Source organism: Falco biarmicus, chromosome 10, assembly GCF_023638135.1.
Source record: "Falco biarmicus isolate bFalBia1 chromosome 10, bFalBia1.pri, whole genome shotgun sequence".
Lineage (NCBI taxonomy): Eukaryota > Metazoa > Chordata > Aves > Falconiformes > Falconidae > Falco > Falco biarmicus.
This window is the reverse complement of record NC_079297.1, coordinates 17,834,304-17,889,858: the sequence shown is the minus strand read 5'-3', so window position 1 is coordinate 17,889,858 and position 55,555 is coordinate 17,834,304. Positions and strand designations below refer to the sequence as shown.

The 55,555-nt window shown below is 41.6% G+C and overlaps 2 protein-coding genes, 1 long non-coding RNA gene and 1 other non-coding gene across 7 annotated transcripts in view; 2 read left to right on the top strand and 2 right to left on the bottom strand.

Moving 5' to 3' along the window:
- Positions 1–1,373: 1,373 nt before the first annotated feature.
- Positions 1,374–1,455, bottom strand: TRNAS-GCU (transfer RNA serine (anticodon GCU)). The gene has a single exon. It is a non-coding gene; the product is annotated as a tRNA-Ser (tRNA).
- Positions 1,456–1,799: 344 nt separating this feature from the next.
- On the top strand, positions 1,800–30,554 carry KNL1 (kinetochore scaffold 1). 2 transcript variants are annotated; one of them, XM_056353837.1, is made up of 26 exons: positions 1,800–1,953; positions 4,757–4,811; positions 5,239–5,278; positions 5,519–5,578; positions 6,931–6,992; positions 7,450–7,505; positions 7,968–8,004; positions 9,145–9,182; positions 9,518–9,570; positions 11,066–16,246; positions 17,009–17,153; positions 18,187–18,254; positions 18,383–18,481; positions 21,099–21,214; positions 22,039–22,129; positions 23,660–23,776; positions 24,405–24,492; positions 25,265–25,333; positions 25,722–25,761; positions 25,892–25,993; positions 26,442–26,542; positions 26,818–26,886; positions 27,039–27,148; positions 27,723–27,841; positions 29,152–29,274; positions 29,386–30,554. In XM_056353837.1, the coding sequence occupies exons 2-26, from the start codon at positions 4,777–4,779 to the stop codon at positions 29,489–29,491; spliced, it is 7,125 nt and encodes a 2,374-aa protein (XP_056209812.1). In that variant the 5' UTR covers positions 1,800–1,953; positions 4,757–4,776; the 3' UTR covers positions 29,492–30,554. The 2 variants fall into 2 exon arrangements, with proteins under 2 accessions (XP_056209812.1, XP_056209811.1); XM_056353836.1 differs by having other exon boundaries at positions 1,814–1,957.
- A 2,787-nt stretch (positions 30,555–33,341) lies between these two features.
- Positions 33,342–45,993, top strand: RAD51 (RAD51 recombinase). Its single transcript, XM_056353838.1, has 10 exons — positions 33,342–33,856; positions 37,224–37,336; positions 37,803–37,940; positions 38,717–38,834; positions 39,383–39,474; positions 40,144–40,238; positions 42,524–42,637; positions 43,498–43,627; positions 44,483–44,604; positions 44,908–45,993. The coding sequence occupies exons 2-10, from the start codon at positions 37,250–37,252 to the stop codon at positions 45,029–45,031; spliced, it is 1,020 nt and encodes a 339-aa protein (XP_056209813.1). The 5' UTR covers positions 33,342–33,856; positions 37,224–37,249; the 3' UTR covers positions 45,032–45,993.
- Positions 45,994–49,187: 3,194 nt separating this feature from the next.
- LOC130156354 (uncharacterized) overlaps positions 49,188–55,555 on the bottom strand; it is an 11,818-nt gene continuing 5,450 nt past the window's right edge. For 2 of the 3 annotated variants that reach the window (XR_008824385.1, XR_008824386.1), the window contains one exon: positions 49,188–55,129. This is a non-coding gene — a long non-coding RNA (uncharacterized LOC130156354). The remainder of the gene's footprint in view (positions 55,130–55,555) is intronic. The other variant, XR_008824387.1, reaches the window with a different exon arrangement.

Sequence of the window (55,555 nt, the reverse complement as noted above, 5' to 3'; positions counted from 1 at the left end):
CCAATTCCATCGTATTTCATTTTATTCTGTTTCAGAGCTGGTGTCCAGCCACCACGTGCTGTAAACATGCATAAGTTGGTGTTTGCTATTTTGCTAATAGGGGAAATGTTACTGTTAGAGATGCCTTGTGATAAATTCCCATTTCAGATCAGGTTTGAGGTAAATAACTGTCCTGGCTGTGAGGTGGTTGTGGGCATGAAGTTATCTATACAGAGTGTAGGTCCTGGAAGAAGTCCTTTCTCTAGTACAGTTTGATTTTGATACATCTTTTTATGCTACAGGAAAGGAGGGGGAGAATGTGCATCTTACCAGCAGCTAAAGCAGCTTGTCTATACAATAAACCCTCCTGGCAAACCCTGGGGGGGAACTTACTGTGTGTAGGCCTGACCAGAATTAACCCCTAAGTCATCACCAAGATGCCAGTCTTCCACGCCATAACACTTTTCCAGCTGTGTTTTAACTGTTCCTGGTCTGTTACAGGTGCCATTGGAGAGACTATAGAGTTGTGATAAGGCCATTCTCTGGATTTAGCACAGTCTAATTTCCACGATTTAAGCGTTGTCAAAACCGCTGCAGCGTGTGCCTGAGGCCTGGCAGAGCTGTTCCAGCCAAGGGGGTGAGAAGCCCCTTCCCTTGGTGTGGTGTGTTTGAGCGGGAGCAGGGCAGTGCCCTGGGAGCTCTGCCCAGCATTAACTTGCACTTCAACACTTTTTAAAAAAGTTAATTATTGATGGATTGGGCAGGAAAAGCTTTCCTGTATCTCCTCAATAGTTGATGCTTTTTTAAATTGTCATCACTTCATGAAAAGCAAGGCCAAGTGCAATAGTTGTCTTTTCCTGAAGCAATACTTGGTGTCATTCCAGCCAGGCACCGGGATCGGTTCGGTGGGAGCTGCCTCAGCCCCTTGCCCTGCAAATCCTGACCCAGAGCTCTGCGGCGGGGTGGCCCAGCCTGGGGGTCACTCGGTGGGACGGCCGGGGACTGGGAAGGGTCTGTGCCCAGCCTGGGGGTCACTCGGTGGGACGGCCGGGGACAGTCAGAGGGATCCGCACGCCCACGGCTGTGACACCGCAATTACCCGGGCCGCTGTCCCGGGCGGCACCTCCGCTTCCCCTTCCTTCCATAAGGGGTAAAGGCTCGGCCCCGGGAGGCGGGAGCCCGAGGGGCCGCGGGCCCCGCGTAGGGCCTGTTCCCGCCGAGCGGCCAACCCGCCGCCGCCTCCCCTCACGCCCTTCCCCGCGGAGCGCTGCCGCGGGAGGGCAGGAGCTCGCTGGCGCTAGGGGCCGCGGCCGGGGCAGGTCGGGAGCGCCTCGGTCCCCTGAGAACTGTGAGCAAAAATAAAAAAAAAACGGGGAAGAAAAATTCGTGTTTCTCGACGAGGATGGGATTCGAACCCACGCGTGCAGAGCACAATGGATTAGCAGTCCATCGCCTTAACCACTCGGCCACCTCGTCACGATAACACTCAATCTCGCCCAGCCTATAGGGAAGTAGGTCGCCCGGTCCCGGCGCCTTCTTCTTCCCGCCATTCTCCCTGCAAGATGGCGCCGGCTACTCGGCCCGCCGTTGACACGGCGCACAGCGAGGCCACCGCGCGGGGACCGGGAAGCCCTGTGCGAGTGGCCTCCGCCTCTCCAGCCTCGCCGCTGCAGCTGCGGGGCGCGCCGGCGAGGGGCAACGCTGAAATGGCAGGCACCGGGCTGGTCCCGCGGAGGTCGCCATGTTGTACGGAGCGCTAGGGGGCGCCATGTTGTACGGCAGCCGCCCCACAGCGCCACTCTGTCGTACAACGGCGGCGCGGCGCAGGGCGCAGGCGCGCCGGCAGGCGGTTAGATTTGAATAGCGAAGCGGCGACGGCCTAGCCCGATGAGAGGGGGGGGGCGTGGGGAACAGCGGCCGAGCGCAGGGTGGAAGGCCCCACCGGCAGCGGGCGTGAGGCCTGCGACCGCAGCAGTAGGTGAGGGCGGCTGGGGACGGGGACCGGAGCGGGAAGAGGCGAGGAGGGGGCAGGGCGGGTCGGGGGAGCGCGGGAGCGGCTGAGGCGGTGGCCGTTGCGCTGTCGCTGCGGCGGGCCCGGCGGGGAGGGCGCGCAAACGGCGGGAGACGGAGGCCGGCCGTGCCGGTAGGAGCAGGCCGGGAGGGCGGTGGAAGGGGACTGGGCGGCCTCGGGCCGGGACCTGAGGAGATTTCAGCTGGGGAGGCTGGAGTCGGCGACGGCTTCGGAGGTGAGAGGAATCGCCTGATAAACCGGCCGATAAATGGCAGTCTTGGTCAGAACGAAGCCGTTCAGGTTGGGGAAAACACCGGCCGAAGTGCTAACGAGGCATAAACCGGCACTTGGCGGCGGTTCCAGACGGTGCTCCCGGGCTGCCGGCCCTGCCAGGGCGGTACGGCCAGCGCGGGGGTCGTGAGGGAAACGCTCAGAACAAAGGGGAATCGCAAAGATTCTTATTCTTAAAGGTGGGGGGGAGACCTAGGAGGGCTTGGATAAGCATTTGTAAGATTATGAATGAACCGAAAAAAACCCTCTGGAGTGATTCTTCCCTGTTTACAGCGTGGAACTGGGAGGTACTTAATTATCAAATGTAAGAATAAAAAGAGATGCTTTTTCATAAACAGAATAACAGAGCATTTCAATTCGCTGCCATATGCTGGGTCAAAGATAGGTGCACAGGTTCAAAGAATGACTGCTGAGCATGTTCATTGGGACATGAATTCAGATTAATAGGCCTAACAGCAGACTCCTAGGGACTCTTCATACAGCCATGCGCTGCTCTTCTGCTCTTCTCTAGGCACCTGTACGGCTGTCTTTGTATCACTTCTTTTTTTGTGTTTAATCTGATCCTGGGCAGCAGTTCTTAATGTCCAGCGCATTGGGGCTGTGGGCTGGAGAGCCGCCCTTGGGATGCCTGCCTGAAAGCAGTCACGGTTTTGTTGCCGAGAGCTGCAGGCCCTGAAAGCCAGAGCCTCTTGGCTGCCATTTTGACAGGTGCTAATGTAAACCTGCTGCCTCTTTGGCAAGAGGAATTCTTCTGTAAAAAATAAAACAGGAAATTAATAAAGTTCATTTCAGCAGGCCCGCTTCTGTGTACAAGTACAATGTCATTGTGGAAAACTTTTCTTCTGGCTTTTATTTGTTATACCTTCACATGCAATGGTGTCTTCAAAATAGTGGGGTTGGGGTTTTTTTCAGTTTAAGCAAAGGAATTTAGTGTGTGTGTGTGGGGAAATCCATTGGGTAAACTTTCTCACACTGCTTTCTTGCCCTGCCGAAACATGGTCCTTGAGCAAACTGGTATTTCTGAGCAGATTGTTCCTTTTCCCTTCCCCTATAATTCAAAGTCTGCTCTGCCTTGTGAGCAATATCCCAACACTATGCAATAGTGTTTAATGTGATTTAGCATTTTGGTAAATCTAAAGCTTTCTTTTTCCTACATAAGGCTTAGTTTTAGCTTGGAAAATAAGAGTCAGTTGGTGCTTTAAATCACCTACAATCAGGTAAACGGCTTGGTGGACAAGGGAGAGCAGTGGATGCTTACCAGAGGGAAATTATCAGTGTGTGTGAATACCCGATGAGAGGGTTTAAAGAAGGCAGAGCCAGGCTCTTCTCAGTTGTATTTAATGAAGGAACAAGAAGTAATGGGCGCTAATTGAAATACAAGAAATTCCATTTAAACGTAAGGGGTGAAACGATTGCAGTGAAGATGGAACAGGTAGTGCAGAAGGGGCTGTGGCATTTCCCCTCTGGAGATAGTAGAAATGGGAGTAGACGCTGTCCTGAGCAATTTGCTGTGGCTTTAAGCAGGGGGTGGACTGCACTATCTCCAGAACCCCCGGCAGACCTGAGAGCCTGTGATTCTGTGACATGCAAAAGCTGAGTAGTCCTGTGCAGATCTCTCTGTTTCTAATTTTAAAATGTAACTGTTAGTTTTACAAATCACTTAATCCTTGCTTACACAAGTTTTTTTTCTTAAAATGTTGCTTGCTGAGGCTTAGCAAGGGGAGAATAAAGTAATGTGATAAATGCTGTCAGATTGTTTAGAGCTCTCCTGTAAGTAGAATTTGTGTAATTATTCATGGAGGGATGCATGTAGATAAAGATCATCACTGGAATCTAGAAAATTGCATGTATTGATCTCACAGTGTTCATCCTGTGGTACATTTTTCTGATGGTCTTTATCAGGTCTGTGGGAGACTAAAGTTATGAGGAATGTTAGTCTGGCATTCAAAGCCCTGAATTTTGTTTCAGTTTACAAGAAATGTTAGGCAATATTAAGTCTGTGTTAGCACTGGTGTACTGTCAGTGTGGGTTAATTAATTTTATCCCCTTATGCAACCTTTGATAAGTCTTGTTCTCTGTGCTAGCAGGAGGTTTTTTTTTTTGCGTTGACATATGATATTCTTGGGGTGAGAGAATATTGATTGAAAAATTGTCTTGTGTGTCAAAGAAAACTAGCAAACTTAGTGTTGTATAATAAGGTTTGATCACATTTATCTCCAACAGTTATCAGAATCTTAAATTCAAAATGAAAGGGCACCTAACTGGTAAGACTCTTAGCACAGTTGTTTTACAATATGATTATATAGCAGGAAAATGTGCACTTGAGAGGCCTCTTATACCTCAGTGTGTTTCTGTGACTAGAGAAAGGTGGAGAGAAAAATTGCAGCATCTAAGGCTAGTATCTAGCCGTGGTTTTATGCAGTTTTCTTACTGAGGTTTGTTAATGTTTTTGGATTTCGGTACTATATTTTATAGGAAAAGCACATCCTTCAGAAATGGACCAGATTTGTGTAGACTCTAACATGGAAAAGTAAGTTGAAACCATTGAAGAATTCTATTGTGATATAAATATTGATGTTTAGAGACAAACATTTCCTTAATCTCAGTGTGCACTTCAGCATCTCTTGAATGAATGTGTTTTCCATTGGCAAGAAGAAGAACGGGGAGTTTCTTTGATCATATGTAGGAAAGCTCTGAGGAAATTTCATAGCATAGTCTGGAGGCTAACTGACCATGGGTTTTGGAGGGCAATCTGCTGAATTTTCTAAAGCTTATTTTTGGAAACTAGTGCTGGAATGAATGATCTATTCCAAACAAGCTTGTTTATTTAATTTCACACTTGTAAAAATAATGATGAAATCTATCTACTAACCTTAAAAACCTGGCACATACTGTTCAAGAACTACATATTGGTTCAATTTATGCCCTAATACCCGTTTCCTTTTCTTCTCCTCCAGTGATAATACAGAGCACATCAGAAGGAAGCGACTGTCCTCTGTGAGTAACTTAAGGCATTTCTTGAAAGAAAATGGTGTAACTAAAGGAAGGAAAGAAAGGGAAGCTGTAAAGGGGAACTAGTTTTCTCATCACAGTTGAAGAAGAGCATTCCAAAAGCAAAGAAAGAGCCTATTAGATTGATATGATTGGCTAGGGCACTGGTGGCTCTTACAAACTCTAGCCAAGTAACCAGTTCTCGAACTTGGAGCTGATCTTCTCAACTGTAATATTTTCTTTTAGATTTTAAAGGCTCCACGAAATCCTCTTGATGATCTGGGAAGTGAGAATGAATTGACACAGGTAGGTCTGTTAAGTCCTTTCTTGCCAATGCTCATAACATCTTCAATTTGCTCCTCAACTTGTCACTGATTAAACTATGTCACTAGAATAATACAGGTGTAAAAACTCTTGTAATAACTGCTTAGGAGGATAATTTTTGGAGTACTAAATATTACAAGAAATCCATGAAGTTTTTCTTATACTTCTGTTTTACATCAGAGTGTTTCTTCTCTCCAGAAAAGAGGAATAAACAGAGTTTAGTAGGAATAACTTGCTCCTGCTGTAGTCCGTTTGACTTGAACTTTCCAACAGTGTACAGATAGGTATAGTCAGTAAGATAATTTTACATCTGAAGAAAAAATAGCCTGCCAATTTGTTTAAAGTGAAAGCTAAAAAATAAACGTTTTCTTCCAGGAATATATACAGAATATATTTCATGTTTATGATGTCTATTTTTTCTTAGAAATTGTAACTACAGCCCTGTTCAGTTTGGATTGTTTTTAAATGTCATTTCTACCTAGGGCGTGATCCGTGGACTCATGCTCTAGTTGCATCATATATTTATATGATTTATCTGTTGCTGATTACAGAACTTGAAAACTCAGCATATAAGGCTTTCAGTGAAAAAAACCTTCAAAAAATTTAAGTATTTTATGGGCTTTGTTAGTCACGTGCCTATAATGGGTAGTACCTGGTATGTGAATACTTTGTGTTTTCTTAAACAACACAGGTTCCACTGTCCCAGAACTATTTAGTTAGGGAAGCTTATTGCAGACAACTGCACAGTAGTGGTATGATGAATTAGCTTTCCAGTGTATGTAATACTGCACTGTTACGTACCTTGTAACATTGCATGAGTATGATCATGTAGTCAGTGACACCATTTAAACATTTCTATAGGAAGATGGTGACTGATTCTTTCATGAATCCTTCCTTTTCTCCCATAAAGATGAAACTTCATTACTGTTTTTTTCTTCAGTTCATGTAACAGAAAACTAAAGAAAAGCAGTTCTGCAACCTTCTCACTAAGCAACTACATGTATTTTCCCTAGTATACCAGTCAATATGCCAGACAAAAATCCTTGTGACTGGTATTCTGCTTCTTGTGTTTGAAACCAGGCAACTCTTGCAGTGATATTTAGATGCTACTTCTTGTGAGATGGGTCTCTTCATAGTTCTCCAAGTTCTCCTGACATAAAGTAGTTTAAGGGTGTTGATAATATCTGTTGTACTTGTTGGGGTCATAGAATATTGGGTTTTGGGCAATGATTTTTTTTTGTTTGTTTTTGTGTTTCATGAAGAGCTATGCTTATAGTGGCTTATGGAATAAGACGAGTCCTCTGTTATCAAACTGTTTTGTTCTTTATTGTCAGGATATCACTATAGAAAAACGTAGGAAAAACTCTCGACGTGTCAGCTTTGCGAACACCATAAAGTAAGTTTGATCTGAGGGATGCAGATCTACGTCCTTTATTTAAGCATAAAAAGCAGGCTATAGGTAGTAAACTGGTATCCCTTAAAATTGCCTTCACTGAATATTCACAAATGTATACAAACAGCAAACTGGTAACTGTTGCTATATTGAGTTGATTTTGAGCCCTGAGCCACTATTCGTTTTCTCTTCCTAGATGGAAAAAAAACCAGTTTAATGAATCTAATATAATCAGGAATTTTTTATTTCCATCGGATGTGTGATAATGGCATCTTCTCACTGGAAAATATGCTTGGGTTCAGTACATTTCTGGCTTTTAACATCTCATTTTAGAACATACTATGTGGAAAAGATTGAAATTAGGGCTGGGGTTTTTTTTTATTAGGGGGTGCTTTTTTTTTAATATATTTGAAACAGATGGGCTTATGTTTTAAAAAATTGGTGATGTTTTTGTTCTTAGCTGCAGAGTCTTCCAGCGAGATCTTAAGAATAATGGGGCAGAGGGAGAAAATACAGGTAGGACTCCTTTTTCTTCTCCTAACTGGATTCAAAGAGTATTGGCAACAAAATTTTAGCTTGAATTTAAGAAGTCAGGACTGTCAGTCACAGGTAAGGAACAATATGGTCAGTTGTCTATCATGGACTGGCTGAAAACCCATTAGTTACTGGTACAGTGGACCTTGTAGCTCAGAAAAAGTATTTTTTTTAGGCAAAATGCACCTAGAACAAAATCTGCCTTGGGGTTTTAGATCAAAACAAGGCTGAGCAGAATGTCATTCACTCAGCCAAACATTACCTAGGGAGAATCTGAAAAGCTAATGCATTTTTCAAGTACTTCTCTAGGTTTTTGCCACGATAAGGCAGCACATCAAGAGTGAGAACTTGAGAACATTCTTTTCTGTGTAGTTTACTCTTGTCTCCAAATGTTTTGATCATGCTTCTCACATTGTAATGTTGTAATTTTCTTATTACTTTTAGAGTGTGCAGCAGATACAAGGAATCATGTCTTTACTCAGTAAGTTTGAAAAAAAAATATTCCCATGACTATAGCACTCTGTACTGCAAATACATTTCTTCCCATGATATGCAACCATCAAATTGCTCCTCAGAGAAATGCAGCATATGTATTTATTTAGGTATAAAATTACTCAGTGCTTCTGGTGAAAGAAGGGATACAGGGGAAAAAAAAAAAATGATATAGCTGTGTTGGTAACTCACAAAAAGATGGTGGTTTCTGAAAAATTGCACCATTATGTCTTGAAACCGCTTCCTTCCAAAGATGATTGCTTGGGAATGCTTTCCAGGAAAGACCTACCAATTCCCGTATCTGATGGATGTAGTCTTTGATATTTATTACTGTAACTTTTTCCCTCGGAGGTGGATAAAGTGTTAGTCTAGCCTTAAAGTTGCCATCTAGATAAAACACAGTGATGGGATTTTTAAAGTTAAAACCACCTGGTAAGTAAAACAAGAGATTTAGACACTTCCTGTGTGTGAAGGGGAATTTTTTACATTTAAAATATATAGCAAGAAAACAGCTTATGTACAGCTGTAGTTATCTCATGCTCTTAAAGGTATCAACCCAGTACAGTAACATCTATGTGTGTATGTGCATGTATATAGATATATATACACACGCACACACACACAAGAAATCAGCACTCTAGCTAAAGTTTGTTGGTTTTGAAAGAGCAATCAAGAAACAAGTGGAGAGCAGAAGGCATTAGAAGTCAGACAGAAAACCACACAAGTTGGACTTTGTATCTGGCTTTTGTTTTACAGAGAAATAAATTATTTCAGGCTTTATGAGCACAGCTTCAGTTTCCCAAAGATAAAGGAATACCTGGAAGTGGAAGATCTGAGTTAAAAATAAAGAATTAATCGTTTCTTTTTTTTACTTGTCACTGAGGAATTAAAATGCCACCTGTATGTTGAACGATGGCTTGTGGCATGCTAAGGGGGGAGAATCTCATGGGAAAATAAGTTTGCAACTCAAATGAGAATACATTGAAGAAGATGTATAAGCAGCAGCTGGTATCTGCTGCCCAGTCCTGTATGAGCAGTGCAGCAGAATTCTCTGCCCTTTCAGTATATTGCTGAAGCCTTCTGTTTTGAAATCTTTTAACAAACTGTTTACCTAACCTACCTTTTATAGAAATGAAGAGCCTGAAGCTGTTCCATGTGAAATCACTGGTGAGTTTGGAAATAGATTCAATAACAGAATTACCATCTTTATTTAAAACTATTGAGTCTATTTGGGTAATTTTAACATGCTTAGAACAATCTGCCCGAGATCACTATTGCATGAACAGGGTTTACCCCTTGAAGCTGTTTACAGGCACTTTATTGTAGAATTATGGGTGGCCCTTCTACATATTGGAGTACTGAAAATATTTTTAGGATATATTTGATTTTAATTGTACTGGCTTAGTGATATTTGTAAAAACAATTACATAGATCTTCACCTTGGTGAGTAAAATAATAAGAAAATAGCGCAACAAATGGAGTATTTCCTTTTCTTTCAACAGGGATGAACAGTTTGCTTCACGCCCCCATCCAGGCATCGGTGCAGCAGACTGAGGTATATGAAGGCTTTTATTTCTTCGGTGCTGAAAGTAGCAGTGTCCAAAATATATTCAAATAATTTGTGTAGTAAAGATGAAAAATGTAATTCAACTTCCTAAAAAATAAATCTTTGTATTCACATAAAATTCTTCTGAAAGCTAATCTTCTATATTTTGAAGTATTTTCCTAGTTTGATAGGCATTATGCGGTAGCACTGATAACTCTTGCTTCTAGAATTGCTTGCTAACTTTCCTGTACGTGAGCTAGTTCCTCCATTCTTTTCAATTCTTGTCTAAGAATTTGCAAAGGAGCTTATGTTTCAGGTAGGTCTGGTTATGTATTTTTTCTCATGTATTGTTCTCTGTTTGTGTATTTTTACTTCCATGGGTGGAATGGATGTGCACAAATGTACTCTCTGTTCCTGCTGTGAAAAAGCCTTAAAAAAATTGCAATAATTAGCATGAAAAGGTAACTTAATTTCTTCAGCTGAATCAAGTGATAAAACACAAAATTCTTAGCTAAGGACTTCACAGGCACAATTGCACAGAGATCCTGAACTGTGTTACACTTCAGTGATGATGTTACAAGACTGTTGTTAAACAAAGCAATTGCTGAAAGTGTCCCTTGCTGCAATGGCTTCTGACTTTTATGTTGAGTTTGAAGACACAGCTTAAAAACACACGTTAGCTCTTGTTAACAAATGTTAAAACAAAATCAGTTAAAATCTAGTGTGGAAGAGAGGACATGCACCGTGGGGCTAAGAAGGTCAAATTGAAACTGTCTCTCTCCTTGGTTTGGATAAATGTGTATGGTTATTCTTCTTATAGTATATTTTATTTCTTATATTTATAAAATAGGATATATAATATGAAGTAAACATGAAACTGTTCTAAATATATTCATAATATTTGATAAATACAGTATTCTATCTTGTTACTGGCCCATTTTTCCCCCCAGCTTTAAAACTGTAAATTCTCTCTATTAAAATAGAGATTAAAATCTCCCTAGTCAGTGATGAAAAAGTCTTCTAAAGCATCCAGCTTGGTGCTGCTGATTTGGGGCACAAGCATGATAAGCTGGGCAAGGTTTTTACCTACAGTTAGGAAGGGGAAAAAAAAATAGGTGAAAACTGCACTGTAGAGGTATAGAAAGTACTGATCCATAAGATTCAGTAATCATGCCATACTTACTAAGATCTGGCTAGATATGAAGCCTTTGCCCAACAGTAAACTTGAGATGCGTTCTTTCAAAAAAATCCATTTAAATACGATGTGCTCTAATGATTGTAGTCATTCTTTCCTTGAATGTGTTACTGCTTTTCACATTGATATTGAAATCACATCATATTGAAATAATTTTTTTTTCCAGAAGATGATGTAAACATAGAGCTATAACCTTAGGACTGCGTTACTTGAGTTTTGCTTTAAATAGAATAAACGATTCTATCATTTGTCTTAAATGTCAGTAACTGTAATTTCTTCCCTCCTTGTGTGTGTTTTTTTTTTTTTTAGTGGCATGATGCAGACAATGCCATTCAAAGGACAAATAAGCATGACACCACCCTCATCTTCTCAGATGAAAATGAAATGGATATGACAGCTAGTCACACTGCAGTGATTACACGTAATCTGAAAAACAATCAAGCTGAGAAAACTGAGAAAATAGATATTGTGTCATTTCTGGCTGGGTTAAACTCTAACAATGGAAAGGCAGAAATGAGCAAAGAATTTCGTTTTTTCTCAGAGCCTACATACCATTCGTGCCCATCTTTTGAAGACAAGAACGATGCTAATACGGAAAAAAAAATAGATTTCAATAAATTTTTGATGGGCTTGAAGTTAAATGAAAAGACACTCAATCCTATTGAAAAAGAGAATGGTTTTTTTGACCCTTCACAGGTCTCAGATGACGTGGCACGATCTTCCGTGAAATTTGTATATTCCCATGAGCCACTGGACACCTGCAATGTAACAAAAGTCTTTAGAGGGCAAGATGATGGAATGGAAGTGACAAAATGCCAGGAAGCTGACATTAAAGCTATGTTTTCTGGTGTTTGTGAAGCTCCACCAAGGCAGTTACAGTGTGCAGATGTTACTGAGATGTTTGCAGATGATGGGATGGATATGACAACTATTCATACTGCAAAAATGTCTTTTCCCTTCCCCAGCCTAACCTTCAAAAAGGATTTCCCTTCCACAGAGTTAGATAATTCTATATTAAAGAGAGCATCTAATCAGCATTTAATTGTTCAGCAGGATTCTCAACTTTGTACAGACAGAAAAATAGTAAATGTTGAAGACAGACGAGATCCTACAGCACTGCAAACTGTTAAACAAGAGGCCAGAACAATGTCTGCCATCCCAGGATCCATTTCTTCAGAGACTGTCTTCAGAAGTGGTAAAACTGTTGATTTTTCTAAATGTGATGACATGGAAATTACTGGGAATTATAAGGATGTAATCTGTATTGACAGTACCAAAGAAGTGAACAGTTCACACCATAAAACTTTTGAAATGCCAGTTAATACAAACTCTTTGCTAGCAGAAAACAGACATCCAGCACATGGTGATGGGGACGTTACAAAGAGTCTAACATCTTTGGATAATCGAAGTTCTGTGTCGTATAAAAATAGTGCACTTGAAATATCTTTGGGCTCAGATGAACGAATTGAAAAAGTGACCCAGGATCATGGGACTGCTTCGGTGAATGCTGGTTTTGAGTCACACACAAACTCAGTGTCTGCTGGTGTTTCTAAGAGTAGACTTCAGCACAGTCTGGCAAACTCTCAACCTGTTTCTCTGCCAGGTGAGAAGACTGTAATATTCTCGGGAGAAGACATGGACTTGACTAAAACCTGTGTTGTCAAGGTTGATGGGAAGAATGATGAGAATGAATCTCCTGCTGGAGTGCTCATCTCTGTCACCTGCAAGCCTCACTTTCTTGATAACAGATCTACATCTACCAATTTAAATCAACAGGAAGAAATGGAAATAACTAAATGCCATGCTGTTGTCGTTGATGATCAAAGCAACAGGATAACTGCAGAAGCAAAACAAATGCCTTGTAAAATAATTCCAGGGAAGAACCAGAACAAAAATGTCAATGGAAGTGCAAATTCTTTAGATATGGACAAGGAAAATATTGAGGTGATAATTATCAATGGGAATATTAAAAGAAGCCAGGCTATAGAAATGAATACTAAAGATCTTGAGATGATAATGGTTGATAAGAACCTTGGGAAAACAAACTTTCAGGCGAGTGGTCCAAGTTCCTGTTCAAAGAGCATGTGTTCATTACCAGAGCAAAATAGAGAGGTCCCTGAGAATATTGTCAGCAACACTGGTGCATTCAGGTCTTTGCAAAGTCAAAAAGTTGTTATATCTCAACCTTTGGAAAAAAAGCTTCCAAATGCTTCCATTTCCTGCATGAATGACAAGATGAGCATGTTTTCAGATGATCAAAACATGGATATAACCAAAACTCATACCGCTGCCTTTGACATTGCCTTTATTAATACAGCACAAAAATATGAGAATAATCATAGTCAAAATAATGTAATATCCAAGCAGCTGCAAAATCAGACCTTCCAGTTTCCTGGTAGTCAGACTGCAGCAATAGAATGCAGGGATTTGAAAATGAATGCAGATAAGCAAACTGTTACTCCTTTGGCTCCAAATGGTTTGTTTATTGCCAGTAATGAGTCCGCTCCCTCTGGAATGAAAGGAAATGAACAACCTGGAACAGTATTAGGAATAAATGCAGATTGCCAAAACTCAGACAGGCAAGAGAAACCCCATACTATGAAGGTGGTAAACAAAGTATTGCCAACTCGAGTAGATTCGGAGAGACATTTTTCAATTGCTAGAACAGTTTCTTCAGGAGATTTAAAAAATCCTCACTCAGTTGATGGCCAGCACTTGAGGACTGCTGAAGAGCCCTTACTAGCTGATATGTCTGAACCACATAAGGGAAGTTCCCAGTTGCCTTTGTTTTCAGAAAAGTCAGTTGTGTTTCCCTCTGGTGAAAACATGGACTTGACTGGAAACTGCGCGGTAATGGTTCCCGACGGCAGCATCAGTGCTGTTTTATCAGAAAGAAAAACAGAACCTGGGTACCTTGGTCAAGACAAAAATAAAATAATGTCCTTAAAAGAGGGGGTCATGATGGCAATAAATAGCCAGGAGGCATCTGCGTGTGATGTCAGACACCAAGAAGCACACAAGAAAATATTAGCTGTGAGTGGGTTAAAACATTTGCCTTTTGCAGATGAGAAAACGGTAATATTTTCAGAAGATGCAGATATGGACATCACCAGAAGTCATACAGTTCCAGCAATGAACAAAATAATTTCACAGCTTAAAAGTTCAAATGATGACACAACCTTTATTTCTGGAGATAAAACTCAGGTTTTTGCCTGCAACAATGACATGGAAATAAGTAGACTCAATACTGTTGCAAGTGATAAATCTGTGGAAAAGGCTGCCTCTCAAGGCATGCTTAAGACAGCTAAAAGGACTGGAAGGAAAAGCTTGAAGGGAACAGGGGAAAAGACCATTTTATTTTCATTGAGCGATGAGAATAATGACATGGAGATCACAGAGAGCCATACAGCTGCAATAGGCCATGAAATTGTCTTGCAAAATGAGCAAGGGCTTCATTCTCTCTCTTCAGCTGATCCTGTTAAGACTGTTATGTTCGCAGATAGCCAGGCTGACATGGACATTACCAACTCTTGCTCTGCTGATAAAATTACTGTGAAAGTTGTATGTGATGATAAACTGAACTTAGATGAGGAGGTTGGACAGCAAGCACTTGCAAATAGTGAAGCTACTAGGCTTGCTGTGGATGATATGGAAATCACTAAACCCCATGATGTAGCTTTGGAAGAAAATTTTCTGCAAGGTAGGCAACCCAATCAGCCTGTTCCTTCAACTTCCACAATTATGTTCATGAGTTACCAGGCTGACATGGAAATGACTGAGTCTCACTCTGGTGATGAAAGTAGATTAAAGTTAGCTAAACAAGTTGGACAGGAGGCTCTTTCAGACAAAAAACCAGTCATTTTTACTTTGTCTGACGATATGGAGATCACTAAAACTCATACGGCTGTATTAAGTGGTAAAATCGATGTACAGGACAGAGAGGCCGTTCCAGCCATTTCTGCAGTTCATGCTGATAAAACCATTGTGTTTACCCACAACCAAGATGATATGGAAATAACTGCATCCCATACTATTGCTGTTAATAACAATATTAATGGATTTGAGAACCAAGAATTGTCACTCAAAAGCACTCAACAACCGGACTTGCAGAGTGCATTGTCATCTGGCAGAGATGAAATAGATTCCTCAGAAACAAAAGACCTGAATGGTAAATATCTTGCAAAATCTAAGGATAAGCCCAGCATTCCCTCTAATGTTTCATCAGCCTCAGCATTTCCTAATGAGAAAGGAGCTATGCAAGTCCCCGGTGGCACAGCACCAGGTTCCGTTTATTCTGTCTGTCTTCCAGAAGAGACTATGGATGTGCAGGTACCACAGAATCTTGTCCTTTCCACAGGTAATTCTGTCCCTGTAAGCACTGAGCAGGATCTCATACTGCCAGAAAACCTGAAAGCAAAGAGAGCTACTTTCAAGCTTCCAGGTAACAGTCCTGTAGATTGCAGTGAAGAAAGTAGTGTTTTGGTATCCCATGTTTCACTTCCCATCCAGCAATCGGGTTCTTTCAAGGGTTCTCCAGATGAGTGTAGTACTCGGGGAGACCAAGTATTGAAAGTTGTTTCATCTAGACATGAAGATTTAGCTACAGATTTAGGCTTGGCTGAAGCAAGCCTTGTTACAGTTTCTAACAAGAAATCAAAGGAAAATGAGGGGCTGTCAGCTGAAGGGGAGACACCTCCAAAAGACTTTCATGTAAACTCTGAACAAACTAAGCAACTTCTGGTCAGTGGCAGTCCAAGAGATCAAACGGATCCAACTCTTGCACCTGAATTATCAGGTATTTTAAATGTTTGTTCAAAACTGAAAAATATTAGAAAGAAATCTGCAGTTCTCTCTGTTTCTGAAGCTGCTTTTTCTGACCAGTTGCCCAAATCAGCTCAGCCAGAGGATACCTTGAGGTCAGATAAAAATACTGTAAATGAACCAGATAATGTATTTTATACCAAAGGGCAGGAGAACACATGTCTTGAATCTGGAGCTGCTCCCATAGATGCACATTCAGGCATGGCACTTAAGGATAAATACCAAGGAATAAATGTCCCTCTAGGTATCTTCCAGCCAAAATTACCAAACAGAAGAAATCCTTCTGTTTCTAGTGTACAAGACATAAGTGCAAAATCTTCAGGCAGAGGAGAAGCATCAGTTTCAGAAGTAAATGTAAATGCTCGTGAAACCCCACATAACAAGTCTACTAGGCAGAACTTCAGCCCTTCTCAGTTTATAGCAGAAGAATTTCTTCCTGTCTGCCTAGAAGAAATGGATTCAAATGAATCTGTAAGCTCTGAACTCATGGAAAATGCATGCAATGAGATAAACAAAAACCAAATCTCCCACAATGAAAAGAATCCATCTGAGGAGACAAAACCTTGCAACACAAAAAGAGCTTTGGAACAAGATGAGGAAGATCTTCAAAGTCTGAAGAAGACCAAGAGTGATGAAAACCTGGATGGTGAGGTCTCTCGAGGCTTGCAGGTGAGCCTAATCCCCTGTTAAAAGGATACAGTGAACGTTAACAGGACTTCTATTTAAATCTTGGGGTGTAAGCAGATCTGTTGGTAAGTTTTCTTGCTTCTCTTAACCACCAGTTTGCTGTCATTTTGCTGTATTGTTCCCTGTATTTTTCATGATTTTGCCAAAACAAAAATCAGGTTGAAGCATGGAACCTCCCTGAACCATGCAAACCAGACAGAATAAAGGATATGCTACTTTTAAATCATCCTCTCCATAGTATCGTAATACTTTCTTGACTAAACACTTCGTCCTCTGAACTAAACTGTTCGCTAGCTGCTGCTTGGGAACAATGATAGAGTAAGGCCTAAAGCAATTATTTAAAATGCAAACATGGATGTTTAGTTTAAACTAGTTTTTTTATAGACAGCAAAAATTGCAGTTGAATCAAGAAAATTTGTGCAAATATGCAACATTAATCTGACCTTAAAAATAAGTTTGTAATCATCAGCAGAAACTTTCCAGTTCCAAAAGCTGGAGGAGTGTGCTATGGAGGCTACTGCTTTGACTGAGAAATGAACGGATGTTTTTGCAGCTTCCTTTATGTCATCATAGGAAATGGCTTAACTAGCCATATGCTGGTTTCTCATGCTGATTAGATGTAAAATGTGCTGATATTAAAAATGAAACAATTCTGAATGTCAAGAAATAGCTGCAATAAACTACTGAGCAACTTGTATTGTTTCATATAGCTCTTTTAATATATTTTTTTTTAACTTTAATTAGGTTACTTTTGGTGCTGTGTCTCAAAGCCAAGGAGAAGCTCATAAAGGTGAAGAACCTCCAAATCTGTCGGCTAAAAGCCACGACTGTACTCATGCCAGCACTAGCAGCTCTCTGGATTCTGTTAAGGCTGACAGAGAATTAACAAGTAAGACTTCCTTTGCCATAATAGTCTCAAACCTTGTGGTCTTTATGCATAGTCAAGGAAGAGCCCTACCTGTAGTATATATTTCATTTAGGAAAGGCCTTGAATACCTGTGTCACAGCTTCTCACCCAGCCGCTCAACATGCTTTTATGTTCTGGCTGAGTCAAAGCCATTCAAGGAGTACTGAGACTGGAAGGAAAAGGAGCAGAATTTAAGTACAGCTTGGTTTTCAAGGGCAGGTTGGGCTGGTGAGACAGCTGGGTTACCTTGGCACAGAGCAAAGCTCCAACTCAAACTCTACTCCAGCTCTGCTGGCCCAAAGATGATTTTAAGCTGGTTCCATGCAGAATGAGCCTGCATGTTGCAGCCCTGCACTCTTGGAAAAAGAGTCCTCTGAGTGCACTGCAGGGGCAGGCTCAAGCAAATCCAGCCCCCAGGTTTAGTTAGCTCCTGCTAATTAGCTGATACCTAACAATAAGGCAGAAATCAGCCAATCATCTGGTAAGTGATATCTTGCCTCTATTTACAAAACCGATATGTTTTGGCCTCCTGCAGCCATGAAAGCATATGCCTTATCTGGTAGACTGGGTTCTTTCCTTTGAGCGAGAAACTAGCCCTTGTTGGCTCAGAACCTGTGTTTACCTTGAAAGCTGCTGGCGACCCAAATGCTCTTTGGTCTCTGTCTACATAGGACGCCCTCTGTGAACTGGTTGGAGTCTCTTTCTCAGTTTTATTACATATTTTTATTAGTATGTTACATATGGCTTTCCTCCCATAGAAAAGTGAACCCTGTCATTTCATTGCTGCTCTGACACAGATTTTATTTTACATCAGTCTTAATCTAGTCCTCCTTGTTTGTCCCAAGTAGTTGTTTTCTCAGTTACTTCATTCAGCACTGGAAACACACATAAAGATCAAACTCCACATTAAAATTGCTTTTTTTCTATAACTAATGAGCTTAAGGTCATATTTCTATAAGAATATTATTAATCCTAGCAACATCCTTTTTATATTTTTTTTTTTCCTTCTGGCTAGTTCAGCGAAGCAGTCAGATGGAATCTCAGCTTCTCATACATAGCATTTGTGAAGATAACTTACAGGAGGTATGTAAACAGCTTAAAGATGCCAGCTTCTTGCCTATCAGGAAAAATACTTGTATGCATATGTGCAAGTAAGCATTATTGCTTGAAAAATGTACTTATCCATACGCTTTTTTTTCTAACTTTTACAGAAATTTCAAAATGGTCTTATCACAGTTGGGGAGTTTTTTACACTTCTTCAACTCCATATTCCTATTCAGAAGCCCCGGCATAGCCATCTTCCAGCCAACGTGAGTATCTGTCCTTTGATGTACATAATAAAATTAACCTTACATTATATTCCTTTTGGGTTTTTTTTGTTTGGCTGTTTTTTTAATTATTTTTATTTTTATCCACTAATCAGTCTGTATTAAAGGCCTTTAAATGATTTAAGCCCAGAAGTCAGTTCCACCTTGACAAGTGTTAGACACTGCATGCTTCCTCTTTCTTTGCTTGTTCACTTCTGTTAAGTCTGATGCTTTTTTTCCTCAGTACTGCAAAACAGAATAGATTTCAATCTCTGCAAGAAATACCGTATGTATAATCAGGATTATCTGTTCTTGGATAAATATGCTAATTCTTGCATTTTTTAACTTGTTTCAAGGATGATAAGTTTGAAAGTGAGGATCAGAAGTTCAGTCTAACCTTTTCACTTTTATCTTCTTACTATGTCCATCAGCTGAAATCAGAATCCTGAAATGCCACTCTGCATTCCTGCTACTTGTTCTACTCTATTCTTCACCATGCTTCATGGTGACATTACTACTCTTTATTTCTTCCCCTTAAGTCTGTTCTGCCTGAATGCAGTTTCAGTATCCTTATCCTGAAAGGTTTCCATTAAATTCTTGCAGACATGGGAACAACTTTTCTTTTGCATGCAGACAAGTACCATGCATTGGTGGTAACTGGATGCTGAACCAAGCAATCTTTTTTGCAATCATCCTGAAAACAGGGCCTTGTCATTTGTTTTCGGTAAAGGCACCTTATTTTCATATAAACTTTGTTGAGACCAGTGTTTTGGACTTGGTTATTTGTATACATTTGTGTAGACAACTGAATTTCTACCTGGATGCTGGGGCTGGTCTCTCTTACCTGTCTGGATTTTGCAAATAATCTTTGGAAGGAATGGTACTTATGTAACGAAGTAGTGTGAATGAGCTCCTTAGTTTTCTGACATATATTATACTGACGTGGAAAAGTTTCAAGTTTCATAAACAGGAAGTTTGCAAAATTGCAATACTTAACGCTTTTTTAACAAAGTGTATGGGGATTTAGTTCAGATGCTTCTGTTTCTGGCTGCTTACTGTGGTTTCTACTGGCAGACTAAACAATGCACTGGGGCAATGGAGAAGCCATCCTGGAAAGTGGAAAATTTTAGCAGTGTCTGCATAATTTTGACACTGGAGTTTCTTCTGTGTCGGTACTTATTCTAGAGTGCTGGAGAACTTTTCAGTAGTCTGTTCAATGTTAAATAAATTCTAATGAGATTTGATCTTCCTTCTTTCAAATGAGTGGCGTGACACCTGTTTTGGTAGGAATTTTTGATATGTCTTTATGATAATAACTGTAAGAGTGAAGCAGGTTTACCATGTATGAAAAGGTGTGGTCAAGATCATATTCTTCCCATGGAAAGTGGTATATTTGTGAAAAATCTTTACTTGTGAAATTAACTCTAGTACTCCAGATTAGTTGAAAACTGGCTCCTGTGTAACCAAGTCTCACTGCTGTAAGATGTCATGTTATCAGAGCAAATGCATCATTAGAATTTTCACGTAAGAAATATAGTTATTTTCTGGGAAATAAGGACTGCAACTGTGGACCTTGTTTTGTTAGTTTGCAGAAAGCCAGTGCCTACAGCTGGTTTGCCCTGTCTGTGGGGCACAGGTGCTGGTGTGCTGTTCTGCCTTTCTTCATGGCCTTGTTCCTGACTGAATAAAATTTCTGTGTGTCAACTTAGCAAGCGCAAGTAAAAAATCTGTCCATTTTAAAGTTCTTTAAAACTGTTATGGCAAGAATGAAAATTGATTAAAAAGAACTACAAGTAAATTAATATAATCTGTATTGATTAAATTGCTTTATGACTTTAAAATCTCTTCTGTTTTTCTTTAAAACACTGTACTGTTTTAGTTAGTTTAGTTTACACTTTGAGTATGCAAATTGATTCACACTGACCTGTCTCTAAATATTAATCAGGCTTACAAAAGTCTGATATTATTCATTAATGACTGATCTCTGATAAAAAACAAACACCATCTCCCCTCTCCACCCCTGCAAAAGCCCCCAAAAACTTTCTCTGAAGGGATGCAGTTACTATTGATTATTTACGTGCTCCAGTATATAGGTAGCTTGCTGAAATACCCTCATTGTATTTATTTGATGTGCCTAAGATACATTGAAAGTTGTGAACTTTGATTCTGAATCAAGCATAGCTATCTTGTTTTATTCTACAGCAAACATCACTGGGATAACATTATGTGTGTTTTTCAAGTCTTCATCTAAAAGAAAGTTACCCTTTTCCAATTTTTGTCTTTTTTTTTTTTTTTTGAGCTCTAGTGATAACGTGTATGTCCCAAAAGGAAGTCCATGCTCAAACATGAGGAAACATGAGGCATAAAAATGGAATGAGCTATCGAAGGTTATATGACTAACTTGTCTCAGAATGAAATAAGACATGTCCAGGATGAAAACAGTTGTTTAAGCATGTCAGGCTTCCTTCATTAGGGTTCGGATTTCAGTTTTTGTCTGTTCTGCAAAAATAAAGATTCCGGGCCTTTTACTGGTTTCTCGACATGAATTGTTTGGAAGTTACTGTTTCTGAAAAATATATGTATCTCTTTCTTCACAATTTTTCCCTCTGTTTTTCCCCAGTGTGCAGTCAGTGCACCACCTACTCCAGAAGACCTCATTTATGGCCAGTATATTTATCGCCCCAAGCTGCGTATTTATGAAGAAGACTGCCAGGCCCTTTCTCAGATGATAGATGAGTAAGTGTTTTTTCAGCCACAGATTATATTAGTAATTCTATTTTTTCAGCTCTGGTTGCATGCAAAGTGGCCTGAAGAAAGTGAATACATTACATATGGGAAAAATAAAGAATTACAGTTAACCTACTTTTTGCTGGCAGCCAGGTTATTTACAGGTTTAGACAGTATATAGGGTTTACTCTAAGGGAGGAGTAGTGGTTATGGAGATAATTAAGGTTTGATTTTTCCTGAAGTAATTTATCTTTTACTAATGGAGTGCTTCAAAATGCATCAGAAGCGTTAGACTAAAACTTTTAAAATTGTATCAAAAATGATCAAACGTAGAAAGCAGAATCCCAACAGGTTATGGTCTGTTGTTTGTTCCAATTTTCCAGCATTCATTAGATTGAAATACAGTTGTCATGCTTTATTTTCTTATCTGGAGGACACTTCTGATCTGGTTCGTTATGCCTTTAGTAACTTATGTGCAAAATCAACTCTTATAATATAATTAAAAATCAGTAGTAGGATTTTTTCACAGCCTCATTAGCACCACTTCCTATTCCTTTGGCTCTCTAACTTTCCACCTCCTGTTCAGACCTGCCCTCGACAAAAAGACTGTAGGCAGTGAACTTTGTATTATGTGCTAGAGTGTCACAAACATGGCCTCCATTTAACCAAGGCTTTAGAGAGTCTCTCCAAGATGTAAGACCCAAATAAATGAAAATATTTACATTTTCATTAGAAAAGGGGAGTGAATTGTATAAATACCAATGTGCTGCTTTATGTGTTTGGTGCAGCTGCAACAAGACTTCCAACTTTTTTTTTTTTCTTCCACATTTCAGGTTAAAACTGTATGCAAATGTCCAGGATCAACTCCTGGTGAATGTGAATAAGAGCTTGTGGGAAGTAATGAGAACCTGCTCTGATGAAGAGGTAACACTGAAGGAAGAATTAATGTTGTTTCTTACATAAGGAAGTAGTAAGGTTAATTTATGTATTCAAATAAAATAACAACCAGAATGGTCACAGAGAATAACGGTAGGCAGGTAGGTGATAAAAGGCAAAATAATTTCTGAATAGAAAACTGCTATGAGAACTTGTGATATGTCAGAAGAATGCGGCGATATGTGCCCTTTCAAATATATAAAAGAGAATATGTTGCTGTAAAACAGAAAAGCCATGATAATCAGTATCAAGTTGACAGTGGTATATCAATATTGATATATCAAGTTGATAATTCAGGTTAGTTGAGGGCAGAAAAGAAAAGAGAAACTTTAGATGGACTTAAGCATACAGTGCAATTTTGGAAAGAAAAAAATGAACAGCTCTTACTATAGAGACTGTTGCTTCACTGGTGGAGCTGAATTTTGTGTTAACTTACACGCTTATTTAGTTCAGAAAGACATGATTTTGCAAGACATTTAATGAACAGAAAATGCGTGTCATTATGCAAAAATAAAACTGGATACAGGATTTGGAACGCAGCAAAGTGTCATATGCAAAAATAAAAGATGAGGCCAGAGGGTAATTAAAGTAGAATACTAATGATTATGGGCACAAAAAGCATGAAGAAGACATTTGCATGTCAAAACCAGAAAAATTATTGATGTATCCCAGCCAGAATTGAGAAGGTAGATCAAGAGATTCTGGTTTCTGTTGTTCTAATGCAAAGATTAAATATCTATTCAATGACAGTAAAGAGTCAAAATTTATAAAAGACTGTATTTTTCATAGTTCATAATTAGATTGTTGTAGGATATCGCTGAGGCTAGGTTATTAACTAGGTTCAGGAATAATTACACTTAGGAACAAAGAAATCAACTAGAACACTTAGTTTAGCTCTTAGAATAACAAAATTTGAAAGCTTACTAAGCAAATCTCTACCCACTGCAATTAGAATGATACCACCCAGTGGAAATAGGCAGATGACAAACATTGTAGAAAAAAGCTTTTCATACATTTTTCTGCAGCTTTTGGACTGACAGCTGTCAGAGAAAACATTGACCTGCATGATCTGTAGCTGTGTTCTGTTAAAACAGGTTTTAAGTTTACTTCTTGTGGGGTTCAGCCTGGACTTCGTGAGCATTTCAGTTAGCCTCCTTAACCAGAACAGGGCAAGTGTTCTAAATAAACCTCAAACAACTGGGATGATGGGCTTAATGAAGTTGCTCTGGTTTTTAGTAAAAGCATCTCTTTAGTTATTTGTGCAGCTCACTGTTTGAGTAAAGGTCTTGTTGGATCTTTGCAAATAAAATAATTTACTTCAGTAGGCGGCTGTGCTTGAATTAACAGGGATTGTCCAGTCTTAAATTTGCTTTAATTTGCAAGTGGCATGTAATACTGCTACTAGAGAAATTGGGTGTTGGGAGGAGTGGGGGAGGGAGAATGAGTCTAAAGGGTCAATTGAACAATCTTTTGATGCACGTTCTTCACTTTCTCTTCTGTATTTTCTGTTTGTTGCAGCTGAAGAGCTTTGGAGCAGAATTGAACAAAATGAAAACCTGTTTCACCAAGGAGAATAAAATCTTGGCTCACAACGAGAAAGTGACATTGTACAGGAAATTGCTGCAAAGTGCACAGGTAATTTGTCACAAGGCTGCAGAGGCTTAGCTATTTTGTCTTTGACTGTCAAGTGTGGGAGCCTAATTATTATATATAAGTGAGCATTCTCTTGAAAGTTTCCTTTTTATTAAACGTACTTCCTTTTTATTTATATGCAAATATCACACACATTGGGACAGTGACTTTCTTGCACTTACACTATAGCAACCTTCTGCCTAGGGGTTTGGGCAATTAAAGTAACAGGTGAAAAATGGGAGTATTAAGAGAAATGCTATCAGAAATTAGCTCTTTATACTGTAGTAATCTCACTATTGGTAACTCACAAGGAAATGCAAAAGTAATGCATTGTGATAGGTATCAGAAATTAAAAAGCTGGTTAAAAGCTCTAGGCATTTATTAATTTCTATGTCTTATCTCGTCCCTTCATAAGAAAAGTCATTAGGAAGATACATTGTTAAGTATCTAGTACTTTCTTATGCATGGCTGCTGCCTTAGTGTTTCTCAGTCTGCTCCTTTGTTCTAATGACAGATTAGATCAGTTTCTTTAATTAGTTTCTTAACAAGCAAAGATCCACATAATGGTCTCGGAAGACAATTCAGATTTTTTTGAAAAGTCATTGACTTGAGTACAATTTTCCTACCTTAGGAACAACATGGAAAGCTACAGTCAAGAATAGAAAAGATGGATGAATTGTTTGAGGAGGCAGAGAACTGTCTTGTTGCTCTGGAAGCAGGTATGTGTTTCCAAACCAGTGACCGATAATACTGATTTCTCTATTTGTTTGCAGAGCTGCTGTTCAAATGGTCAGTTCAAGATTCTGTGTTTGGTGGTTGCTTGGAATTTTACATTTCCTTTGTTACAAGTATTTGCTAGGCCTAAATACCTTCATTTGTGTCTGCAAACTTGTCTTGTGGGTGTCACTTACACATCATATGAAGAACTTGGGAGTATATCTGCATTGAAATACAGAATTATAATTGTAGCCTATGAACTTGTAACCAAGCTGGCTAAATCTGCTAGCGATAGCAGTACAGCTAGCTGCCAGCATGCGGTTCAGAATGGCTGCAAAACCTGCCAGCGATGCTGCAAGTAGGCAAGACTAAGCTTTGCACTCCAGGACTGTACTGTTTTAGCATCATAGCTGGATGGTTTAACACTTGTTCAGCTGTGTTCGCACAAGCTACAGTCAGTACTTAGTCAGCACTGCTGCATAATGATGCTCTGTGTATTTTCACTTCTTCCAACTGAGTTTTCTTCCATTGACTTTAGAAATAGAAATCAAATTGCACAGTAGCAGCTTTGAAACAGTGCAATAAAACGAATTTTCCTTGCTATCTGTTACTTTTAGAGGCTTTTGGTAAATACCCTTCCAGGTTTTTGTACATATTTTTTTTTTCTTAGTTAACTTTGAAATAGTAAGATTTATAGAATCCACAGACAAATAAAATAGAATGTAAGTATTGAATCTGGGAGTTCTGCAGAAACCTGATACTTCTTTCCCACAGATTCTGACTGGGATGAATGGGAAGCGAACTGCAATGATGAAAAGGCAGAAGGAAAAAACCTAGGGAAAGGTAATGGTACTAGCTGAATGGCAGGCTTTGTGGTGTTTTTCAGATTCTGGAGAGGGTAATACTCAACCCCAACCCTACACACTACTGTTTTCTGCATTGGATATACCTAATTGCATAGATGTTAAAGTATGAAAAGGACTGGTTTTCCCCTGGAAAAATGGAGTTTAGAACTTGGTACAGTGTGACTTGAAGAGTGTGCTGACTATCATATTCAGCACTTCAGTTGTTCAATAATTAATAACCTTTGTTGATAGCATATCTGTATCCAGGTAGGAGTAACAGCCATCAAGTTGTGATCCTTCATATTGTTAAAGAACAGTGACTGCACAGCAAGTTAGGGCTTTCTTTGCTGCTCTTTTCTCTCATAGCTTTTTTCCTTTTCTCTTAGAATTGGAAAGCCTCAAAGCCCAAGAAGAGGAACTTCAAAGGTAAGATATCAAAGATGATCTAAAGACTTTAAATAACATGGGCACATCCAGGTTTTAGAGGGTTGGTGATTTTTATTTTTTTTTTTTTAGCCAATGTGCTACATCTCATGTTGTTGGTTTATCTTTGCAGTGAACTGTCAGATCTGGAGACTCAGAATGAGCAAATGCTTGCTCAGATGAACCAGCTAAAGGAAAAAGAAAAAAGCTGCCAGGAACTCCTGGAGAGAGATGAGTAAGGTTTTATTGTGATCACCTAGTTCTGGGGCCTCACATTTGTATATAAATGTTTTTTTGGTTTTGGGTTTCCTTGTTACTTGATTTTGGGAAATCTTTGGGTGCCCATCTCCTCACTGTCTAGTATAAGCAAAAAGCCTTGGTGAACTTCTGTGTGTGATGCGCTGTTTTTCTATTAACAACTTTGCAGTGATGTTCTACATTCAGTCTTTCTATACCCAACTCTCCAATTCCAAAATGAACATTTATGTAAAAAGAATAGTATTGTGCTTGCTTTCTCAACAGATTCTTAACATTCTGTTGGAAAGTGAAAATTTCATTGGTACATTATGTGGTAATAGCTGCAAGTGCACTTAATACTCTGATGCTTGTCCTTCAGATCATTGTTTTGATTGGTTGGTTGGAACTTAGGGTGATGGTGTTTCTTTTTCCCCCCTCATTTTTAGCTCCACTGAGTGGGAGATTACTGAATGGAGCGAACAGCAGGCAGTCTTTAATTTTCTTTATGATTCTATTGAACTCACAGTTGTGTTTGGACCCCCTATAGGTAAGTTGCAAAACTGGTATGTTTCAGCTTTATGAATTTGAAAGGTTAAATAGTTATATAATAGAAACCTAAAGTTTCTGTATTTGTGGCGATCTGCTAAAAGGAAATAGAAAGCACACTACAGCAGCAGCATGTAACCTAAGAAGTGGCTTTCAATGTGCTTTCTATGGAAATTCAGAAAAGTATGTAATGAATGGCTGTTTCTGAAGAGGAAGAGCTATAACTCCAGAACTAAGTATGGAAATAACTACTGTTGGGTTTTTTTTCCTTCTCAGATGGTGATGTTTTCGGTGAAGATCCTTCCAGAAAGATAGTTAGCCTGAACTTTGAATCTTTCTTGGATGGTAAGATTTTATTTTTTTTTTAGTAGCTTGAAAGTAGCTGCTGGGATAATCTGTTCTTGGAAGGACATCTGTAACTTTGTGGTTTATCTGCTAGTGCATTACAATACTGCTTTAAAAGATTTCTGGCAATGTGTTTTTCTTTTGTGTTACAGAGGAAAAAGCTCCACCCTCCTCATGCTTAGTCCAACGACTCATCTTCCAGTTTATTGAAAGTCAGGGATGCTGGCAGGAAAAGTGTCCCACACTGTACCACTTGCCCCAGGTAATGTTCCAGAAAAGCCTGCAAGACTCCAGGAAAACATTAAATCTTTTCTATCACAGAGAACAGGGCTGACACTGAGAACAAAAGCATCCTAATAAATGCTCCATCAATGCAAATCAAAATCTGCTTTGTGAATATTCTGAGGTGCAGGGGGGAAGTACCTGTCCCTGAAGGCAAGAGTCCTAAAAGCTGTGGTTTCTTCCTTGTTTGCTGCATTGATATCCGCTTGTCTTAGTGATTTCTTAAAATCCCTTTTTTTCTGAGAGTAGAATTTAAATAATTGAGCTGAATGCTATTCTGCTTCCTAGAAAATTACTGGCTTAAATTGCCAAGAAAAACTTGGTGTTCCTGCATGTCTGTGCACCCCTGTTGACAGAGCTGAAGGGAGAAACTTAAGGCTAAGCATGTATAATTGTTGTTAAGCTTGTACAATTTCAATTTCACATCCAAACTCAGATAGCAGTTGAACTACTATTTTTTTTTCTTTGTATTTTCTAGGATAAACAGTTTTCAAGTGTCACATAGTTTACCAGCCTTACTGCCAATGTGATTGCTTTTCTGATTGCCCGCTCAGGTTCTTCATGACATCTCTTTGGTGGTGAGTCGTTGCAAGGTCTTAGGAGAGGAGATTGAATTTCTGGAGAGATGGGGTGGAAAATTTAATCTTCTGAAGACTGATATCAACGATACAAAGTAAGTAACTTCAGATGGAGTTTACACCAGTCCTTCAGAGAGTGTTTCTAGATAGAAACAAAACACTGAAACATTTTCAGTTTGGTTTTCTTCAGATTGAGTTTTTATGCAACTGCTTTTAACAACAACCTAATTTATTTTAATACAATTGCACTATAGTATCTAAATGCATGAAAATTAAGCTGTTCTTGGATTCAGCCATTTCCTTACTATCATATAACCTCTCATTCCTTGCTGCTTTCCTGTTTGACTTGACTCTCTTGCTTAAAACTTTAGGTCAGAGTGTAGCAACGGAAAGAAAACAGAGCCAGGAATTTACCTGTACCTTACTACTTTGTTGCTTCAGCCAAGCAGAATTAGTTGTTGAAGGAGAGATACACTTAAACTAAAGTCCCTTTTCTTTAGTTTTCATTTTCTCATACTAATTCCTGATTTTGTGACATCTCCCAGTGGAACAAGATAAATACAACTTCACCTTATCCTTCTGTTATTGATGCTTAGCCTTAATTAAGAAGTGGCCAGTTAACCATCCTTGCATGCCTTGATGCTGTTTCCATAGGTTATTCTAATTTTGTAGTACCCTTTTGCAAGAGTGGTGTTCTACTACATGCCAAAATCACCTAAAAGCTCTATTTAGTTAAGGCAACAAAACAGATGCAAGGGCCGCCTGTGCTCAGGAAGGTGCAAATTGTGGGAGATTTATCTGGAAAACACCTGTGTTTGTTCTCATTTATGCTATCCCCAAGCATCTGCTTCCTGGGCACTGTAGCCTTGGTGATGGTCTTACCCATATTTACAATAAAATTCAACTCTGGCCTTCCTGCACATTGTCATAGACAAGAGTACTGTGCTAGAGAGAAACTTGGCCTGATTTACATAGGGTTGGATGCATGAAACATGAATTAGACTTATGAGATTGGAGGTAAACCAGTCCCACTTCAAGCTCCAGAAAACTTTAGCTACCTAGGAATATTTTATGTTAACTAGAAAACATATTTTTTTTTTATTACTTTATACTCTCCCATAATTTTTGACAGGTTCTGTGAATTGTGTGTTCATTAACTTTTTCTGTGAGGAAAACTGGGGGTTTGTATTCTAACTCACTGTTAAAGTGCTGATAGTATCAGAGTGGAAAGTTTCTTTTAAGCTTATTTATGAAGTTAGCCTATGCTGGAACTCTCTAGAAGTTCTTGAGCTCGTTGCATCAATTACAGCAGTTGCTTTCCCTTCTGGAACCTAATTCAAAGGCGGTGGCGGTACATTTGGATATTTTGTATTGATCTTTTTGTTTTTATTTATTTTGCATACAGTGTGAAGCTTTTGTTCTCCGCTTCCACAGCTTTTGCAAAGTTTGAGTTGACCCTGTCTCTAGCTGCCGACTACCCATCTGCCTCACTGCCTTTTACTGTCCAAAAACAAATTGGCAATGTTGGGTGAGTTGAACAGAAAGAACCACTCTGTATGACTTAAGTTTCAAAACAAGGATGGGGAATTAAATGCTCCATATCCTCTCAAACACGTGTGATAATTGTATCTTTCCCCAGGGAGGAGGAAATTTCTGCTGTTCTCTCCGGTATACCGACTGGTTACCACTATCTGCGGAGAACGGTCAGCTTGATTCATCAAAATTTGCTCCAGGATCCCAGATGATTCACTAGATCCACATGCAAGACTGAAGAAGTCAGAGAGGATATTCTTTGATTTTAGCCTTGTAAGAATTCAAGCTGTCTCTCACTGGAATGGGAGTGCTGTTAGCTACTTAGCTCTTTAGTATTTGTGTCTAATAACTGGTTGATATCCAGGATGCTTGATGTAGACCGCAAGTTTTATAGAAGCAGAGGTCTCTAAAGAGGAGAAGGAGGAATTTCTTATGTCTTTTATAAATCAGATCTGGTTTTGTCTTCTTTCAGCCACCAGTGGTCTTGACCTCCTTGTATATTCTTTCCTAGCGTAGCACTTTCATTTTATTCTGGGTTGATTTACAGAGATCTTGTATAAAACAATGATGGGTATTTTCTAAATCAACATGACTGGAATTTACTTTCACTGTCATTACTGCACTACTGTGTAGCATTTTAACATACCACATCACGTTTCATTTTTTTTTTTTATAGTTTCCTGGAACCCCTCCCAAAATGCAGAAACTATAGTCCGGCTTCTGATTAACTAAACTTGTCATAATTAACCAGGTGGCCAAAGTCAGAAATATTTCTATCATAAAGACTAAAGACTGCTGTGCTTGACCACAGACTTTGCAGTGCAGCACACTCAAAGCCATCAGGTCCCATCTATGTGATCCTCTCAGACTAGAAGTTTGTTCTGATGTTCAGTGTTTTTGTCCAGTACGGTCTATCTCTTGGTTCTGGTACATGGCCAGAGTTAAAGTTTTAGTGAGGAGATGGATCTATTTAAATCTAGGAGGTATCAAACATCATTGGCTCAGGCCAGGTTGCTTTTGTATATAGTTTTAATATTATGTAGGTTGACCTGTTGGAACTGATCTAACCCTGGTTGAGTTTATCGTGTAGAAGTACCTGCTATTTCTCAGCTGTCCATTCTGTAGGCAGATGCAAATTTTTATATCTGTAAAATATGTTGAATATAAAAATATTTTCATGTGTTTAAGTGTTTATATCTTTTTGTCTTTTTACCAATTTTCCTTCTATTTAGAAGATGGAAGTTCATTAAATGTCTGAATTATTGCTCTTCCTTCTTCAAGTTGTGATTATTGGCTGCTCTATTTAAACTTGTGACTGAAAACTTGCCTATTGCTATTGAAATAACTTTGTTACCTATTTGGGAGGACTTTTTGTAATATGAACTTCTTTGCATTTTGGTCTGTTTTTTCCTCTTGCGTTTCCTAGTGTTAGCTTTCAATGGCCTGGCTTTTACAGGGTAATTTATTATTTTTTTTTAATTAGGAAAATAGTGCCTAAGTTGCAAATGACTTGGGTATTATACCTGGAACGACTAATAAATTTTCTTAGGTCATTATGTCAGCATTATTAACCAGTAGAGGGTACTGCAGCAGTACTTCATGAGCGTTATCCAGCTTGGGCTTTTTTGTGTGTCTGGTTTCATTTTCTTCCAGCATGTTTACAAGCTAAAGAATCCAATAACTATGAAGGCTGAAGTGGGTTTTTGGTAGAGTTTATTATATTGCTCTGGAAACTGAATCAAAGATGAAATAAAGCAAAACAAAGCCATGCATTTGAAGTAGAAAAAGAGGATCAGGCAGAAATTAAGCAGTTCCAGGTTTATATTTAATTTATATTTGTATTTGGCATTCTTATTTAATCTCCTCTCAGGCATTAGGACTTAAAGTTCATTGCATCCATCATCTATAGGACTTGATGTATCACTCTTAAATCTTCACAGAGCTAACACATTTACAAAAAATATATATTGTTTTGCAAGCCAAATTTGGTAAGAACGCCATTACTAAAGCTTTTCACACACAGTGTTTATTGTAAACTAATAGTTTATTGTAAACTATTGCTCAATCGTAAAGCTGGATGTATGATGTTAGAGAACTCTTACTTCCTTCAACAATCCGCTGTAATTCATGGAGTAAAGCTCAGATTAGATCTCAAGTTATGGCTGTACCACTTGTAAGGATGGAGGGAAAGGTAAGGGAGAAGAAATTAATTATGTTTCCAGAATTAATTTACTTTTGTAGGGGGGGGAAAAAAAAGGTCTATAGATGATGATTCTTATTTCATGTTTGGTAATCTAATCCTAGCTGTGAAAGAATGAGCAGTGTCATGTTTTCATACTAGTACAGTTGGAATGTTGTTTTGACAGTGGCTTTCTTTACTAATATCCATAAATTAATCATTAATACTGCACATTGTGTTACTGCATTTAATTTAAAGCACTTGGTTTTGCACATTTGGAGATCATCCATGAGCACTTAAGACCCAGCATAAGAATGAATTCCAAGAGAATGTCAACCACATCCAAGTTCTAGTATGTTATGGGGAAAAAAATCTTTTATGTTCCTTCAGTATAGCTAACTTAAGACTGATATCTTTCTGTATATATAATGCAAGAGCCTCTTGTGATCTCTGCTTTGTTTTCTCAAATGCATGTTAAATTCTTTAGCTTGTTGGCAAAAGATTAAATAATGAGGATGCAAATTATTGTGCATTATTAGTAATACTCTGCTTTCATGTTCCCAACTTGGAGTTTTCATGGGAAACATTCCAAAATCTGGACAGAAGATGGAAACGCTAGTAGAGAACGTATCCATTTAAACATATGACAACGCTCTGAGGACTGTCCAAAAGTAAAATTAGAGTGACTGATCAGTTTTGCAATTTCAAGTAAGATGAAAGGACAGTCTAGTGCTAAAGCAAGTGTTCGGCTAACTCAGGAACTGAAGTAAAATTCCGGTATTGAATTAACTTACTTGCTGTACCTCTTTCTCAGAGTCCAAGGCACCTACCATTTGCAAACCATGTTCTTCAAAGGGCATCGTTGCTTCACATTGTTGAAATAGCTTCATGTATCTAAACCTGAACTCTGCAAAATCCCTAGCAATTTCTCTCCTTGCAGCTCTAGCGCTACTTCCTTTGCACCAACAGAAACTACTAACACCAGCGTTTGATACCCCAATGTTTCCAAGAGCTATGGAAGAGAAAAGACTTCTGAGTGGAAAATTATTTCTAAATAGGATATTTATACAAGATATGCTCCTCTGAAGATATAGCAAGTAAATGCAAATTGTTAGATATAGAAGATTTAGTTGCATTTAACAGCTTGGACTTTTATGCAGGCTGGTCTGTATTAATTCTAGTAGATTTTATTACTAAAGTTTTAAAATACACAATGACTGGATTTAAGTCAGTAGAGGGACCATAAAAAGTATTTCCCCAGACTATGAGATTCCAAAGTCTTATATTGTGTGCTTGGATACCTAAATAGAGTTCTGTAGAGACCAATAAAATTTCCTTTTGATACTCTTTAGTGAAAGCTGACTCTGCTGTTCAGTTAAGCCACTTGAAGTTCTCTTCAGGTTGATAAGGGATTATTGAATTTTAAAAAGCCATCTTCTGCCATTGATCATAAACTGTTCTTAACATTCCTTGACTTTGTAATGCAAACGATTACAGGATTTCAATTACGAATGCCAACAGCATGCCGTTCAGTCCGCTTCTACTGCTGGGTCAGCAAAGTTCAGTAATGAGCATGACATACACGATATTCTGGTGATATGTTGACATCCTGAGCTGGGCTTGCTTGTTTTAGAAGAAGAAAATTAGGATTATTTTCTGAATGCTTCCTCTTTCTAAGTATTTTTCCTCATTCCCTGCTGTATGGGCTGTGACTGCAACTAATATTCCATTTTTCTCTTTAACTTGAAACCTAGTTTTGAGAAAAGTGAGTTCTGTGAAGAGGCTCGTGCCTTCCACATTGCTTATTCTGAACCCCCTGGTGTGGCTTTGTGGTAACAAAATGTACTGTGTAAGCTGTGCTTTTGTTTACAACTCTACAATCAAAGTAATTTGTATTTTGAATGATTATTGACACGTGTTGTCATGTTACAGACACACGCCCTATCACTAAAGGCCAGGTGACCTTTTTTGGGGGGTAGAGGGGTGATCTGTTAATGGGTTAGATGTTTTCTGCCTGCATACAGGCACAGAAGTTGAAGCACATCTGACAGCTGTGGTCCTTTATTGCTGGATGCATTTATTGCCATGACTTTTCTTTAGCTGTGTCTTAAATCTAATAACCCCTCTGCTCTCCAGGATGGCTTACGGAGCTTGTCAGCAGATTCCTGTAGAGTTGCTTTTCATCCTCATACAACCTGTAAATACCAAATATCTTTGCTTCCAGCCCACACAATCTTGTAAACATGGGTCCACGGAAGACTGGGAGATGGAACTGCAGAACCTCAGAGACTGTGGTGATCTTACTTGATGTGGAAACACTCAGCTGTCACAGGCTGATACCACCAACCTTAGCCTGTAAAGCCCTGGATGTAGCAGCCCCTGTTACAGCACTAAGGGAGTGAGTAAAAACAACCTTTGCTAGTATTAACAAACACCTTTTGCTTGCCTACCCACTTGCCACAGGGAGACTTCCCACACAACTTTGTATTTTTTTAATTGTGGGCAGGATATTGCTCCTGTCTACAGTAATCAATAATCTTCAATGAAACAAGAAAAGTCCTGAGCCAGTGTAGCCTTTCCTAATAATTTCTTTCAATAATGCGGCAGCACTGGCATCAGAGCCTACTGCCTGTCCTCAGCCACCGTAACAGAGAAGCTACTGAGAAGTCAGACCTCCTCTCAAATATCCTGTGCTCATTTAATCCTTGAGCTCTAACCATCAACAGAAGAGTCAAACAGTTTATGCTTTTGGACCACGTTGGGGTAGTGAGCTCTCACATAATGAGGCATTTTGTGCAATTACAGTGTTGAGCGCTCATGGAGGGGCAGGAAAACAGGCTCTGTGAACAATTTATGTCCACATCTCCATCTCTTTTAACTGGGTCTTGCCCATGTGATGGAGGACAATTAATGTAATTATTATGTGCATTGCCATACACCCTTGAGGGTACAAATGGACAAAAGGTCTTTACCTTTATTTTCTTTTCTAACTAGTCAGGATGCAGTGCACATGAGGTATGATGGTACATAGGGTGAACCTCAGCCGTGTATCCTTTTTTCCTACTCCTGTGCTGTTAGTATCCCATTTGAGATGTTAATAAGCCTTTTCAAAGCTATCCATGTAAATATTCTCATATATTTGTATGTCATATATCTCATATTTAAGGCTAGGCTGACACCTCTTTAAAACCTCACATCCTTCATCTTTGCATGACACTCCTGATAGCTCACCAGAACTCAAATGAGTTTAATAAACATTCTAATGAAAAGCATAAAACCTCTGTAGATATTTCAAACATGCCTGGCCCACAGCTATTTTGATTGTGATGGTTTTTGTCTATTGTCAGAATCCTTTCTTGTCGGTGTCTTTGATCAACATGATAATGCTGCATTTTATCCTAATGCTCAAGTACGAATAAACAAAGCTGTGGGGCAGGAGGAATTCCTTGTAAATCTCGGTCAGCTGCAGAAATGACAAGCACTGGTGAAATGTTGGGCTTCCTACTTAGCATGACCCTTGCTTGCCACCCAAAAGTCCATCTTGCCCAGTATTTTGCTTCCAAGGGTGAGCAGGGTAGTTTCTTCCAAGGCTGGAAGAAACTTTTCCTACGTCCAGAGAGGGGTCCCTGGGATCCCTCCTAGCTTTGACGACTTAGTGAAATTACAACGTATAAAATGCTTTTGGTATTTTAAAGGATGCTTTTATATATGGGAAGAGTTTTCACTGCTTAAGCAGGGGGTTTTGTAACTAATTTTTTTTTTATGGAAATGCAGGGGAAATAAGCAGCAGTGTCTGCATGACCAATGAAAACATGGCAAGGGCAAAACATCCTTCTTCCCACAACTCCCAGCCCCTTGCTGGGCTTGCTTCAGGTTAAGCAGGGTTCTTCCCCAGCTGTCACCCCTGCCATTTCATTATCCTTCATCTTTAAAAGCAAACAGAAAACTTCACTTGCATGCAGTGAGGATCAGATGCTCCTGTCCTTGCCCAGCAAAGCGTCCAGGCTCAAATTCACTAGATTGAGATTTAATTTAGACACGTACCCCCAGGGAAGGGACTCCAACTTCTGCTCCAGACCCGTCTTAATCCCTCGATTCCTTCTTGGGGACTGGGATAAGCTACCACACAGTGGGACAGGGGGGGGCTTATTGCTCACAGTCACTCTTGCCTTTGGGATGGCTTAACGGAGTCACCGGTTTGTGTTTATTTAAATAAAAAAGGGGGAGGGGAACAGAGGGAAGCGGGGTGCATGCTTGCTCGTTACGGCCAGCTCCTCGTCCCTGCCGCAAGGGGGTGGAGCGCCCGCAGCGCGGCTCCGGCTCCGCGGAACGGGGTCCCTGACGCGTCAGGGACCCCGTTCCGCGGAGCCGGAGCCGCGCTGCCACCATTCCCGTCCGGAAGAGCGGAGCGGCCCCCTCCATATGCCACTGACTTCCGGCGGGGAGGGGGCGGGGCTTCGCGCGCGCCCCGTCACGTGACGGGGTGGCGGGCTTTTCCGAGCGGAGCGCGGCTGGCGGCGGCACGGAGCGGGGCTGAGTGGGGCCGGGGCCTGCGCCTGGGCCTGAGCCTGAGGCCCGGCCCGCCGCGGGGTGAGCTGGCCGGGGTCCTCCCTTCTTCTCCGGGGGTGGGTAGCGGTGGGGCAGCGGCGGCCGGTTACTGGCTCGGTCTCGCCAGCTGCCGGGGGGGGGCTAGAGGGGAGGGGCCTCCCTGGCGGCGGACTCGTGAGGGAAAATTTTAAAAAATAATAAAGTGAGTTAAGTGGGAGCAGCCGGGGTAGGCGGAGCGGGGGGTGTCGTGCGCCGGGGAGCCGGTAAGGGCCGGGGAAGCGAGCTGCGGGACGCGGCCCCGGGCCTGGGACCTGTGGCGGCGGGAGGCTGTGGGACGCGGCGCTAGGCCCGGCCGCTGCCCGTGCCTTGGGGCCCGCTGTGTCGGGGGTAAGGGGAAGGCCCCTCGCTTCTAGAAAGCCTGTCAGGGTAGGCTTTCCTTCTAAGTAGGAAGCCCAACATTTCACTAGTGCTTGTCATTTCTGCAGCTGACCGAGATTTACAAGGAATTCCTCCTGCCCCACAGCTTTGTTTATTAGTACTGAGTGTTAGGATAAAATGCAGCATTGTCATGTTAATCAAAGACACCGACAAGAAAGGATTCTGACAATAGACAAAAAACATCATAATCAAAATAGCCGCGGGCCAGGCACGTTTGAAATACCTACAGAGGTTTTATGCTTTTCATTAAATATTTATTAAACCTCTCTTCCAGAAAACCTTGGCTGCCAGTGCCAGGTGTATTGCACTGTTAGCAGGGCTGGAGGGAGGTTCTAAAGCCCCTTTCAGACCTCTGCAAGGCGCAGCGTTTGCAGCTGTCAGGGGGCACACAGTCAGGCTGGAACACCCACCCACTGCTGGCTTCAAGTTGTACATGTCACCATCTAATTTCTTGCCAACATGTGATACTGCTAACAGCAGATTCATTTTGTTAATTATATACTTCTAAATACTGTGGAGTTCTCTATTAAGCCTCTTATTATTCCTTACCAGGTAACATGAGAGGTGTTTGGGTGTGTTTTGTTTTTAATGTTTAACGCTACATAGGAAAGTACACAAAAGAAATTTCTTACAGCACTCGCGTACCACCAGCTACAGGAGGGGAGAAAGCCATCATATACTACTTCAGATGATCTGTTAATATATTTTGAAATGCTTTGCACGTGTGTCTTGTTTGAATGGTGTATGTTGCATCACAGAATTATCTGGTTTTCTTTTAGTGGGGCTGTACTGAGCACTGGGTGCAATGGCTATGCAGATGCAATTTGAAGCAAACGCAGATACCTCAGCAGAGGAGGAGAGCTTTGGACCACAGCTCATATCCAGGTTAGAGGTAGGTAAGGAGTTAGCTCTAGCATCAGTTTGCAAGAAATCTGCTAGTCTTTCTCCTTAAACACAAGTTGCATCTGAAAATTGTGTTGTGAAATTCTTGTGTTCTGTCAAAAAAAACCAGCCCAAAACAAAACTTGTTAACATTTAAGTTTTAAATGATGTTGCCTTGCTGTGTACCATTTCCTAATATGTGTTGGTCACCTCCAGCATCTATTAAACCAAGCATGTTTTCTGCCTCTTGTACGCCATCTATATAGTTAATAGATTATGCAAACATTATACTTGTAAAAGGGTGTTATTTTTTATGGTTCTTTGTGCACAGTAAATAGGGAGGTAACACTCAGTATGCTGACTTGTAATAACAGAGTTTGATCCAATCTGCTGAAGCTGGTTGAAGGTATTCACTGGAAGTTAGATTAAGGTATTTGTGTCTTAGTGTGTCCTTTTTTTTCTCCCCTTCCTTTCAGCAATGTGGTATAAATGCAAACGATGTGAAGAAATTAGAAGAAGCTGGATTTCACACAGTTGAGGCTGTTGCTTATGCACCTAAGAAGGAGCTACTAAATATTAAAGGCATCAGTGAAGCCAAAGCTGACAAAATCTTGGTAAGGATGTTATGGGAAAGCTTTAACCCAGGATTTGAGAAGTTTTATTTTGCTGGCTTAAAGTGCTCTGGTGATACTGGAAGGTCTTGCTAACTGAACCCGTAGGAACTGCTAGATGGTCAGTCTCTTGTTTCCTGGTTTGTTACACTCTTTCCCTCAGCAGCCACTGTTGGCAGTTGTCAAGGCAGAGGATACTGTATTTTAATGACTGGACCATCCCAGTACAGCTGTTTCTGTGTTATGTTCTTCTTAAGTATGTTGATTGTGTACCTCAGACATTCACCGTGAGACCTGCGGTTTACTTCTGAGGACTGCGAGTGAAGCCTGAGTTGTAATCTCCCAGCATCTTCCAGTTCAGAATGCAGAGTTTCTGCCAAACTTGTTCTCATTTATCAAAATCTGACCTAGTACAATGTTAAACTCCAGTGCTTTTCTTACTTTGTGTGTTTATTCACTTAGGAAGGTAGGCTGTATGCCTATCCTAAGTATTTCAGGTTTCACAGGGACAGAACTGAATTGAAAGTGTGGGGGATGAGGCAGGGAAGATTTCCATAAAATAAACAAAATGGATGTTGAAGCTTTTTCTTTGAGCAGAATTTTGGTTCTGTGCAGAGGTACCAACTGACTGATATATGGTCTACAAGATAAAATGTGTGCATTAAATTGTATAGGTGCTTCTCCGTTTCACAAAATAGAAAATTACAGTGTGAATTACTAGAAGAGAGTAAATGAATGGGATGAGCTTTCCTTGCACTGCTTAGTTTGGTTTTCTTCAGGCTGAAGCAGCTAAACTGGTTCCGATGGGTTTCACCACAGCAACAGAATTCCACCAGCGAAGGTCAGAGATCATCCAGATCACCACTGGGTCCAAAGAACTTGATAAACTTCTTCAAGGTAATAATTCTATTTCTCTTTACTGATTAGCCTTAGTTACTGCTTTTTTTTTTCCCTGTGAACATAATCCTTGCATAAAAACATGTGAGACCTACAAGTTCTGGTTGAATGAAAAATCTCAAGTGCTGCTCTCTTCTTTCACAATTGATTTTCTTTTAAAAGATGCAGAAATAGTTTTAAAACCTTTTAGTCACGGTGCAGTACCCAGAGCTGTTCATTGTGGATGTTTCTAGTTTATTTTAGTCTGCAACCTCCTTCCTTTCAAGGAAACAAAACCAGTATCATCTTGTCCCTATTTCTACTTGCAATCAAAAAATCAAAACAAGTCATTTAGGCTTTTCAGCATCTTCAAAAATACATTTACCTAAACTTCTTATCTGCAACATGAACAAACCTCAGTGAGAAAACCTTCTTTTCCAATTAGAGTGTTGAAGCTTAAACAAAATAAGTGTTTAACTGAGTCTCTGTAAATGTAATACTTTATACATGGTCTTTCTTTGAAGTTTGTGACCTCTTTTAAAAAGTTGTTGTTATTATTTCCCCTTCAGGAGGAATAGAAACAGGGTCCATAACAGAGTTATTCGGGGAGTTTCGTACTGGTAAAACACAGTTGTGCCATACCCTGGCAGTAACCTGTCAAGTGAGTAGTCTACTTCATTAAAATCAAATATTCAGGCAACACAGCTTTTTTATATTTGCTAATTTATGGACTTTTCTCAGCCAATACAAATGCGATGCATATAAACAGCTGCAAAGAATGTATTTGCAGCACCCTTGGTTGTACTTGCAGCTTTCTAGGATCTTTTGTTTCGTGTTTAATCTGCCTGCGAAGATTACCAGCAATTAAGTTTGTGATGGTTTTTTTTCCTGTTTGACAGGTTCTGTAGCTTTTTTTTGTGCCTTCTTCAGTATTCTGACAACAAAATTTAACACATTAGCCTCATAGCGTAATTCTAGGTCTTAGATACAGAGAAGCATTTGATCTCTCTTTAAACAAATAATAGTTTTTATGAGTTTCTAGAGGCTGCTATTTCATAAAATATTAGAGGCTCTGGGTTTAATTTCATCATTTAGTTAACACCCTTATGCACCTAAACTTACCAGCTGAAAGTTAAGCTCCTGTCCTCTTATGTAGGCATTGGAGATTGAAAATGGGAATATTTCTTCTCACTTTTCCCAGATAAATATGACTTTAATCACAATAGCTTGATATGTTATTTATCGTATGTTATCAGTTGAGGGCATAAGGCAATAACTGGATTACTTGTTGATACTTTATTTCCTGTTTGTTCATTTGCTTTTACTTTAGCTTCCCATTGACCGAGGTGGTGGTGAAGGAAAAGCCATGTATATTGACACAGAAGGGACCTTCCGTCCAGAACGTCTTCTTGCTGTTGCTGAAAGGTCTGTACTTACTGGCTAAAAGTAAGCTGGCATTGGTTGAAGAAAGGAAGATGTTAATTTAAGGGACAGCTTAGTTCACTGTGTAAATCAGCCTGTCTCCTTAAATTCATGGGGCTGCAGCAGTAAGAAATTTCTCTTAAAAAAGCCCCAATCAAACAGAAACCTTTCTGTATTCTAGTTGTCTGTCTACATACATGCATGTTAGACCACTTCATTAGCTGTATTTTATAAACAAAGTTTCTGGTTTTAGATTGGACAGCAATTAACATCATTGCCCCCTGGAATATGATGTCTTCACTTCTTACTAGTGTCTCTTTCAAAATTGAGCTTTACTCTAGGTGAGATACATTCAGAGATTTTTGTTAAGTTCTGCCAATAGAGTTACGTTGAAGCAAAGATCCTTTTGTAAAAAAGTTAACAACAGCTGGAAAATTTTTGTTAGGAAATAAGAGAGCATCCATTGACCAGTTGAAAAGCTGTTTTTTCATCTCCTGCCTCTATCAGAAAGTTCCGACATGTTGAGGTTTTTTTACCAATTGGAGAGTAAAACTTAATTACCCAAATGAAAATGCTGCTGTTTACACAGAAATTCTGGCTAGACTTAAAAGCCTGAAGTAGTGCTTCTGTACATTAGAAAAGGGAGCTACTTCTGGTCTTGTGATTCTTTAGACTTTCTCAAAATTAAAACTGCTTCTATGTTGCTTAATTCTCCATGATTCTTGTTTTAATTAAGTATCAAGGTATATATGCAACTTCAGTGAACTTGGGTTGAAGTCTTTATCTTGCAGGGCTTATCAGTTGCTGAAATGCTGAATGCTGAAAGTGTCAGCTTGAACAGAAAAGTAGCCTGATGCTTTGGGAGGGATGTGAAGCATGTCACACCTGACTGAAGTAGGAGAATACTTTTAAGGATGCAGAATGTAATTCTTCAGATAGGAATTTGGGCCTAAATTCAGTTTAACAATTTCATTTATGTGGTAGTTTTAAAAAATATTTCCACCTAGATACTAATGAGAATTTTCATGTCAGTAAGCTGTGCGCTTTCTTCTGGTAGTAATAGGATGACAAACATTGATTGTTTCTAAACAGCAAGCCAAAGTCACGCAGCAAGCCTGGGCTGATTTGAATACAGAGGCTCAGATGTTCTGCAAAGATAAAAATCAATTGGCCTGTTTTCTACTATGCTTTTGCTAGTCTGATTTAGGTTCATAGTTTTTCAGGCTGTGTATATGGTTTTTTTTAAAAAGTATTTCAAAAACTTTTGTACAAATTTCCTAGCTTAAAGGCAACTGTCCTCCTATTTTTTTTTTTTTGTCACCATTCATTTACAGAGGTAGGACTTAATTGCCACGTGTTTCCTTCAAGCGGCCTTCAAGTTTGCTTGAAGGTCTGGCCTATCATTACAGATGTATTCTCTAAAGTTTCTTTGTTTTTACCCTTTGTCATTCCTCAGCAAATACTTTTTTCACAAAGTGATTTTTTTGCCAAGACCCCATGTGACCCGTTAGGCAAGGCTGCCTTCCTTGTACTTGAGGCTGATTTCGCAGTATGCCTGCTTTGTTCCACTGCGCTGCATAGCTAACGGTCTGTATGGGGCATAAACAGGTTTTAATTTAGTTTAATGAGGCTCTGCTCTGTGCCACTGCGGGCAGTCTTGCCATTCCTTTTGCCCCAAGCTGCTGGTGTTGGTGACTGTTGGGCTGCAGGCTGAAGCAGAGCAGTTGCTATTGTGGTTCACTGCAGGGCAGCACAAATTGCCGGGGCTGGAGCAAAGGAGGGGACAAGGATGAGCAACTGGAAGCCGAGAGAATGAAAGGGTAGGACTGCTGCTTTTTAGTAGCACCACAGATTTATGAGGTAAGGCCAGTATTTATGGGCCTTTCCGTGACTGTAGGTAGAAAAATCAACTAAGATTCAATACCAAACCAGTACGATGTGCCAGCCCACGAGAGATACTCCCTTGTCTTTATAGAGGGGGATGATGATAACATCCTAAATGAGTGGAGTAAGGTCAAGTTCTTCAAAAATAGTAAGCTGAAGATTTGGGTCAGTACTGGATTTGTTCCTAGACAGGAAATTATTCTTTAAAAATGGTTTCCAATCATTCTGTTCTCTACTAATCAGCAAGTCATGTTGCATTTTTTGCTGTCAGTTTTTATATCCAAGACTCTCCCAGGGATGTGAATTTTTATTCTAGTCTTTAGGTAAACTTGCTAGATAACTCTGACTGATGAAGTTGTCACTTAGGGATATATTTTTTTTTCTTTCCTCACCAATTTGGCCAGGTACGGCTTGTCTGGCAGTGATGTCCTAGATAACGTGGCGTACGCTCGAGGTTTTAACACAGATCATCAGACCCAGCTCCTGTATCAGGCATCTGCTATGATGGCTGAATCACGGTAATAATCCTGATTTAGGTAGAGTGATTTTTGTGCCAGCACATGATCATATTATAAAGCTACTTGTAGATGATGCACAAGATGATGTATAGGTGATGATGCAAGAGATGCATAGATTACATGATTGTGAAATGTCAAAGTAATTGTTTCCTTCAAAAGTTAGCTTTTTTTAAATATACCTGCTTTCTTCTGTGCTTAGCTTGGTTAGATGAAGTTTTGTTCTTCTCAAATTGGATATATGCCAAAGCATAATCCAGATGATAAACTTGGTGTATCCACAGCCAGTTGTCAGTTAATACCTCTTGCTGTTGAAATGTTGGCTGACAGCGACTGACTTGAATTGCAACAACTGACGTTAATTTACAAAGAACAAGTGCCAGCCTGAGGAGCAATTCAAAAGATCATTTTATAATTGCTTTCAGAAATAGAGTGTTGATTTAGAGCATGCCAAGCATTGAATAAACCTGTGCAGACAGCTTTAGTTTGCAACTTTGAGTTTGAAAAGGTTTATGGGCCCCTTTAGAGAGGAGGTGGTGGTGGTATGAAATGTATAAGAACCTGTCCACAGAACAGCTGTGGTGTCAAAACATGGAATTCTAGGCTAGTTTATAAGATAAAAGTGTTTAATCATGCAGCAACTTCTTTTGGTTTACTGGGTTTTATTGTATAGTTAGTAATCTGAACATTACAGATCAAGTCAGTGTTGTTAAAAATAACAATTCTGCAAACTGGCAGGTTGAGAGGAGCTTACGTCCACATCTGTACGCAGCCTCACAATTTGCTGGGCACTGTCATGCTCCAGTGGAGGCATTATTCATGCCTGGAAATGTTTATGAGAACCTTGCACTTATCTTCTCCAGATATGCGCTGCTGATAGTGGACAGTGCCACGGCCCTTTATCGGACAGATTACTCAGGAAGAGGTGAGCTGTCAGCCAGACAGATGCATCTGGCCAGATTTCTGCGTATGCTTCTTCGACTTGCGGATGAGGTAAACTATGAACTTTGCTTTATTCTCTAAACAACTGGTGATCGGTTTTCTTTATCTTGTTGTCGTGGTTTAATCCTGGCTGGCAACCAAGTACCATGCAGCCGCTCGCGAACTCCCCACCCATCCAGAGGGGTGGGGAGAATTGGAAAGGAATGTAAAACTTGAGGGTTGAGATAAGAACAATTTAATAATTTAAACAGAACAAAAATGAAAGAACAACAACAATAATAATAATAACAGTTATAATGGAAAGGTGGGGGAAAAGATAAAATCCAAAGGGAAAGGGAGAAAGGAAAACAAGTGATGCACAGTAGAACTGCTCACCACCCCCTGACTGATGCCCAGCCAGTCCCTGAGCAACGATCTGCCCTGCCCTGGCCAGCCCCCCAGTTTCTATACCCAGCATGACGCCCCACGGTATAGAATACCTCTCTGGCTGGTTCGGGCCAGCTGCCCTGGCTGTGTCCCCCCCAGCTCCCCGTGCCCCCTCAGCCCTCTTGCCAGCAGGACCCCAGAAACCGAAAAGTCCTTGACTTAGTATAAACATTACTAAGCAACAACTAAAAACGTGAGTGCATTATCAACATTGTTCTCAGAGAGCCAAAACCCAGCACTTGACTAGCTCGTAAGAGGAAAATTAACTCCATCCCAGCCAAAACCAGGACACTTGTAAAGCTCAACAATTTTGTACAAACGGCTTTCTGCCCGCTCAGTGTCTGCTTCCATTTTGTTCTGAGAGGCATGATAGAGTGGTTGAGGACAGCAGAAATGCATGTTTCCACCCACCCCCCATCCCCAGTTTGTTCAGACTGTGGAAAATAATTTGATTTTCATTTGTTACTTTTCTCCTTACAGTTTGGTGTGGCCGTTGTGATCACTAACCAAGTGGTAGCACAAGTAGATGGAGCAGCCATGTTTGCTGCAGATCCCAAAAAACCTATTGGAGGAAATATCATAGCACATGCTTCCACCACGAGGTGAGAGAATAGATTATCGTCTTGCATTAGCCTATTTTGGAAGATTTTATTAAACTAGCTAAGTACCTTTAAATTCTGGGTTTCTACATGGTTCTGTCAATGGCAAGTCCAACCTGCTTCTCTACAAATGAGTGCCACTGTGAGCCCTCATTAATCTGCAGAAAAATTAACATTTTCAGAAGCTCTTACAGCTCTGCAGTGTGCCGTATTCCTGTATTAACACAATTTTTTAGTGGGTATGGTAATGATTTTCTCAGAGTAGGCTATACGTCCTTACCTGTTTTGTTTCCTTCTCCCTATCAGGCTGTATCTGCGAAAAGGCCGAGGTGAAACCAGAATATGTAAAATCTATGACTCTCCTTGCCTTCCTGAGGCTGAAGCAATGTTTGCTATTAATGCTGACGGAGTGGGAGATGCTAAGGACTGAAGACTCCATTTAATTTCCCATGTAACCCAAGACTAGGTGTCCCTAAAAGGCTCCTTTCTTTGTGGCACCTTACAGGTGCTTTCCTGACACAGCTGCTGTTCAAGTGCTGGTGGAGGAATCTGTTGTATTTCAGCACAGAAGTCCATCAGGTGAATACACTTTGAGACATGTCTGGAGATGTTGCATGGAAGAGACCTACCCTCTTGGGCTTTAGTCACATGTTAGATTAACGTGGTTTCTTGAGAACATTTTCAGAGGACCATAACCTTTGTATTTTCCTCACGGCTGTTGCTCCAGCTGGATTCTGCTGGTGGACATAGCGCCAATATTTGGCCATAGTTCATAACTTGGTGAATTTGGAGTAGCGTTGGTGCGTTTGTCAAATAAGAAAAGTGGTGACTTAAATACTTAATGGATTGCTTTAATTATAAAATAAAGCAGAATGATATCCGACAATAAGAATGTGAGGATATTGCTGGGATTGATGATGATCACAATCCGTATCCTTTATGTTCATTTTGTTTTGGATACTGCAACATGCTCGTTTTTGGGAACCGTTAATTTCCATTTCAATTACATTTTTTGTATTTCATTGACTTTCTGTGGAAATCTGCTTTTAATAAAAAGGACCATGAAAAATATTGATGATATTACAGGTTTCTGAGATTCAGCCAGGTGTTAATTCAGACAGAGGCATTTTTTTATCTGCAGCTGGGAAGAAGATGCATAAATCTTCAATGACTCTCTCTGGATTTTTAATTTCTTTTTTCCCTCCTAATGCTAACAAAACACATCATCTCCTTGATTTGGGACATGCAGTGCAACTGTGCTGTAAGTGCCCTGTAGATGTCTTTTTAAGAGTTCTTGAGGGTTAAAACCATTCTTTTATATTATGCAATATTTTTATATAAGCTATGCTATTGTGAACTACTCTAAACTTGATTAAAGAGAATAATATCATAGTGGTGGTTGGCAGCAAAAATTATTTTCCTTGTTCTTTTTCTCTGGGATCCAACTGTGTCTTTCCAGCTAGCAAACATAAGCTACGTTTATTTATTACATAAATACATGTGCTATATGGTAAGTTGTCTGCTTTTTCATGTATAGTTGATATAATATATATAATATGTATATTTTATATTCTATAATATAGCACGTAAATACCTGTGCTATGTTGAATACTAAATCTCATGAGACAGTACGTTTTCTGCTGTCTTCATTTATAGCTGAATGCCCTGTCCTTAAATTCTGCACAGCCACCACGTCTGCTGTCTATTCAGGAGATGTGCACAAAAGGCCACTGCTGTTGCCATTGCCTGCAGCTGAGTTTCAGGATTCAAAAGTCACAGAAAAATATTAACTAGGGGATTAAATTGGCGCTGCACTGGTCACTTGGGAACTGAGATGTTCAGGTTTTTAGTGACAGAATTTCAGCTCTTGTTACCCACGCTTGCCCTATGTGTAGGTGAAGATGGTCTGACTGCCTGTGGTTGCTGTTGTCTGATGTGACTAATTAAGATCCCATCACTGCCCAAAGTTTGCTAGATGTTCACCGTGTTGGCCAGAACTGATGTGGCTGGGGTCTGTAACAGGCTGATACCTCTGGGAGGGTGGAGAAATCTGGCACAGACGTTCAGCTGTCTCAGTAAAAGGAGAATAAAAGAAAACTTTCTGCCCTGTCAAGAAAGCCCAGCCGTCTGAGCAGCTCTAGCCTTCCTGGTGTTGAGAGTCCTGACCGAAGCTTTGGCGGAAGGTGGTCTCTGGAATGAAACGGCTCGTGCTGTCCCTGCGGAAATGTGCTCACAGGTAACCCCGAGGGCAGGGAGGGGGTTGGCTTTTAAGCCCCACTTTGTAAACACATACATATCATGGTATCATTTAGGTACGAATGAGACTATGGGACGATGGAACAATTTGTTTTATTGCTTTTGGCTACACTAAAAGTCAAAATGTTGTGTTTTTCCTGCTCTGTTGCTTCTTGTCCTTTGTGGAAAGGAGTTTTGCCATGCCAGTGTCAGTGTGCTGCTGTCTGTATCTCTTTATATGTTAATGCTGTGTAATTCAATCTAATAGAACCATGTTATTTTTTTCTCCTTTCAAAGTGCTTAGATCTTTGATCAACTAAAATTGCATCTGAAGCCCCCTCTGTTCATGTAATGCTCAGCGTGAAAACACAGGTTTTTTTAATAGCCTGCAGTACTTCTCTTAGCTAGCTGGAAGGTTTAACTTTGGGACAGCAAAGGTGAAGAAACTAGGAGGTATTTGTCCTTCTCTAAGCTCTTACCCAGCTTAGGCTCTGAACTCGGGGGGAGTGGGGGGGTGTGTGTGTGAACTGGGGATTTGGTTTTGTTTCTTTTAAACACAAGAACGTTTTTTGAAAGATCTTTCTCAAATCGATTCGGGACATCCTTGTACAACCTGCACATGCAAGTATTTCCGTGGAGGGTTTCAGTTGCTTAGGACACGATGCTATGAAACGCTAATTAAATAAGCTTATTGTCAACATTGCTTTAACCTCGAGGAGGCATAATTAATATTCCTTTAGTAAACATTTTTCCTGCTGTCTCCTTGAAATGCTTCTCTCAACGTTTCCCAAAAAGTTCCTCTCAAGGCAGTGGAATGTGATTAGAAATCATATTCACCTTTAAATTCTGAAGCAGTTTTGTGCATGGCACAATTGTCTGGCTCACGCTTCTCCTGTCAAGGTTTGCTGTGTTCAAACCCGTGTCTAGAGGTGAAGAGGAAATTAGAACTGAATTGAAACGTACAGAAATACGTGTGTTACTCCAAACCACTAATGCCCTTATTAGAGCACAATGGAGAGCAGTTTGATTAATTGAAACGACGCAGATAGAGGCTGCAGTGTTTTGTTTCCATGTTCCCGTTGCGAGTTGCGTTGGAGTTTCCAAAAGAGTTGGCTGTGCCCTTAGCTACACAACTGGCAAGGAGTGAGGCGAGGCTGGCAGCGGGAGGGACACAAGTGTGGTGTCACGTTGAGAAATATTCCCGTGTTTTCTTTAGAGGAGAACAGCCACATCTTGTAAGGCCATGCATCTCGCTCTGTGGGCAGATAGCTGTCTGGCTGCGTGTCACTGTGTGTGGTCAGCGAACTTTTCCCAACTACCCAGCTTTAGAGGCAAATGCTAAATTTTTCCAGATGTGGCTGTGGTGGTGTGAGTATAAAGTGCTGCTTGGCGGCTCCAGTTCTCCCTTTTTGTTAGTTCTGCAAGTACACAAACCCACTGTCTGACAACAGTGCTTCCCTGGGATGTGGTTTTAATTACAGGGAGGAGCCTGTCGGGTCTGTATGGTTTATGTTATCCTGGTTCAATGCGCCCTGTGCCTCAGTTTCCCCTCAGAGCTGCAGTTCAGCATCAGCTTTACAAGGTGACCTCGTACAGCCTGTGTTCCTCCAGCCACAGAGGAGAAAAATAACCAAAATAACCAACTTTGGGTGCTTCTGCCTTTGGTTATTTTTCTCCTCTGTGGCTGGAGGAACACAGGCTGGACGAGGTCGCCCAAAGTCAGAGGTAATGCTTAGTTGTTTTCACTGCACAACATGAGTTAAACTACACAGATTTGTACTTGAGTTTATCGCTGTGCTGCTGCCCTTGGCCAGCGGCGTGTGTTAACTAACGCCTTGGCTGTGGCAGCTTTCCTCGCAAGATCAATGTGTGTGCGCTATTGACATGCAGCTTTTGACATGGCACAGACCTTGCTGCTGATGGTAAAAACTGAAAGCGGCAATTGTCAACTCCTGCTGTGACTACAACGACCGTGTATGATCTATCGCTTCCCTTTTGGATCGTTTCAGCCTCTATTTTCAGGAGAAACTTCATAATATAAATTGGTTTCTCTGTGCCATGGAGTTACATTGTTCGTCACTGTCTCACTCAAGTGGTCTGCAGCTCTTCCAGGAAAGATCTGCATAATCCCGCCATGATCTGGGGCTTTAAACAAACTTTGGAGCACTCAGGATTTGTTTGTCCCATCATTAAATACAAGGCACAAAGGAGGTTTTAATAACTGTAACCTTGAGGCTACAAACAAGTGAAGAAGTAAAATGGGGGGAGCGCTGCAGCCTAAACTCACATCCAGGATATTCAGAACGTCTTAGTGGAAGCTAACAGCAAAGCCAAAGATTTCATCACCAGTCTGAAAACAAAGGGTATGTTTTTATTCTTCCTGTGCAGCAAAAGACAGCAAGTTGGTGTTTAACTTGGTTAAACTAGTTGTATTCTACTGCTGCTTGAATTTGTCCTGAGGAGTTTTAGTTTCCTTTAGCAGGAGCTTGTTTGTAAGATAACTAGACTGTACTTGGTTTTTTTATACAAAATAGGGACAAGATATGATCCTTTAATCAGTGGTGGTCCATCACATATTTTAAAACCATCTACATCTGCTGGGAAAGAAGAAAGTACAATTGTGTGGAGTTCACCACCACCCCCAGGGAGAGGTTTTGCTAGGGTAAAAACTGGGATGAAAGTGAGTCCTTGAGCCTGGCTGCTCAGGGCTAATGAGCTCCATCCCTTCTCTAGCTTAAGACCGTCACCTCCATCTCATAGCTGTGTTATGCCTCAGACAGAAAAGTGAAATAAATAATAATTGATTAAACCAACCTTGGGACAGAAAGCACAATGGAAGTCAACTTTATGTATGCTTTGCTCCGTGACTTGCCTAAGTAACCTGTTAAGGCATTTGAGGTATGAAATAGAGGGGAAGAGCAGAGCAGGTGGAGCACAGAGCAGGGAGGGGGCAAGTGAGAGGGTGCAGAAGGTGGTCACGGGCAACTTGCTTGGCTGGAAGGGGAGGCTGAGGCTGCCGGTGTGAGCCCTCACTCGCCCTGGGGGCGGTGGGGCCAAGGCTTCGAGTGCAGGGGCTTTCAAGTGGATGCATTGAGCGAGGCCGGGAGGAGAGCAGTTTGCATTTACAGCTGCAGTAAACCCGAGCACAATGCCGCTGCCAGGAATGCACGTGTGTGGATTTATCGGAGCTTGGCTGAAAGCATTATGGATGCTGTAGGTGCTGAAGGGCGCTGTAGGTCCAGGGAGGCTGTGTGTTCGGCAAGGCTAACGAGCAAACGAAGCTGCCCCCAGAACAAAGCTGGTTTGGGGCATTTTTATTCTGCTTCTGACCCTGGTTCCAGGTTTCCCACATCTCCTCCAGCCTCGTGTGCTCTCCTGATCCATCGGTGGGCAGGAACGGGTTAAAGGCGCCTTTCCCAAGGTGGGAGCTGGCTGGGATTGAGGAGGAAGGCAGTCACGAAAGGAAAACTGTGCTGGCTTGAGAGGGTCTGGCTTCTCACGCATTGCCGTGTAACCCTGTCATCTATCTTGTCACGGGCCAGCCCTCCTGTCAGCATTAATCCACGGTGACGGTGGATTAATCTCTTCTCCCTCCCAGGGCCGAGGGGAGCTGGTCCCCGGCCAAGCGGGGCCTGACGGAAAGCGGGTGATTATTTCCCCGTTACACATGCCAGAGGGGACTTTCTCATTTCAGCCCCCTTCTTCTCGCTGGCAGGACACTCTTCCTCTCTCCACCAGCACGCAAACACCCCTTGAATAGCTTTTAATTACAGGAAAAGAAAGGCTGTCAGCCCATGCGTGGCATCCCTGGGTGCACTGCCAGCATCTTCTTTGAGCAGGACTTTCAGGACCAGTTTATTAAGTGATAGAAAAGCAAATGGATTCCCTTGGAAGCCGAGGGCTGCTGGAGGAGAGGGCTGTGGCGCCCAGCCTTGCAGGAGACACGCGGCCCCTTGCAGGACTTCCAGCACCATTGCCGGAGCCTGAACCCAGCTGGTGTGTAAAAGCCTGGATCCAAGGGATGAGCTATCTCCAGCAATTCCCGAGACCTGCTTTTCCTCCCAGACAAAGCCTTGTTTCCACCACAACACAAAAAAACTTGAATTCCTGCTAGAGATGAGGGTGAGACTCGAGACGGAGGCTGTAGCTCCCAGCTGTTGCTGGTTGTGCTGCTCCTGGTACCTCTGCCAGCAGGTGAGAGCTGAGAGGTTTCTGCCTTCTCCTGCCAGGCATGAGCACCCAGATCCAGCGCGTCCCGGTACAGTGTCACTTTTGCACCATGACAGTTCCAGCCACACAGACTGGGGTGTTCTGGCTCCCCCCGTGCTGAGCTCGGGCAGGTTTGCAGCTTTATCCACCAGAATTCAGCATTTGTGTTACTAATGCTGGGAGAACATCCTTAGAATGAGTGGGATGGAGGGCAATGGTGGATCCCTGACCTCAGCTGCTGGTCAGTGAGATGTCTTTGGCTTTTGCCTCCCCCCAGCCCATCCTGGGTTGTTTGTGAGGCTAAGTGCATGGCAGCAGAAACCCACAGGAACGATTCCTGGACTCGGAAACATCCCATTGCTCCAGTTCTTGAGGAGGGCAGATCTCACATGAGCTTCCCTCTGGCAGGAGCTTTACCAGCACCTCTGAAATCCTGGTCTCCCCATCTTCCAACCAGCTGTGCTGCTGGCGAGTTGCTCTTTGAAAAATGCAACATTCTGCACCCCAGTTTTCCAGGAAGCGTCTATAATGGGCTAACCCCACGGATTTAGAGTCCCAGGTGGCTCTGAATGCAGCACAGGCACAGTCATAGCATCCAGCTGGGCTACAGGCTCACTTACTGCTCCTTTACATTGAGTCTGGATAGATTTGAAGAGAGTAACGAGCTCCACCATGCAATTATCTGCTGTGTGATGAACTGCTTTCCTTTGCTTAGCCCGTACCTGCCACTTAATGCCTTCAGGAGCTCATCTTCTGTGTGCAACCGTCACAGGCTCTTCCCTCACTTGTTCTCAGCAACTTGAAGCCCACTGCTCTTGCCAACAGCAGCTGACGAAGCCTCCCAAGGACTGAACTCATCGTACCTTCCAGAAAACCGCAAAGGTCCCCAAAAGACACCTCCAAGGAGCCCTGAGCAAGCCTGTAGGTCCCCAGCACAACCCTCTGCCAGATTTGAGACAGCACTTGGGCTTCACGCACCAGCAGCTGGCACCAAGCAAGAGCTGCGGAAACAAACCTCAGAAGCAGAAGGAAGAACCGAACTAAAACCACCCTCAATGCGGGCAAAGCACTCGCGGGGTGATGGGGCAAGGGCAAAGGCATCGCAGGGGAGGCTCGGGAAAGAAGGCTGGGGCTTAAAACGAAGTGGGGATGCTGCCCTGGGTTCCTCTGTGATGCTTGTCGGCCGTGTCCACAATTCTGCATTATGTATATCCACTTTGGGTGACATTTTGGCTGCCTTAGGAACAGCGAAAGGGCCTCCCATCGCCTTCGGCATGGAAGAAACATCCCACATTGCTTTTTTAATGGATGTGTCAGGCCAAAGTGGCTTGAGTCCAGTGGGAGGATACCGGACGGCTTGCTTCCCTTGCTGCGCTGACTTTGCATGAACCCAGGCTGCCTGGAAATAGCGTGTTGGCTTCTTAACATCCAAGTGCTCCTTCTGGTAAACCTCAGCCAGCAGCAGCCTTCTGGAGGGATGCGCTGCCTCGGCATCAGCTTCCCTCCCTGCGCTGCCTTTCCCACCGGAGCAGGGAGACCAAGTTCATAGCACAGACAGGCTGTGTTTAATAGGACATTAGTTTAAGCTGGCTATCAGGACCTCATCTTGAAGCAGGATCATTAATCTATGCATTTAAATGTTGCAAAAGCCCAATTTCAAAGGGAGCTAAAGCTCAGCTTGGGCTGAACATCAGGGTAAAACAACCGTGGAGGGGCAGGTCCTCGCTGCAACTGTCCCTGCCCTGCAAACGCCCCTGTGCCTTGCACAAGCTCCAGAAAATCCTTTGGGCTGACCTGAGCTGTTGGTGCTCTGGGCTCCTTAAACGTTGGCTGCGGTTTGTGTTGCTGCTGGAGCAGGAAATCCATGCAGGATGGGACTGGAGGATTTGGGGGATATTATCTACCCAGTTACACAGTTCAGTTGGGATCCTGGCTGGGTGACAGAGCTGGATGCAGTGGGGGAGACGGGAGGGAAAAGAAAACAACCAACAAACCAAAAATCAACACAAGACTGCAGGCGCTGCAAGAACAGGGCTTGGTCACCCCTTCTGCCGCCGCAGCTCCTCTGGGGCTGTTGGCAAAGCCTGTGGAGGCCAAACACCTCCAGGAGGACGGGCACACACGTTTTGCTGGCATGTCTTAGGGCTAACCTCACGCCTCAGCAGTGTACAGCCATCTCCCCACCTTGGGGGCGTCAAATTTAAATCCTCGTGGGCTTAGCAGCCGGTGTGAGCGCAGGGGATGTGAGCTCCCCTCAACCCCCCTGTTAAACATCTCAGAGTGATGCTGAGCACATTTTCCTCTTTACAACCTACTCGACAGCCCCAGAGCCACCAACCTGTGTCCCCTCTGGGCAAATCTTTTTTCAGCTGAATTACCCAGAGGGAAGTGATGGCCAGAGCTACATCCCTGCCGGCTTCCCAGGAGAGCCCAAGCCAGGGCTCTCTTCTCCCTCTGGTGTCTTCTCCAGGTCACCCTCAAAGGCACGCGAGGGACAGGCCACTCACTCAAACCCAAATATTAACAGATTTGGTTACTCAAAGAAAATTATTTCCCAACACCTCAGGGGTGAGTTTGAGCATCCCTTTGCTCAAGGCGTTGCTCCCAGTTCCACCGGCTGCTTTCCCAGCTCCCTTGTAGGTAGGTTTAATTATTTCTTAAGTCATTACTTTCATCAAGATTTACAATAAGGAGAACATTTCTACCGTTGTTGGGTCAGTAAATCTAATCTAAAGTCCAATTAATTGCAGAGATTTATGCTGGGGAAGCAGAATGCGAACTGAGCCTAAGGCTTGAATTCTCGGGGGTAAATGATGGGGGGAAAAAAAAACCAAACCTCTGTGCGCTGTTTTACAGCCAGGCTGAGAAAGCCCCTTAGTGAGACGACTGGCAGCAAGCAATGCACCATGTATTTTGAAATAAATTTGAAAACCACTAAAGAAAGCACGGGCAGGGAGGTGAGGCATGTGCTCCCAAGCTGCCTCAGTCCTTAGTGGGGAGGACCGCAGAAAGAGAACGCCCGAGCATCGGTATGGCCCAGGGAAGGCAAAAATTAGACCAGCAAGAGTTCGAGGAGAGGAGAGACCCTCAAAAAAGTGGTTACAGCAAATTCTTCTGGTTTTGGTTTCCCCCCACCCACCCAGGAAAAAATGACTCCAGTTAAAGGGTGCTTGAGGAAGCAGCTGGATGTGCCCCAGGACCCCCAGAAGCCAGCCAGGGATGCTCTGCAATCCCAGACCCTGTGAAGACACCGAGGAGAAGTTCCGCCTGCCAGACCAGGTGTATTTTTCCTATTATTTCATGTTGTGCTCAGACACCGGCTGGCTTTTTATAATATAATGTAATGTAATATAACGTAATATATTATACACAGGATGAAAAATCCCCTCTGGAGCAGTTTAAAATCAAACCAGAGAGGAAATGAGATGTTACAACACATTCATTTTTCTAAATGTGTTTTTAATTTAAGGAAACTCTCTCCTCCCATCTGACGTTGTGTTTTTTTAAGCATTTAGTTCGTGTGTGTTCACAGGTCAGGGTTTGTAGGTAGCCATCAGCCCAAGGGACTCGGTTCAGTTTGGTGTTTGGTGTTTATTTTTTTTCCTTCTCTGATTGGTTTCCTAACTGTCTCCCATATTCATTTTTCTATTTGTCTTGTCCTTGATCCAAAGCTTACTGCCAGCAGTGGGAATCTGCAAAGTCTGACCTCAGCCAGGGTTGACTCTGGCTTTTCATACATCAGGCAGTGCCTGTTTTCTGTGTTTATGAAAAATGTTTCTGAAATAATGTTTATGAAAATACCAGTGCATTGCATCCATCTGCCGGCAGGGAGGACAACCGAGAAGGAGAAAGGGACTGGGTTTTGCTGCTGCCAGAGCTACAGCACCAGGTCCCCTTCAGCATCCCCTTTTCTTGGGGACAACACCAAAAAGACACAATGACACAACCAGGTTATTAAATTAACAGGAAAACTGTACCGGTGTGTCTGACGCTGCGGCTGGGGGTGCGGGTCATCTCAGCAGCACCAGGCACTTCGGGGGTGGACTCTGGTCCAGGTCAAGCAGCTACACCCCATCTATAGACTCTGGATGTCAAAACATGTAAAAGTGGATTAGTATCTCATTGGCGACGCCGAAAGGGAGAACATCGTTCTTCTTCCTCCTTAAGGAGACCCTCAATTAGCAAACGTAAGGGGGGGAAAAGCAATATAATGTGTAAGTGGCCAATATAGCTGAAGAGCACCTTAAAGCGGAGATGCTGAGCCAGCAGAGGTGGGAAGAGCCCCGAGGGGAGCACAGCACCCCCAGACCCGTGGAGACACCCCTGCCATCCCTGGGCAAGGAAACGTTTGGAGCAGCTGCTCCACAACCCCAGGTCCCGCCAGTGGCAGGGGCTGCCTGGGCGTACGGGGTTTTCCTGCGACCCTGAGCTCCGGGAGAGGCTGCGAGGGCTGGTGCTCGGCCAGGGCTGGAGCCAGGGCTGGGGTTTGTACCTGGTTTCTTCTGGCTGC

Coding starts and splice junctions, on each gene's coding strand:
- KNL1 (XM_056353836.1), top strand. CDS start 1,867: ATGAGAGGGGGGGGGCGTGGGGAACAGCGGCCGAGCGCAGGGTGGAAG. Junction 4,812..5,238: donor GTAGACTCTAACATGGAAAA/GTAAGTTGAAAC, acceptor CTTCTCCTCCAG/TGATAATACAGAGCACATCA. Junction 17,154..18,186: donor GGCTGACAGAGAATTAACAA/GTAAGACTTCCT, acceptor CCTTCTGGCTAG/TTCAGCGAAGCAGTCAGATG.
- RAD51 (XM_056353838.1), top strand. CDS start 37,250: ATGGCTATGCAGATGCAATTTGAAGCAAACGCAGATACCTCAGCAGAG. Junction 40,239..42,523: donor CTTCTTGCTGTTGCTGAAAG/GTCTGTACTTAC, acceptor CAATTTGGCCAG/GTACGGCTTGTCTGGCAGTG. Junction 43,628..44,482: donor TTCTTCGACTTGCGGATGAG/GTAAACTATGAA, acceptor TTCTCCTTACAG/TTTGGTGTGGCCGTTGTGAT.